The 72,089-nt window shown below is 38.2% G+C and overlaps 1 protein-coding gene across 1 annotated transcript; it reads right to left on the reverse strand.

Annotated features, from left to right (window-relative positions):
* Positions 1-12,712: 12,712 nt before the first annotated feature.
* LOC107772177 (mitogen-activated protein kinase homolog NTF4-like) lies at positions 12,713-28,558 on the reverse strand. Its single transcript, NM_001325131.1, is given in 6 exon segments — positions 12,713-13,101; positions 18,539-18,719; positions 19,226-19,558; positions 25,718-25,855; positions 27,867-27,996; positions 28,208-28,558. Coding segments are annotated over 6 exon segments (1,182 nt in total). The 5' UTR covers positions 28,432-28,558; the 3' UTR covers positions 12,713-12,925.
* Between the last annotated feature and the right edge of the window lie 43,531 nt (positions 28,559-72,089).

Here is a 72,089-nt window from a genome sequence, read left to right on the forward strand (position 1 = left end):
TTTAAGCAGGCAGTCAATGACTTCATATATAAAAGGTTGAAGTTTTTATGCATTAGTTAATTACTTCGGATCAAAAAGGTTGAACTTAATAAATATTCTTACAAACATTTTGCAAGCTAAGTCTATTTTCTTATTCAACTCTTCTTCTGCCCATATTGATATTTTGTAAAAAGTTTCTTGTGCTATTTTTCACCGTTTGTAAAACCATTATTGCAACTTTTATTGGATGAAATCTAACATTCTTAAAACATACATCTCTCTTACTTGTAGTAACACGGAATTCATTGATTCTACCATGTTTGTTGTCAGCATATCATGACGTTGCCATGGGAACCATGATCGAGCATATCTCTCTGGTGGCTCTTCAATTATGTAGTTGTATGTTTTCTTGTCAATAATTTTGACCTAGAACATTAACTGATTAAAATCTTCACGTCTGTATGATCTTGCAGCGCTTTGGAAAAGATTTATCACAGTGATTTTTGCATTCCTTTGCTTTAGATTCTTCTCAAAATAATGGAGGTTGATACCATGGTGAGCTTCAGGATAAATTTTTCTAATCCCATGTGTTGGCCCAAGTAAAGGTTAGTTTTGAAGACTGACAAAGGAACTCAGGATGAACTAGGTCCATCCCTCAAGTGCACAAAAACGGGCAGATTCGAGCATGTGGGTTGCACGTGAAGGAGATAAGCTTAACTTGGTATATTAAATATCTCCTGATCGAAAAGGTTGCATAATTGATAAGGAGAAGGACTCCTTAATCAAAGAGAACACTATCCAAGATAGGGAAGGAGTTAGAAGTTGAAATCAACTAGAACTCTTCCACCAAGGAAGAGTTGTATCAGAACTTTAGTTATTTCTTCATATACTAACTCTATAAATTGCAGGATGTTCTCACATTACAAGTGTTGCACAAAAACGCAGAAGTTAAACGTGAATTGGGAGCAAAATAGCAAGGCTTTTTGCAAGCAGTTCGTGTGTGATTCAAGTGTGCAAACCTGAAGCTACATGAACCAGATTGAAGAACCAGCTCCATAAAGAGTTTTATGTGTCTTTCTTTATTTCTAGTTCAATTGTAGTAGGTGTTTTCATATTGTACTTTTCAGCTTTATCTAGAAGCAATTATAATAGGTACTTTGAGTATTCAAGTTAGAGTTAACTTGAAGTTGTCGCAACAGTTCAAGGCTAGTTGCTACAACGGATTAGAGGTAATCCTTAGGTTTACAAAGTGTTTTTATAAATGTTGTTTTGGCTCAGTGATTGTAGTGGAAGTTTGGGAAAATTCTATTTGAGTAGTAGTTCGTGGTTTTTTCACCTTTTGAGCCAGGTGTTTTCCACGTAAAAATCTCTGTGTTTTTTAATTTCTGTACTTATTATTCTGTAACAGTAGTAGTTGGAACAAATAGAAGAACCAGGTCCTTCTATAGTTCAGTTAAGCGAAAATTGGGTACTACACAAATCCCCCCCCTCCTCTTGTGTAGTATTGACGCTTAAAACATCAATTGGTATCAGATTAGGTTATCCTTGAAGAGGCTAACACCTTAGGAAAAGATCAAAATGAGTGCACCACTTGGGAACTAGGAAAGGCAATCCACTGCTAGGCCTCCACTCTTTAATGGTCAGTACTATTCTTGGTGGAAGAACAGGATGAGAGATCACATTATAGGAGAAGACTATAAACTCTGGGACATAGTCACAGATGGTCCTCTGGCAACTATAAAGAAGAATGCTGAAGGAGTAGATGTGCCAAAGACAAGAGCTGACTGCACTGCTGAAGACTTGAAGAAATGGGAAAAGAATGCTAAGGCCAAGAAATGGCTTGTGTGTGGACTTGGTCCAGATGAGTACAGTAATTCAAAGTTATACCACTGCTAAGGAAATTTGGTACACATTGCAAGTGGCTCATGAAGGAACACCTTAAGTGAAAAGGTCCAGAGGAACACTGTTGTATTCTCAATATGAGAATTTCACCATGAAGGAAGGGGAAACCATCCAGGAGATGTATACAAGGTTCACCACACTAACAAATGAACTTAAGTCTCTTGGAAGGGTTATTATTGAAGAGGACAAAGTTGAGAAAATTTTGACAAGAGTTCTGCCAGTCACCTGGGAAAGCAAAATCACTGCCATTCAGGAATCAAAGAACATTCCCACTCTTAAGTTGGACGAGCTAATTGGAAATCTCACAGCCTATGAACTTAGAAGGGAAACCATGAAGATGGATGCACCCAAGAAGGAAAGGAGCCTGGCATTCAGAATCACTGAAGGTGCTGATCTATAGGAGGATGAAATGACCATGATCACAAAGGACTTCAAGAAGTACTTAATGAGAGGAAAGGGTCCTTTAAGAAGTGGAAGCTATAGCAAAATAAGGGTTCCTAAAAAACAAACAAATGAGGGGTGTTACAAGTGTGGGAAGATTGATCACCACATCAAAAACTGTCCTCAATGAGAAATTGAATGGAAGAAGGAAAGAGCTGAATAAAGGAACAAGAAGAAAGAACAGGTTCAACCCAAGAAGAACAAAGGATCAACAAAGGCTATGGTTGCTGCCTGGGGAGAAAGCTTAGATGAGGACTCAGAGGATGAAGATGGATATGAACAAGCATTTATGGCAATTGGAGAATCCGATGAGGAATCTGAGGTAAGTATAAATCATCTCAAAGACAAGATTAAATTTTTGTCTAAAGAAAGGCTATCTGAGTTACTCCTGGATTTCATTGACGAATCTGAGGATCTAAACAATGAAAAGGAACAACTGTCTAAGGAGTGTGTGATTTTGAAAGCTAAGTGCAAAAATCTGGAACTTAGGGCTAGTGAAAGAGATAGTAAAAATGCTGAGTTAAAGAACCAAGTTCATGAACTTGACACCACTGTCCTAGAGCTTAGATCTGAAAATCTAAAATTGAAATTAGGAACTGGTAAAAAGAAAGTTGATCACACACAACTCACTTTAGAAGAAAATGTAGGAAAAATGAAAGATGAGTTGTACAAAAGAGATGAGCAGATAAGAGTCCTTAAGGAGGATCTAAACAAGGTTAAGCACGAGCTAGACAGAACCTGTAAATGGAATAGTTCCTCCGATGCACTTTCATGGCTACATGAACATCATAGTAGCAATAATAAAGGACTTGGCTACAGGACCCCTGCACCTAAGTGGGATCCCAAAAGCAAGTACCTCACACTTCCTAAGAACATAATTTGCACACACTGTGGTAAAACTGGTTACTATAAATCTGAATGTATTGAAAAATAAAAGGGTAGTCAAAAGAATAAAGAATTTGTTCAAGGGAAAAACAGGCTGCCAGGTTGGGCTAAAAAGAATCTGATTCACCCTTTTGCCTATAGAAAGGGACCCAAACTAGTTTGGGCTCCTAAGATTAACCCCTGATTTCCTTTTGCGGGTCCAAGTGAAGTGGAGCAGCCAAATATGGTATATGGATAGTGGCTGCTCAAAGCATATGACAAGAAGCAAGAACCAGTTCCTTTCACTTGAGGACCTCAAAGGAGGTAATGTCTCCTTTGAAAATGGGAAGAAAAGTGAGATCATTAGGGTTGGAAAGGTAGGTAAGACTGATTCTCACTCTATTGAGAATGTCTACTTGATAGATGGCCTAATAAGACAATCACTATTGTGTGATAGAGGTAACTTGGTAGCATTCACCTCTACCAAATGTTTTGTGATTAATCTTACCACTAACAAGATTGTTTTGCAGGGAAAAAGAGTAAACAATACATACATTGTAAATTTGTCCACACTTTCAGAAAATGAACTCACTTGCTTAAGTGTGTTGGACAATGATCCCCTCCTTTGGCACAAGAGACTTGGACATGCAAGTCTGATTCAACTAAACAAATTAGTCTCTAAGGATCTGGTGATAGGGCTGCCTAACATCAAGTTCAAGGAAGACAAAGTTTGTGAGGCTTGTGCAAGGGGGAAGCAGGTAAGATCCTCTTTTAAATGCAAGAAAGTGGTAAGTACCACCAGAACGATGGAACAGGTCCATATGGATCTCTGTAGTCCCATGAGAACATTAAGTAGAGGTGGTAAAAGATATGTGATGGTGCTTTTTGATGATTATTCTAGGTTTTCTTGGACATTGTTTTTAACATTAAAAGCTGAAGCATTTGACATGTTTACTTATTTTGTAAGAAAAACTCAGAAACAACTAGGTAATCAACTTGCATTAATTAGGTCTGATCATGGAATTGAATTTGAAAATGCTATGTTTGCTGAATTTTTGCATGTTACATCATAAATAGTTGCATGACTAGACCTCTTGTTAAGAAGATTTCCTATGAGTTATTTAAAGGGAGAAAGCTAAATATATCCCATCTTAGGGCATTTAGATGCAAGTGCTTTTTGCACAATAATGGCAAAGACTTCCTGGGTAAGTATGATCCCAAAAGTGATGAGGGAGTATTCTTGGGATACTTTTCACATAGTAAAGCTTATAAGATATACAGTAAAAGAACTATGTGTGTAGAAAAAAGTGTATATGTTATTTTATTGAAAAACTAACATTCTTTCTAAGAGGCAGGAACAAGATAATGAAGAGATTGGGCTGATAAGAAATTTAAATGGTGAAACCACAGTCCATCCTGAATATGCATCACAGGAAGGAACAGGTGATGGAACAGGTCCTTCCACCCAGGGGAACATGACAGGGGGAACTGACTAGAGAGGAACTGATCCTCAAACCTCAGGTGAACCTATTCCTCAGTAATAAAACCAGGAAGGAACATCCAAAGAAATTGACACTCCTATTGCAACATCCACAAAATTGGATATAGATGAACCTGGTTCATCTGTTGATCAGAAATTGTATAGGGGAATGATTGGTTCTCCTTTATATCTCACTACTAGGAGACCTGACATTGTGTGCAGTGTAGGTCTTTGTGCTCGATTTCAGGCAAATCCAAAGAAGTCTCACTTGACTAATGTAAAGAGAATATTGAGATACTTGAAAGGCACCACTGACCTTTGCCTTTGGTATCCAAAAGGTAGTAATTTTAACCTAGTAGGATATTCTGATGCTGATTATGCAGGTTTCCTAGTGGATAGGAAGAGCACCTCAGGTATGGCACACTTCCTTGGTTCATGTCTTGTGTCATGGGCTACTACAAAGCAAAATTCAGTGGCCTTATCTACTGCTGAAACTGAGTATGTTGTTGTTGCTTCATGATTGTGCTCAATTGTTGTAGATCAAGTAGCAGTTGATGGATTTTGGTATTGAAGTTGGTTGCATTCTTATTTTCTGTGATAACACTAGTGCTATTAGTATGACTAAGAATCCGATTCATCATAAGAGAACTAAGCACATAGATGTTAGACACCATTTTTGAGGGACAACTATGAGAAAGGCTTGATCACTGTGGAGTTTTGTGCTACTGACAAGCAAATTGCTGACATCTTCACAAAAGCCTTAAGTAGAGATCACTTTGAGAGGAACATGTTGGAATTAGGGATGATTAAGATCACCTAAAAGGACCAGTTCAAGGTTAAACGGAAAAAAATGAAAAAAAATGAAAAAAATATATTTGGTTAGAAAGTCTGTAAATTGTATATAGTTAGATTAAATCTTGCTCAGTCTCATACTTTCCATAGTATACTCTTGTGCCATGTGTTAAAATGACTCATTAATCTCTAATGATATTTTCTCTATTTTGGCAAATTTAGACTTACACAAGAGAATTATCAGTGAATAACCTGGTTCATCAAGATAACACGGTATGTTTTCTACACTCTGCATAATTTGAAATAACTATATTTGGATCATGAGCAGAGTCCTACCAAATACCAAAGTTCTTATGAAATTATCCGTTATAAGTGAACCGGTTACGTTCAAGACTCCTGACCGTATTAAACTACCTAGATTCTTTTAAGTCTGCTACTTAGGGGGAAGAAAGTGGTTCTTCCGAAATTGAACAGGTATCTTCTGATTCTAAAGTTTCTCCTGAGACAATTTCTAAAGTTGCTGCAGATTTGGAAACTAGATTTATAGGAACTATAGCAGGTGTTGAGACTACAGAATCTGGAGAAGTTGGTGGTAAAAATGAAAAAGAAAAAAGGAGAGCAAGGGTGCTAGGAGTACTGTGAGGGGAAAGGGGACAAGAGTGGCTGATTTTTCACCCACCCCTGTGAGTTTAACCAAAGACGCATGTGCAATGGTTGTTTGGGGAGATGAACCTGGTTCATCTGTAGAGGAAACCCTCGCAAGACCCGCAGAAGAAAGTGATTGAAAGCTATAATCTAGCTTCTTGATAGAGTTATTAATGTCACCAAAACTCATATCATTCCCTATGGCTTCATTCTCACAACTATGCTTGCACATTTCAATGTACCTATGAAAAGGTGGGAGGTTAGTACAAGCATGGATCATTTTTGGGTTAATACTCTGCTTGCTTGCGATATGAAGTCAATGTCACTCCTAAAGAACCTAGTTCATCCAAAAAGGTACTAGTGAATAGCAAGGTCAGAGCCTTGGTGCAAGAAAGTGGGGCTAAGGATGTTAAGATTGAAAGGCTGAAGAAGAGGTTGGTTGAGATGGAGACTAAGAGAGATGCTCTCAGAGCTGAGCTGGCAAGAGAAAAAGAGAATAATGATGGCATTCTTCAAGGTGCGCTAAAACTCCTCCAAGTTAAAAATCAAGCACCTAGTTCTTCCCAGCCTTAAGCCTCCTAGCCTAGTGTAGATTAACCAGTGACCTAGTTCGGAATTTTTTGTTTCTTTTGCTCATGTTTTCAGTACTTTTATTTCTTCTTATGCTTTGTGGTAGAATCTTATCAATCATCAATGAAATTCACTATCTTTTGTTCTAACTGTTTGTTTATATTTCTTTGATGGTTAAAATTATTAGCTTAATCTATGATGATTAATCCATGATTGCATTTGAAGTAGCCTCAGTGGCCATGAGTAAGCTTTAAAATCTGGTTATCTCACATTTTTAAGCAACTTTTTGATGATGTCAAAAGGGGAAAAAAGGTTGTGCTTTAAACAAGTGATGTTTATAACCTAATGTACCTGGTCCTTGATGATAAGTGATAAAAAGGAAAAATATTTCTAGCATTGTGTTGATGTTGAGCTAAGTTGAAACAGGGCCTAAGCTTATGAAAAGCACAGAGTTTGTCATCATCAAAAAGGGGGAATTTGTTGGCCCAAGTAAAGGTTAGTTTTGAAGACTGACAAAGGAACTCAGGATGAACCAGGTCCATCCCTTAGGTGCACAAAAACGGGCAGATCCGAGCATGTGCATTGCACGTGAAGGAGATAAGCTTAACTTGGTGTATTTAATATCTCCTGATCAAAAAGGTTGCATAATTGATAAAGAAAAGGATTTCTTAATCAAAGAGAACACTATCCAAGATAGGGAAGGAGTTAGAAGTTGAAATCAACTAGAACTCTTCCACCAAGGAAGAGTTGCATCAGAACTCTAGTTATTTCTTCATCTACTAACTCTATAAATTGCAGGATGTTCTCACATTACAAGTGTTGCCCAAAAATACAAAAATTAATCGTGAATTGGGAGCAAATTAGCAAGGCTTTTTGCAAGCAGTTCGTGTGTGATTCAAGTGTGCAAACCTGAAGCTACATGAACCAGATTGAAGAACCAGCTCCATAAAGAGTTTTATGTGTCTTTCTTTATTTCTAGTTCAATTGTAGTAGGTATTTTCATATTGTACTTTTCAGCTTTATCTATAAGCAATTGTAATAGGTACTTTGAGTATTCAAGTTAGAGTTAACTTGAAGTTGTCGCAACAGTTCAAGGCTGGTTGCTACAACGGGATTAGAGGTTATCCTTAGGTTTACAAAGTGTTTTTATAAATGCTGTTTTGTCTTAGTGATTGTAGTGGAAGTTTGGGAAAATTCTATTTGAGTAGTAGGTCGTGGTTTTTTCACCTTTTGAGCCAGGTGTTTTCCACGTAAAAATCTCTGTGTTTTTTAATTTTTGTACTTATTATTCTGCAATAGTAGTAGTTGGAACAAATAGAAGAACCAGGTCCTTCTATAGTTCAGTTAAGCGAAAATTGGGTACTACACAAATCCCCTCTCCCCTCCTCTTGTGTAGTATTGATGCTTAAAACATCACCATGTGCGATCGATTGGTTTCTATCAGATAAGAAAACCAGTTCACGATGGATTTCAATTGCTTTTCGCATTTCCTGGAAGAACCAAATATATGTATTGTTGTTTTTTGAATCTGTTATACCAAAAGATAGAGGAATGATTTGGTTATTTGTGTCCTTTGATACAACAACAAATAGAACACCGCAATATTTTGACTTTAAAAATATTGCATCTACTACAATCATGGGTCCACGGTAATCCCAACCAGCTATTGATGTCGCAGGAGCAAAGAACAAGTAAACAAACTTGCACAGGTGAAACACAAAAAATAAATTACAAAGTGTGAAGTTTCAAATAGGAACAGTTGAAACTTTAGAGTAATGATTATTGTTTTTGCTTACTGATTATGGTGATCTCTTTTTATACTAGTGTATGTCTCCGGGTTTCTATGCACCATCATGTATAGGTATGAAGGAAGAATTTGGTAATTCTCTTCTAGTGTTCCTCTTATACAAACAATGGCTTTTTGAATAGTGTGTCATGCCTTTGTGATATCCAATTCTAATTTTTTTTATTTATTTCACTTCCTACAAAGGCTGGTGTAAACTAAATCTTTTTATCTCGAACATATTCTAAAAGTTTCTCACTTATAAATTTTAATGTAGCATGCTTCTGATCAGATTTTCTTGCATCAACTGAGCATTCATGGTTGTTTTGAAATTTTATCATCCTGAAAAGTGTGAAATCTTTTATTATGGTAGCACGTACATTCCAACCACATCTCTTCATGATGCACTTCAGCTCGTATCTCTTTGAGCATGATCTAACAGCAGTGAATTCAACTTTTTGGTTGATCTCCAATTAGTAGAAAAATTTATTCATGCTCTTTTTTGTTCTCAAAAATTGATCCTACCTTTATTTCATCGGGAAATGCATCGTGCCTAAGTCTTTTATATGGTGGAGATTCTTTGACCTTTCTCCTTGCCCTTTTTCTTGATTTCTTAGAAGTAGTAGTAGTTTCACTAATTTATTTAATTGTCTGTATTTTCTTGATATTGGTTGTTGCTTATCATTGAAGGAGATAAGAACAAACTTTGTTGGATGGTGTGTTGATTATCTATTTATATTATTAAATGTCTTTCTTCCTGTTGGACATCACCAAACTAGTGTGAATTAACTGTACCGGCAGGTAATCTTTGTAACAATCCAGATTCTGAATCAGTTGTAATGTTAGAAGGTTGCCACTCGTTGTCTACTTCCATTATTGGTTGTTCTACTTCATGTTAATACTCAGCAAGTTGTTTTGAATCTATTGTATGGGCAAGATATCCTTTGAATGTTTTAGATTTCAAAGTAGTTATATTGTCAAAAAGTAGTTGTATTTCTTCGACGATGAAATGGCAACTCTTGAAAGTTGAATCAGCTATTAGCAAATGTATACAGGTTCTGAGTTCGTCATCTGAAGTTACAAGCATCCATTTTTTTTGTCTTTAGTTTGATGTCAAACCATACTTTGAATTCCTATTTATTTGCATCAAAATCTATGACTTCACTAATTCAGGAAAGTGATGATTGATACATGTTTATAAACAAGAACAAGTTTTGTATCATAATCCAAGTACTTGTAATCTAAAATCCATCTACCATTGAAAGTAAATACAAGGCAAATCTTCCTGCAGTTAATAAATTAGTGAATGAATACAAAAATCTGAAGTTTTCTGATATTTTAGCATAAAGTTTAGGTTATATATCTTTGAAGCTTCAGACTTTTTAGGCTGAAGTATTTTGGAAACTACTAGCTTTTTTAAAAATAAAAAAAATCCACAGTCTGAAATTATTTTTATACATGTGTGATGTTCTCTTTCTATATCTTTGAAGCTTCAGACCATTTAGGCTGAAGTTTCCTGTCAGCCTATATTAACGTGAAAGAACTTCATGCTATATTAGCATGAAGTTTTAGCTTATATATCCTTGAAGCTTCAGAATTTTTAAGCTGAAGTTTTCTGGAAAACACTACTCATGTAGTATGTAGGTTATTGTGTGCCTATATCAATGTGAAACAACTTCATGCTATATCAACATGAAGTTTTAGGTTATATATCCTTGAAGCTTCAGAATTTTTATGCTGATGTTTTTGGAAATACTTTTTTGAATATTCCGACAATTTTAATGTGCTAAATTTGAAGATTTCAAAAGTTTTTGAAGATCTATAAGTGAAGACAAGTAAATGTAATTTGTAAATGGTTGTAAGTAGCATAAAATTATGAAAATTTTCTATAGGCATAAACTGAATTAAGATTTTATTTCTTAAGTTCAACAGTTAAAAAGCAGGACGAATTATGAAAGTAATTGCAGAAAAATATATCATGAAGCTCAATCAGTTGCAGAAACTAATGCGAGATCTGAAGATGAATTTCACTACTTACAATGTAGCTGTAATTTTGAATATGAAGACGAATCTAGTTCACGTTTCTGATTTTTTTGAGAAAGCTGTTGAGATGAAAAACTTGATAGGATAGGAGATCTTTGACGAGGGTTGAAGGAGATCTTTAACGAGGGATGGAGTGATGGAGGAGATCTTTCACGAATGAGGTTGTGCGATCAATGCCTTATGCATGTTTTATATCTTTTGTCAGGAGTATAATTATATTATTACGTATTTTTTGTCAGCTGGCTACCAATTCAATAATTTTTAAAAATAAGGTACAGGTTAAAATGTGGTACAAATATAGGGTACGACTGTAAATAGCCCAGAAATATTGATCCATCTTTTTGAGTTTTCTCTTCTCTTTTAGAAAACTCTCGTCAACTAATTTTGATTTTGTGGATGATTTATTTGAGCATATATGAGTTCGGATAACATCAAAAACACTAAACTAGGTGAGATTTACTTGTAGTAGCTGAATTTTTAAAATCAATTTGCATTGGAGAAATACGTAAACGGCTTATTTAAGTTGTCCTTAACAATCAAAGAAACACAAACTGACCATTTAACATTTAGACACTTCAAGTGGCTATTAAGTGTATCAAGTAAATACATGGTTCTGATGTATGCGTGTTTGCTACCAAAGTGTTAGGGTGCGTGAAGTCATTTTTTCAGAAGTCAAATCAAAAAATTTTATAAAAAAAACAATTAATTACAAAAAAAAAAAAAAAAACAGAAAAATTTGCTTGCTTGCTTAGTTAGGCGCCGCTTGGTTATGCATCTTTGTTCTTCATTATCTGGTAGTAAAATTATGAATTTAACCCTTGCCATTACTCTAGACTTCAATTTGGAACGAAGTCTTCGAAACCCATCACAACTCTTGAAATTTGAGTTTTTGTTATACCGTTCTTCATTGTCCAACATTGTGAAAGAAGCTGGGTTGTTTCGATCTGAAAATTGGAGGTCGAAATTGATTAGGTGTTTGAAGCCTTTGTTGAAAACTTCTTTGTGAAACGGAATCTACGGATTTAGGCGATTGGAGTTGATTCAATTAGCTTTGGTTCGACATTTTTAAAGTCTATTAGAAGAAGACAACGACTGGGTCTTTTGATTTTGTTATTGCTTGTAAAAATTGGGTATTGCGGTTTGATATCGGTGTTGATTAGAGTTCTCATTTCAATTTTGGACTCATTTGGTGAAGTAACGACCGAGATTGGATTGAAAAATTTGAGCAAGTCGGTAGAACACCGAAAAAAACTGTTATATTCTTCAACTCTTGTGTTCTTCAATTAATTGGGCTTAAAGTAGCGTAGCTTACGCATCGCTCCTCAATGCTTAGTCAGTAGCTACGTTTAATTTGTTGGGATTTGGGATGAAGGTGGATTTGGAGAAAGGGGATGGGGGACGCTTATGGGTGAAAGCAAGAAGATGGGGTTTATTGTTAAAACTAAGGAAAAAGATTTTTTTTTTGGCTTTAAATGTACTTTTTTAGTTTGTTAATTCAAATTACACGCGTCTTTCTTTAATTGATTCATTTGACATGTCATTAGCAAGTATAACTCAAACATATGATTTGTTGCACTCGGATATTTACTTGATACACTTAATAACCGCTTCAAATATTTAAATGGTAAATGGGTCAGGTATTTGTTTGATCGTTAAAGGACAATTTAAATGAGCCATTTATATACTTCGCCATTTGCATTCGAAGAAAATGAGTTGCTGTAATTGATTCATTTGACATGTCATTAGCAAGTATAACTCAAACATATGATTTGTTGCACTCGGATATTTACTTGATACACTTAATAACCGCTTCAAATATTAATGGTAAATGGGTCACGTATTTGTTTGATCGTTAAAGGACAATTTAAATGGGCCATTTATATACTTCGCCATTTGCATTCGAAGAAAATGAGTTGGTAGAGGAATGAGGTTATGCCATAACTTGCGAATAGAATCGCCTTTTGAACATTGAGAAATGTGCAGAATTGTTATCTTAGTTTTTCTTAAATTTTTGTTTTTTTCTTTTGGTTAAGGCAATACAATGTGAACTAGGTAAAGAGGCACATTGGAGTAAACTTGTTTATTTTTTATATTTTGGGTTTGGGGGGAAACAGTTGGGCTGCTTATAAAAAATAGAATAAAAGCAAAACATGAGACAATCGACTGCTGGCGAAGAAATTAAGATAATAAAATTACATCCTGTGATACAGATATCGTCCACTATGACTTCAGTAAATTAAAACAGAACCAATACAAGCGATCCACCTCATCAGATACATCAAACAATTCTTTACACAAATCAGCTTCATAACTAAGTGTTTGCATAAGAAAGCCATCCGTGTTTCGGACGAAGTGCACACATATATACATGGAGGGACAAATTGTCAGTTGGAGATCAAACTGACAACAATCTTACCAGCAATTATTCACATATGCTGGTATTCAGGATTAAATGCAAGCGACTCCCTGTAAATCAGCTCCTTCATCTGTTCCTCCGTAAGGGCATGCTGTTCAAAGTCGAAGCTAAAGGGAGTCATGCAAATGGGCTCGTCACTAATATCGTGGAGCGAGTTCAGGTAAGGATGTGCAAGTGCACCTTCAACTGAAAAGTACAAAGTACAGAAAAGGGATCAATACGTGGACCAGTTAGTCATATAAATATTCAAGAGATGACATGTAGGACGCTGAAAGGACATCTGATTGCAGCGCGGTAGCTATTTGTAAGCATGGAAAGAAAAGAAATCTCTGGTTAACCAATGAAGAGAGCTAAACATTGAATAGTAGCAAAATGCCATAAAATCCTGCATATCACTTGAAAGCAATACTGCTATTTAACCTACAATTTCAATTCATACAAGGCCAAGGAAGTGACTCAGTACAACTAAAGGTAGAAATGACACCAGTTACCTACTTGTAGCACCTCTTTTAAAACATATCCAGTTTTTAAAAACTACTTAAAGTTTAGCCAGTTTTGGCAAACTTCAGACTAAACCCCTGCTGCTACTGCTGCTTCTTCTTCTTCCGACCTTCGGGTCTGAAGTTGGGCTCTGCCCAAACTTAACTTCATACCCCTTCAAGATATTCCCCCATAGCACGCACCGACGGAAAGTGACACTTTTAATCCTCCATCCCCCGTCTAAGCCGCCGTACTTCTCCGCGGTCACCCTTTCCAATAATCTTTCTCCTCTACCCGAAATCTCCATAACCACTTTCCTAGTGATGCCTTGTTGAAAACCCTTAAATCTTTAATCAAAATTTCACCCCAACACCTTCTTGTTGTGATAGCAGTGTTATCAACAGCGCGCTTAAAGTGCGCTTAAGCCCTGAAGCGAGGCTCAAAACATGTGGAGTGCTTCGCCTCGCTTAGTGGGCGCTTCAGGCTCTAAGGCACACTCTTCCTTGCCAATGAGCGCGATACTAAACAATTGATATTTCACTTTATCGTAAATTTTCTTTAATTTCTTTGTCCATATATTTGGTATCCATGCTTATAGATGTTAGTCTGAGACAACACATATATATTTGTAGTTTTTCTCCATTTGCGTCGTTCTTCATTAAAGCACATGCTTTATTTGCGCTTAAATCCCCAAGAGATGTTGGAGCTTTTTTGCACTTTTCGCCTTTGATAACAGTGGGTGATAGTCTCCCCATTTACCAAGAGTAACTTCTTCTCCTTACTTGAAGCATCTAGAAAATCCATCTAAACAGAGTTGCAATTCATTACATGCTTAGCTAACAGGAATGCAGCGGGAGACATACATATTTAAAATTTCCTTCTTTGACTTATGACCTAAACCCTAAAGTTCTATCCCAACATATTGCATAGTAAGGGTGATGATAACATTAATTAATCCCTCTGTCCTAATTTGTCTGATTTAACTTGTTTGGTAGTCTCTCTATATCTAGAAACTATGTAAAAAGAAAAAATTAATGAAGTCTAGAAACTATGTAATATTTAAATTCTTTTTTTCACCCTTGAAAAAATGACATGGATTGTTGGAGACTCCACAGATCATTGGTAATATGAATATTTTTTATATTTTATGCATCTTTAGCTTATGTATTAAAGTCCTCCTTTCTTTCTTAAATTACATCTATGCTAAACAACTTGGGACAAAAGGAGTAGCATCTAACCAAGTCCTTCAAGGAATGGATATAATAACTCCTTCGCCACTATGCAAATGATATATCCAGAAAATGGAGCACATACCTTGTTCGCAACATGGTAAATACTATCTATGATAATGATGTGCATGTCAAACCAATGTGTGCGCGTATTTGGTGAGAGATACCTCTGTTTCTACTAAGGTAGCAAGTAAGAATACTTTGCTTTTTGATAAGTTAGTGAGAGCAGTGTTATAAATAGCGCTCGCTACAGCGCTAAAAGCGTGTAGCGACGCGAGGCGAGGGTGTGTCACTTCAGAGGACCTGTTGCGTTGCGATTCAAAATAGTGGTCGCCTCTCTCTGTGTTGCGCGAGACACAATGTCGCGAGAAGCGACTGTAGCAACGCAATTTTTTTTAAAAAAAAGAGAAAGGGAGAAGACTTAAGTCGGGAATTAGGACTTGACATTTGGTCTTCGAGCTTTTCACCTGCGAACAAAACAACAGAGGTTTCAGCGATTAGGGCTTTTCACCTGCGAACAAAACAACAGTCTTCTTCTTCATCGTCTGCCTTCTTCAAGCTTCAACAGAGGTTTCTTCCATTGAAAGAACAGGTATTGCTTCTTCTTCTTTCTCCTTTCTCCTTTCTCCTTTCTATTTTTTTTCCTCTGTTTTTTGTCGGAAAGAAACAGAGCCAAACAGGGTCTGTTTTTGTGCTGTATTTGTCGAGCAAAAACCGAGGTCTTTCTTCTTCTCTTAATTTTTTTTTTTTTTGCTCTGTTTGTCTTCTTCTTTATTTGTTGTTTTTCCAGAGGCAATTTCTTCATTTGTGTTCTTCTTTGTTTGCTGTTTCCAGAGGCAGAATCATTTCATTTTTTGCTCTGTTTTTTTTGTCTTCTTTCTTTGCTGTTTTTCCAGAGGCAGTAGCCTTTTTTTTGTTTGCTCTGTTTTTTCAATTATAGAATTATAGTATTATACAGTAGAATTAATTGCATATTGACTTGATAATTTTTTTCCATAAAACAGCGTTGATAGGTGGATATAAAAATGTAATACAATGTCCTCTTTGTCCGCCTGAGGTTAGGGAGGAAGTAAAAGCGTTTGTTGATAAGAAAAATGTGGCAAGAACTCAAATGAATTTTGAAGCATCAGTGAATCTAATTGATGAAGATGATGAAATGGATGAAGAAGGTGAAATGGGACCTCCCCCCCCCCCCTAAAAACTCATAAGATATCTACTGGTTCTAGTGCGTCATCCACGGCACGTACGGTAACAAAAGTTCCTCTCAATCTTTATTTCTCGGCAAAACAACAAGAAAAGGGAAAAAGTGAAGAAGGTTTAGGTTTAGAAGCCAAGAAGATTTTGAGGGATCGCGCCGTAAGTGCCTTTGCAGCATGGATTTACGATGCAGGGCTTCCTTTCAACTGTGTCAGCTACAAAACTTTTGATAAATTCATTGAGGCCGTAGGACAATATGGCCCAGGAATGAAGCCTCCTAGCTATCATGAAGTTAGAGTAACTCATCTTAAAAAAGAGGTGAAGAAGATAGACCAAATTATTGAGGAGCATAAAGTGGAATGGAATAAGTTTGGATGTTCCACTATGATGGATAAATGGACAGCACGGAATGGAAAAATGATCATAAATGTGTTGGTGAACTCTCCAAGAGGGAGTGTTTTTCTTGAATCTCACGATGATAGCAACTCTTATACGGATGGAAGCAAAATGTACAGCTTGTTTAGAAAGACTATTGATAAAATTGGAAAGGAAAATGTTGTACAAGTTGTTACAGATAATGCTAGTGAGAATGTTAGCGCGGGGAAGATGATGGAAGCTATGTATCCAAACATTTATTGGACTCCATGTGCTACCCATTGTATCAACTTGATGTTTGGTGACATATTCAAGGAAAACCCATATGCTTCCGATAACTTTAATACAGTTATCTTTAAAGCCTTTAACTTTATTTATACTTATGTCCTATCCTATTAAGTATTAACTATAAAATTGTAATTGTTACTTTTACGGTTTTCACTAAGGCCGTCAAGATATATTCTTACATCAGTTAGAGGCCGTTGTTGTTGAATTTGATGAGAAAATTCACAAATGAAAGAAATTTGGTGAGACCGGCCAAGACTAGATTTCCAACGGCTTTCTTAACTTTGCATAGTTTTTACTTGCAAAAGAAAAATTTGAGAAAGCTAGTTCTTTCGAATGAATGGAAAGATAATAAATATGCAAAGGAAGCTGCGGGGAAAGAAACTGCCAAAGTTCTTATTTCTCCATCATTCTGGAATGACGTCGTTCGGGCTCTTAAAGTTGGTGGTCCTTTGATTAGGGTGCTTCGTATGGTGAATGGGGAGGGAAAACCACCAATGGGCTATCTTTATGAAGCTATGGATAGAGCCAAAGAGAGTATTGCAGCGTCATTCGAGGGAGATGTTAGGAAATATGAGAAAGTTTTTGAGATAATTGATACCAGGTGGGACAATCAACTCCATCGACCTTTGCATGCAGCAGGCCATCTTCTAAACCCGGGATTATTTTACAAGAACATTAGAGATGAAACTTTGGCTTCAGATGTGTGGATTGGATACCATGCATGTCTTGAGAAGTTGGTCCCTAATTCAACGACGATAGATCAAATAGGGGAGGAGTTTGGTAGGTACTCACAACCAGAGGGCCTATTTGGTTTATCGGCTGCCATTAGAGCCAGAGACATAAGGTCACCAGGTAATTAACTTTAATATAGATATCCTTATAACTTTAATTTAGTTTATTTGATTTACACTTATTAACTTCTAAAATATTTTTCTATAGTTGAATGGTGGAAGCAATTTGGACATCAAACTCCAAACTTGCAAAAGTTTGCCATCAAAGTACTAAGCCTAACTTGTAGTGCATCTGGATGCGAGAGAAATTGGAGCGTATTTGAGCATGTAAGAAGCAGATTTATTATATTAATATATTCTATATTGTATTATTATTAGTATTTATTAATTAATCTAAACAACTTATGCGCAGATTCACTCCAAGAAAAGGAATAGGCTTGAGCTATCGCGTCTCAATGATCTAGTGTATATTAAATACAATAGAACATTGAGGTGACGTTATGAAGCTCGCAATACCATTGATCCAATTTTGTTGGACAACATGGACGATGCAAATGAATGGTTAACTGAAGCACCCCAAAATCATGAAGATGAACAAGTGTATGAAGGAGATGATCTTGATTGGGGTACTGTTTCTATGGCGGTTGGAGTTGAGAAATATCTATGGACTTAGAGGGAGTTCTTCAAGTTACAAGGGAAAGGGAGTAGCAAGTTCAAGCGGGTCCCTAATTGATGAAGAGTACGAGGATGGACTTAGAGGGAGTTCTTCAAGTTACAAGGGAAAGGGGGTAGCAAGTTCAAGTCGGTCCCTAATTGATGAAGAGTCCGAGGATGAAGAAGATGATAGCCAATATAATGCTAACATTCATGAAGTTGTAGAATTTGAAAATCTTGAAGAAGAATAGATGTTGCTTGTTTTAGAGTTTAGACTATTAGTCTTTAGTTTATGAATCTACTATGAGTCTATGACTATCTATTGAGTCTTTAATTTTTGAATGATATATTTATTAATATATTATTGTTATTGAGTTTTTAGTTATATGTATATAATCTTTTATATTTTTGTATAAATTGTCGCTTCACATCAAAAAGGCGAGCGCGTCGCTGCGCGCCTCTCGCCTCAGTAAAGCAGGCCCTCGTCACTATTTGTCGCCGCATGCTATCCAAAACACTGAGTGAGATACTAGTAAGTATATGTCCTCCTATGATTGATCTCTAGCAAGAAAACAAGAGGACACTCCTATACATTAAGTACATGTTGTAAGATGCACATGGAGAATTGATTAATGCAGCTAGGAGAGAAACTTGTCTGGAATTTCGCACCTGTTATTCTCCTTCTAGGATCAAATGTCAGCATTTTCTCGACAAGATCAATTGCAGTTGGGTGTACATGTGGAAACTTTTCAGTGAATGATTGTCGACGGTAAAGAGGAAGTTGGCGGATGTATCGTTTTGCATTCTCATTTAAAAACTCCATTTCAGCCTCTGAAGGAGTACCAATCAACTGCAAGAAGTTCCGTCATCAAAATAATTATACAAATTTGAGCATGAAGTTAAATATTGAGAGAGGTTTGGGTCATTATTATGGACTAAAAATTTATAATACAAAATAATGATACTTAATCTGAGAAATAGAATTATCTTGTTAATATGGAGAGGAAGAATGGAAGGTCAATTTGTTGCATCGTGTCCTTGAGAGAAATCATTTAATATATGCATGACCTTGCTGAGAAGAAAACATAGTTGATCACGTGTAATTCTTCATGTCTAGAGAAGCAGTTGTTCAAAAATCAAACTACATTCTGTCTGTGCTTTCTAATACAAGTTTCCTAGATTTACAACTTGATGTTTCTCTTTGTTTTAGATGAATTTGCAAAAACTGGTAGTAATTGTAAACATTAAAAAGGTGAAACGGGAAAAAAAGTCGACAAAGGAACAATGTAGCAACTAGTAAACTCATTTCTTTAATGTAGGGGGGAGGGGGGGGGAGTGGTAGATATTGAATAATACCTCCATAATAAGACGCAGCTGGTGTACGTGATCTCTACCAGGAAATAGGGGTTTCCTGTCCATCAATTCCATGAAAATGCAACCCACTGACCATACGTCAATTGCTGCAGTATAGTCAGACGAATTTAACAACAGCTCAGGTGGACGATACCATCTTGTCACAACATATTCCGTCATAAAGTCAGTTTCAGAAGTGACACGAGCTAGCCCAAAATCACATATCTTTAAATCACAGTTGGCATTCAACAGGAGATTGCTAGGCTTCAAGTCCCTGTGCAGAACATTCGCAGAATGTATGTATTTCAACCCTCGGAGGATCTGATACAAGAAATACTGCACCAAATATAGAAGTATCTAGTTTTAGTCAGACAAATTTTGACACGATAATGCATCAAAATCAACATAGCACAATGTGCACTAATATGAACAAGGAACATAGGTAAGACAACAAGCATTCTTTTCACTCCAAGCACCGATATCAAGATTCTGTAATATTCAGCATAACTCCAGGCAAAGCAACGAGAGTGTAAGGTCTTGAGCAAAGCTTAAATTGAAAAAAGCACACAATTATCCACAGGACTTCAACTCTCCTCTGAGAACATCTACAGATTGAAATTTGTAACTAATACTACAAGAGTATCCAACATACTGACATAAGCCAAGGAAAATAAAAGTGATCCTAGCAATGCATTGTATGTGTCAGTGGACTCCATTAGATTGCAAAAGATTTTTTTTTTTCTGCAATAATTTTTTAATTTAGCTCCTTCATCGGATATGTCTGCTGTGGAAATTGAAGCTTTGAACCTTTCTACTTCTAACTCAATCATTAACTTTCTTGATGATTAAATATTTCTGTTTATGCTAACCAGAAAGCCTCGTATATATACAAAGGTAGACAGTTTATGAAACGAATATGATTATCTGAAAGAAGAGCCAATAATCTATGAGGGCAGTCTCACGAATGCTATAGAATTTTACAGGAAAAAAAGGGACATATAAGTTCCACAAATTCATATGAAAGTATCTTCCATCTCTTCAAAGATTCTTAGCCGCTTTCTTTCCATATGGTCCACAAGAGTGCCAAAGGGTCCACTTCCCAAGATATACTCCGTTTCTTCTTGAATTGGAAACATCCATCATTACCCATTCAAATCCAAGCAAATTAGAGTACTCCATAACCGATAAGCCATTTGATAATAAAGAAATAAAGCGGTTCATATCTGCTAATTAAAATTATTAGGTCTAGCTCATTAATTCTCTGTCGTGAAACTGGCAAGTTTTATCTATTAAAACAGCACTATGACATACCATAGGAACAGAATGTTAACTTAAGTCCATTTAGAATATGCTACACGCCTGAGGTAGGGTTTTATTCCAAAACATAATTTGTAATTGATAAAATGCTAGTACAACCAAACCACACAGAAAACTTGGTTGGAAAGAGTAAAACTAAAGTAAAGGGGGTTGCACTAAGGACTTATGATAAGTTGGATAGAATGAAACACTTGAACTTGCATCATTGGCCGTGGGGAATTTCTTGGTTATTAACAAAGGATCTAAATGTTGGGCGACTTCTACTGCCAGATTGCATAAATTAAAGTATCAACCCTTACATATATCAATCATGTGTTCCACTCACTAAATATAAAAATGAGCGTTATTGTTGGACAATTACGGTAATTTATCTCGTCTTCTCTAATTCAGGAGAACGAAGATATGAAAAAATTACTTTCACTCTCATCGCTAGAATTGACTCTTACAGGAAAGTTGATATTTAGCTTAAAGTATATATATTTATATGCACATTGCCTCGCATTTTACTCATGTTTCGTAAATTTCAGATGTGTAATCTTATAAATTGTGTTAATTCGTGGTATTTTAATGTGCAGGAGCCATCCGGAGGTAATGTGCGACAAAAGTGCACGAGTTGAAGCAGAAATGGAACAAAACGAAAAATTGGGACAGTGTAGTGCCACTGGTAGCGTGGGGCGCTACCTGTGGCCCAGTTTCCAAAACCTCAAAAATCCCAGCGCCCCACGCTACCCTGGGCGCCGGTGATGGGAAATTTCTCCTAGTTCGTCCGGGACAAGGTTATTTCGGCCCAAGCCTACCCCCCCCCCCCAATGTGTATAAAAGCAAGTCTAAACCCATTTTGGAGGGGGAGACGCCACTTTGAGAGGGAAATACACGCACGAAACATTCGGAAGCAAGGATTCTCATTTTTTCTTTCTCTTCCCTTCCTTTAGTCTCATAGTTTATTAGTTCTAGAGTTTTTGGTGCTACATGAACGTTATAGTTTGAAGCTTGAATTGTTCTTATTATTTTTTCATATTGGTTTATTTATTCAATCTTGCACTTAATTATTTGATTGCTTGATCACTATTGAATACTATCTATAAATCTAGGATTGAACTCTAGAGAGGAAATTCTAGATTGCATATAAGATTGAGTAGAGCAAGATCTTGAACTCGAGCATCGAGAACGGATTTGCGGTTAGGATAGGGATATACCTAATCGCCTTGCTTGGTTACTATAAAGGAAATATTAATGCGTTCTTGCTAATCCTGATTCCATAGGAATATAGGCATTAGGTTAGCTTGAATAGGTTAGTAGTACTTCGGGAGAAGATTACGAGCAATATTAACCGTGTCAATCAATAAACCGGATAAACTAATTAGACGATTTAAGTGAAAAACTCAACGGAATTGTTAGCTAACCCATAGGTCTTGAATATTTTCTCCCATTGAATTCATCTTTAAGATTGCAGACTTGTTTTCTTTAATTTCTTAGTTTTCGACTCTAGATTAGTTGTAGTTAATAATCTTTAGAAAATCACTTAAATAGATTAATTGTTTGGGTTTAATTTAGTTAACAGTTATTCACAAGACCCTGTGGGAACGATATCTGGACTCACAATTCTATATTACTTGTACGACCTCATTGTGGATCTTCCTCCTCTTCCCGAGGCGGACCAAGGATATGAGCGTAGAGGGGGCACCAATATTTTTGGGCCTTACCGTCTAAACTTCTGGAAAAGTGGGTGGGAAACTAAAGAAAGAAAAGGCAAAAAGAAAAGAATCTGGTATGCTAAAGAAAAGGTAAACCTAAAGTAAGAAAAGCAAAAAAAGAAGAAGAAAAATAGCTGGCATGCTAAAGGAAAGTTGTTTACTGACAAAACAAAAAGGGAAATGATATGCTTATATCAAGAATCGATCCCAGGTGAATAAACCGAAAGGCAGCGCTAAGGAACCCATCGACCAGTGACCCCAGCTAACTTTTCATTATCAGGGTACCTAGTAAAATATATCTAAGTTTTCCAGGGTATACACTCATGTAAATATAGATTTTTCCAGAAGTTAACATGTACCGGTGAAGCCCCTCCCCATAGGATAGGTCCCCCTATGTCCTCTATCTATAAGATGTATTTATCTATCTTGCAACAACAACAACTATGCTTTAGTTCCAAACAAGTTGGGTTCGGTATAAATCCCACCAACCATGCTCCTTTAAATTCATCCGGCCAACATTATACAAAATAAAAGAGAAAATGAAAAGTACTACTCCCTCCGTTTCATATTAAATGAGGTACTTTCCTTTTTAGTCTGTTCCAAAATAAATGACACATTTCTAAATTTGGAAATAATTCAACTTTAAACTCTTTCATTTTACTCATTTACCCTTAATGAGAAGCTTTTATAGTCACACAAATGTCATGGCCCCACAAACTTTTTACCCCTTAAGCTTTTAAGACCACAAGTTCCTAAAGTCTTCTTTTTTCTTAAACTCCGTGCCGAGTCAAACTACCTCATTTAATATGGAACGAAGGGAGTATAAGTTTTCTATATTTCATGTCAACATGAGAATCTATAATAAGACTAAAGACTCCTAGAAAGCATAGCACCCAAAGTAGACATATTAACATGACCAAATTATATCCCCAGTTAATTGGTACTCTTATATAAATCCTTTCCACTATTATGCCCTATTTTCTGCTAAATTTGCATTGATTTCTAAGATTGTAGGCCTATCGAGACAACAATAACAAAAATTACGCTTCAGTTCTAAATAAGTTGGGTCGACTATATGAATCCTTACTAACCATGTTCCCGTTTAAATTCATCTCACAAGAACATTATACAAAATAAAAACAAAAATAAAAAGTAAGATAAGTTTTCCATATTTCCTAACTGGACAGTGCTTTTTGCTGGATAACTCTAAATGGAGCATGCTTAACCCATGACAATCTCATCCGAAGGGGTTTTCAGCTTGCTAGCAGATGCTACATGTGCCAACGCAACTCTGAAACAATCAACCATTTATTTCTTCACTGTCCAGTTGCAACAGACATATGGTCCATGTTTCTTTCACTTGGTTTGCGTTGGACAATGCCATGCAGTGTCAAGGAAGTTTTTGTGAGTTGGAGTTCATGGAAAGTTGAGAAGTCCATCAAGAAAATCTGGTCTATGGTTCCTGCTGCTATATTTTGGTGCTTATGGACAGAAAGGAATCAAAGATGCTTTGATGGCATCTCAACTGCTAGATACCCACTCAAGGCTAGATGTTTGGTCACTCTTTTTAGTTGGGTTAAACTCTCCCCTATCTATAAATCTGACCAATTTATGGAATTTATCAGCTCTCTAGTCTTATGATAGATTTTTTGTTGCTCTCTTCTTAGAAGGTGATATCTTCTTTTATTTTGCAATATGTGCATCCACTGGATGCGTTTGTCAATAATACACCACTTCATAAAATATAAAAAATTCCTACTGACATGATATCTCTAATATGGCTAAAGATTCTTAGAAAGTATATGAACTAAAAAAAACATATTTAACATGACTAAAATATATCCAACTAATTGGTATCACCTAATAAATCTTTTTCTTTCATTGTACTCTATTTTAGTTAAATCTACATTGATTCCTAAAGATGGTAGGTCTTTTGAGACAACCTCCTTCCACATGATTTTAGATCTACCTCGCCCCTTTTAACACCATCACTCACCATGGTTCCAAACCTACGGACCGGACCATTTAGAGATCGACGCAAGACATGATCAAACTATCTCAAGCGATCTCCCATTTCAGTCTCAATGTGTGCTACTTGCACCTTCTACCGAATATGGTCATTTTTAATCTTGTCTAATCTTGTATGACCGTACATTCACCTTAGCATTCGCATCTCTATGCCACTCATCTTGTAAGGAATGTAATGTTATATCTTATAGTTCAAAAAGTTTACATTGGGTGCGTACTCCACCATGATTTAGTTATTTTAAAGCTTGAGAATTTTAAGTTGTGTGTATATTCCACAATGGTTATTAACATAAGTGTTGGAATAGTTATGTGAATATATGTAATTAGTCCTAGTACTGTATGTAATAGGAGTAGGTTATGTGTTATGTATACACATAAAAAGGGTCATTGTAACATAGAATATCAATAATATATGTTTTCTCCCGTGCTTTCTTACATAGTATCAGAGCATTGGTGAGATAATTATCATTGTGCGTCATTCCAACGACATCCGGGAAGAAATCAGTCGCCACCGTGCAATTTTTCGGTGACTTAAGAAGCTGCTTGCGTCAAAACCATTCTTTACCGGTGTTGTGCATAAACCAACACTTATGCATAAGTATAAACAGGGCTCATTGTAACATAGAATATTAATAATATATTTTTCCTCCCGTGCTTTCTCACAATAAGTATGTTATTTACCCTTGTATATTCAATAAGTTTATAAAGTATTTCGGATGATCTTACAAAGTTCGTGTACCTACACTATACTCATTCAACGTGAGGATGTCAAGGTAAATAAATAGTCCATGTAACGGGAAACCTTATCATTTTTATGTTTTCAGTAAGTTGACAATAACTTCATTCTAGTGAGGCAAACCTATACGGAAAGAACATCTTAAAATAAAATATACATTTCTCCCAGGAAGCGCAATAAAATATCCGGCTAGTCCGAAATGCTCACTCTAAAAGTTATCTCAAGCCAACTAAAAGCTCATATATTTTGTCCTTCCATAAACAATTTTTAGTGAGCAAGAGAGCCAAAGATTCCATAAGAGAAAATTCAAACGCCTGAAAGGAAAGTTTACATATTACTTAGCACACAAAAGTACAACTTGAACAAGAGATAAAATTTTCATTTCTCAATAAGAAATTTCCAACGCATAGAAGCCAATTTTGGCCTCATGTTGCTCCGACAAAAATTAAACTATTTAAGTAACCAATCTTCACTAGCTCAAACACTAGAAAGTTAGTTGCACGCCAGTCAGAATAATGCTTCCAATGAGACAAAACACAATATGCGGTTTAAACAACTACCAATGGTGAAAATTTCAAAACATGAGAAAAATTTTTATCCATTTAATTTTTTAAAGTGGAAAAGGAAAAAAAATCAAACTTAAAGAAACACAACGGGTACTCAGACTTTACTAGTGTTTCTGAACTGCTGTGTGAAGAAAATAGATGTTTTAGTCCAAACCTGACAGTGCTCCTCAGATAAACCCTGATTAGAGCGAATAATTTGATGGAGATCAGTATCCATAAGCTCATACGCAATATAAACATCATTAAAGGCCTCTCTCTGTGGTGGTGGAATTATATCTCTGATCGCAACAATCTGCAATTCCATATGTCACATTAGCCAACAACAAAAACTTACACAAACTCATTGAAAGCATCTATATCCAAATAGATACAATTTGGATAGGCAAAAATACAATTTGACCTCTATATATTACATGAAGACAATTCTTCACTTATATGCACGAAATACCAACAAACATGTCCCGTACCATGCAACTAAGCAAAGAAACAAACTATCTACGTCCTTTTTATTTTAAATGTAAGTAATCTATACTATACTAAAAGCATGAAGCCCCTTAGAAAAATGTTGTTCGTCTTTTTTGTCCTTCGTAAGTGCATTCTAAGTTGAATAAAATTGTAAATGTAAATTAAGGTTTTCTTTGAGAAAAAAACAAAATTGCCTATGACAAAAAAGGAAAAGAAGAAGAGAATAAGTGGGAAACTCCTTCAATAAATATCCCTAACAAAGAGCGTGTCTTAGGTTAAAAAGGAAAAAAGAAGGAAACATATTATTTAATATCCCTATTAAAGAGAAGTCAAAATTGTCAAAGGTTCAAAAGGAAAAAAGAATAACAGAATAAGCAGGGAACTTATTACTTAATATCCCTATTAAAGAGTGTTAAAAAAGGTTAGTTAATATCCCAAATTTTGATTCTCCATGGCCACTAGGGTTTAGTTTCCTGGTTGGTTGATGCATTCATCAACCTAATTTGTTTATTGGTATGAAAACTAAGTAGTTGAGAGTTGTATTTTGTTTTGTACAATTTCAGTCCTTTTTGCATATTTCTAGCAGACTTAACATTGGTCGTGCATGACATGCTAAAGGTTTCTATGCATCCCAAAGAAAGAATATAATTTTGAAGAAGTTTATAAATTACATGTTCCTATCCAGTTATGAGTTGAGGTATGAATCACATAATTCACATATTGTGAATTTTTCAGCTGCCACTACAAAACAAAGTTCAATGCTTAGTCAACATGGATGCGAAATAATTAATTTATTTCATGGTGAGGTTTTTCCCAAGTTTTCATTACATCATATGATGCTAAAGCAAAGCCGCACAAGTAATCCATTGTTTTTTGTTTTCACCAACCACTTTCCATATTACAATTGCGGTCCTTGTTCTTCTGCCAACCACTTTCATCTTACATTCTGTTAGTTTATGTTGTTTGCATTATATTAAAGTTTTGATATCACATCTATTTGAGTATGCTGCAGATCTGAAATTAGAGTATACAGAAGTGCTTCTAATTGTTTAGATTCTAATAAAACATCTTTAAAAGAGGAATAGATACAAGACTTCAACAATGAACTTTAGGATAAAGAAGCACCTCACTTTTTAAGAGCTGTAGGAGGGACAAAAACACGTTACTAGTGCCCCTTGTGGATTCAACTTTAAGGGAAAACTTAGAGATAATGGTTGAAAGGTTTGAGGAGTCAGCAACCATGAGTTTGGTAATGATTATGAAGTCTTGGAAGGGGAAAAATATGTAAGACAGATTAATATCTCTTTAAATTTTAGATGACTTCAAAAATTTTAAAGGACATGAACAAAAAAATTCATTCACCTGAAGAGAATTATTACATCAATGTAATAACATTCAGTATTTTCCATTTAAATGAATGTTGCATCTATTTGGACTTCAATTGCTACTATAGATCATTTGTTTCTACTGTATACTAATTTTTATAGATAGACGAGCATCACACGCGTGCAGAACACATATCCTAAAGCTAGTTTAATTAATAAATGTCGACTTGATCAGCACAAAGATTGAAGATCCATGTGCAAAACAAATTATCTGTCTTTACCATTTTCTTTTTTTTTAAAAAAAAAAAAGACCATCTATGCTTCGTTATATCTGCAATAAGTTAATGTAATCTTCTTTTCCTATTAATTAAGTTAACAAAATTGAGTAAACTAAATTCGAACAAGTAATTACATTCAAGACCTACTGTTTCTACTATCCATATTCATATGAAATAAGCAAATATCTAAACTTACAAAGAAATACTGTCAAAATGAAAGTAATGACTCACTGACGTTTTCATGATCCATATGCCGAAGAAGCTTGATCTCTCTCAAAGTCCTCTTGGCATCAATCTTGTTATCAAAAGCATTTGCGATTTTCTTTATCGCTACGTTCTCAATTGTCTCCGAGTTCAAAGCAGAACTTCACCCCAATCAATCAAAAAAAAAAAAAAAAGTCAAAATCCTATTCAACAAACCACCCAGAAAGGAAAGGGTATTTCAAATTAGCAAAACTTGACCAAAAGGTAATAAGGTAACAAGTCACCAAACAAACAGAAGTCAAACTCTTATTCAACAGAGCAGCAAAGAAAACCAAAAAAAGGGCAAATTTTAGGGCATAAGGAAAAACTCACCAAACGATGCCGTAAGCACCTTTACCAATAGGCAAAATAGGAGGCTTATATTTAGCAGTAACTTCAAATATATTACCAAATATATTGTATTGAATGAACCTGCCACCGTGGCTCAACGTCGCCGGAATATTATCCATACCGGCCACCGGCTGCGGCGCCGTAGGTGGCTGCTCCGCCCCCGCATCAGACATCATCGTGTCCGTCTGCTGACCAGAACCATCCATATTTTTTTTTGGGAAATTCGTCAACAAAAATAGTAAAATCCTAGAAGAATCAATAATTACTTTTTTTCCTTTGTCTTAAAATTAGGGAAGAAGGGCCGTAGTATGTCAATGAATATGTGGAATTGTGAAAGTGGAGTTGAAGGAAGTCAAAAGACACCAATTATCTTTTTTATTTGTTTTTACTTTGTTCCTTTTCTCTTTTCTCTTTTTCTTGTTTTCCCCCAGCTGCCACATGTTTAATTTTTACTTTTTTTTATCAATATATCTATATCTATCTATTTATTTTCTATTCTATATTTATATTAAAAGCATTTTACGTTAGAATTACCATGAACCTTGTAAATTTGATGTTGTATGGGTCATTGTGATAGAATTGATTAAGTCTGCACATTTCATTCCGGTTATGACTTCTTAGGGGTCGTTTGGAAGGGTGCATAAGAATAAAGTGTATTAATAATGTTGGTATTAGTTATCCTTGCATTAGTTATGCTGACATATTTCTTATTCATTATTTGGTTTGATGTATTAAAGCATTACACAATTTCTAAAAGAATTGCTTGTTTACAAAAATGCCCTCAAAACCACTCCATCACTCTGACTTTTTAAAATAAACATATATTGAGAAATGTTTTTATATGAAAAAGTTTTTAAAAAATTATTTTATTTGTCTACCTATATTATAATATGGAATTAAATATTTATTATAAAAAAAGAAAATATGCTAAGTATTTATTTATTTACTAGAGATATAATTTTATTTCTCACTATTTGGATTATTTTAAAAAGGTTGATGATAATACAACAACAACAATCCAGTATAATCCCACTAGTGGGGTCTGGGGAGGGTAGTGTGTACGCAGACCTTACCCCTACCATGGGGTAGAGAGACTGTTTCCGATAGATCCTCGGTATCCCTCCCTCCAAGAACTCCCCACCTTGCTCTTGGGGTGCCTCGAACTCACAACTATTGGTTGGAAGTGGAGGGTGCTCACCACTAGAGCAATCCACTTGTGTTAATATAATAACTAGCATATTTTAATCAAGCATAAATTTTGAAGGACAATTTTGCCTTTAACTAAGTTAATGCATGCATTAAAACCTATTGCATTGCTAATACCATGGTTTTCTATGCATTTGTTATGCATAGGATAATACCAAATAGAATGTATAACTAATGCTTGCATAACTAATGCATAGGTTTAAAATGTCTATCAAGCAATGTATTATTAATACACAACGCTAATGCATGCATTATTTTATCTAATGCATCCTACCAAACGACCCCTTAGACTTTAGAGAAGTTGGCTCAAATCTACATCAGAGAGATTGTCTGTATGCATGGTGTGCCTGTTTCTATCATATTGGATCGGAGCACTCAATTCACATCGTACTTTTGAAAATCTTATGTAACGATTCGGCCGGTCGTTTTGAGTATTATAGCCTCGTTTTCCTATTTATTGCTTATTTTATGTTCACTTGTGTTTATGTGACTTGCCGGGGTGGTTGGTTTGGTTCCGGGGATGTTTCGAAATGAACTGGAACATGTAGTCCTAAGGTTGGAAGCTTAAGTTGAAGGAGTTGACCGGATGTTGACTTATGTGTAAACGACTCCGGAATAGAGTTTTGATGGTTCTGATAGCTTCGTATGGTGATTTTGGACTTAGGAGTACGTCCGAATATTAATTTGGAAGTTAGTAAGTCATTTTGGCTTGAATTAGTGAAAGTTTGAAAGTTGAAGGTTTGGAAAGTTAGGAGTTTAACCGAGAGTTGACTTTGTTGATACCTAGCTCGCATTATGATTCTGCGAGTTGAAATAGGCATGTTGTGTTATTTATAACTTGTGTGCAAAATTTGAGGTCAATCGGAGTTTGTTTGATACATTTTGGCATCGATTATAGAAGCTGGAAACCCATTAGTTTCAATAAGCTTGAATTGAGATGTAATTCATGTTTTGATGTTGTTTGATGTGATTTAAAGCTTCGACTAAGTTCGTATGATGTTTTAGGATTGGTTGGTATGTTTGGATGGGGTCCTAGGGGCCTCGGGTGTGATTCGGGTTGAAATCGAATTGAATTTTGGACTTATGAATTTTCTCCTATGCAGTTCTCGTACAATCGCACTTGCGAGAAATGCGCCACAGGTGCGGAGCCGCAGAAGCCGCCAAGGGGTTGAAGAAGCGGCTCTGAGTGAAGTTGGGGAGTTGCATATGTGCAAGGAAGATTTCCGCATCTGCGAGCTCGCAGATGGTGTAAGTGGTCACAGAAGCGGATTTGGACAGGGAGGCTGTTGTTGCAAAAGCGGATTTGGACAGGGAGGCTATTGTCGCAGAAGCGAAGGGTGCTCCGCAGGTGCGATCCCGTAGAAGCGGACTTAGGACCGCAGGAGCGGATCCGCATAAGCGGCTGGTCGGGAAAGTTAATGAGATTTCATAAAAGTGAGGGAATATCCGCAGAAGCGAGATGCCTGGACAGAAGGTTATAAACGAGGGTTTGAGTCTTTTCTTCATTTTTGGACGTTGGAAGCTCAGTTTGTGGCGATGTTTGAGAGGGATTTCACTACATTTCAAGAGATAAGCAACTTTTGATCACTTTTATCCACTAATATGGAATACACCTTGATTTTTACACCTTGATTATGCGTTTTAAGGTGAAATTTGGGAGATTTGTGGTCTATGTTTTGGAGAGTAAGATTTAGGGATTTGAGGTTTGATTTATGGTCGGAATTGAATGATTTTGGCCTGATTGGACTCGTTATTGAATGGGTATTTGGATTTTATAATTTTTTCGGGTTCCAAGTCGTGGAATCGGGGTTGACTTTTTGAATTTTGTTAAAGAACTTGGCTTTATCGTATGGGATCGATTCCTATAGCTTGTATTGATTATATTAAGTTGTTTGTGACTAGATTCGAGTCGTTCGGAGGCCAATTCGCGAGGCAACTGTATGTTGGAGCATTGAGTTATGCATAGAGAGTATGAATCCCTGAAATATGTATTATATGGTTGGTGTTGAGGCCACACACATGCTAGGTCACGGGCGTGCAAGCATGCATCGTGGTAATTATGACTCAATTGATTCTGTGGTACTATGTAGATATCTAGTCTTGTTTTATCCATGTAATTCCTACGTGTTAGAGTAATTGAGCTGTGATTCATGTTAGAAATCATGTTCAGGCTATGTGCTTATTCTGTTGGGACCCACTGAGGTCATTTCTACGGTTGAGTTATTTTCTGAAACTGCAATTATGTACTCATCCATGTTTATTCGTATGCATATCATATCTCACTCTTTGTTATCATTTACTGTTATATCATGTTATCATTGTTTGTTTTGAGTAGTATGAAACTTGTGAACCCTTAAGTTAGAGAGATTGATGACTGAGTTGGGCCTGAGAGTCGAATTGTGAGTGTTATTGTGGATCGGGTTACACGTTGCAGTAGGTCTTATTGGCTTATTTATTATTGTGGATCGAGCTTCATGCCGCAGCAGGCCTTATAGGCTTTATATTAGCGTTTGTGTAGAACCCACCCCTATGAAGTCTGACATACCGGCAATGAGCGTAGGCACAATGATTTATATACATGTTCTTTGGTGAGGGAATTGATGTCAGATACTCGTACAGTACCGAGTAACTGTGTATGGTGAGTGAAAAATGAGACAGAGAGATTGAATACTCTGAGAGTGTGACTGTAATACATTACATTTGACATGCATATTTGACATGTAAACATAGAGATGTAACATTCCTCATGCTAGCTGTATTTGACATATTTTATCAGTCTTGGGCTAAAATTGTTGAACTTGAAAGCATGCCTAAATTTCTGTATTGTGAACGAGCTGAATACAGAATTTTCTCTGAGTTATTACTGTTATTATCTATATCTATATCTATACTATATTAAAAGCATGAAGCCCCTTAGCGAAATATCGTTCGCATTTTTTACCCTTTAAAATAAGCTTCACATTAGATAAAAGTGTAATTTAACTGTTTCCCTAATATTCAAAACTAAATATTTAATTATTTTCCTAATATTTAGGAGTTCTTTTCATTCTTTTTCCTAGAATAATAATTAGGAATTTGAATTCACTATAATTCATTCAGAATGTGTAAGAAGGAAACCGTATATATCTTTGCTCAGATAATATTTTGAAAACCTTGCTACAGGTTATCAAACTGAGAAAAATAAATAAATTACACACATAATTCCTCTTCCTTTTTGGAACCAAACCATACGCCTTAGGATTCTTAGGTTTTGCGCATGTACACCAACCGGAGAATATTATAGCATATTTATTTTTTAAGTCTTTAACCTTTTTTGCTTTGTTATAAATAATTTAAACTATGATTGAACTTATATTTATATTATAATTGCCTAATATAAATATACTTACGAAGAATCAAAAGTGATCTACATGCTAAAATATTTAACACAAATAAAAAAAATTATATTTATATTATAATTGTCTAATATAAATATACTTACGAAGAATAAAAAGTGACCTACATGCTAAAACATCTAAGACAAACTAAAAAAAAAATTAGGTTATTTCTTCTCATATGTTCAAGTCTTGATAGACATATTTACTTGGTACATGTTATATAAATAACAGGGATTCCAGAAAATTAATCGAGATATGCACAAACTAACTTGGACATTTACACAAAAGGTAAAAAAATAAAATCCTAAAATTCCTATCATAAAAAATGGGAAAACAACTTTTTCAAGAAGGAATCGAAGGTTCTTCAATTGCTAAAATTCTAAACTAAATAAAAGAGAAAAGATAACTTTTTAAAAAGTAGTGAAAGTTGTTTACACCTTCAAATTTGCTTTAAACATCAAATTCTCCCCTCAACTTTGAACAATAGATATATATTTATTAATGTAATGTTTAAACCTTTTATTTTATACACAAAACATAGTTTTAATATATTATTTATTGAGAGCGGGATACACGTGCAACTGCGTGTACCCTAACACTAGTCTTGTTATATATGCGTTGTCACTATGTTGATTCGGATTGTATCTTTCTGAGTCGTCACTTCTTTCAGCCCAAGGTTAGTCCTGTTACTTATTTAGTCCTTTGGGTCGGTTGTACTCTGTATGCGGTTAAAATCGGGGAAGGCCGATTTTAAGGTTTCCATGGTATTTTCGGGCTCGGCCTCGATAGGATTAAAACACAACCCAAGGCTCGTTCTCGAAGCACTCGCCTCGGCAGGGCATATCGAAGACTCGTTATGATGCACCTCGAGGCAGCATGGAAATCGATGACCGTTATGAAAAGGTGGAAGACCCCTGAGGGCACATGATGACGACTGATAGAGTCTGCAAAGAATAGTACAGATCCGCATTGAACCGTTATACAGCTGTACCAATACATTTTCCCATCATGATTAGACATGTACTATGTAAGGATCCCCCCTCCTATATAAAGGGGACCTTATCATCTTGTAACCTCTCTCTCGGATAATTATTGAATACACAACATATTGAATACAATACAACTCTCCATGCTCTTTGTTTACACTATTATTCCACATATTTATTGCTTATTATTTCATTGTTCATTCATGGTTCATTCATTGTTCTTCATTTATTGCTCACCATTAACTGCAAAAGGCCATTTTTGAGGCCATCATTATCATTGATTCTTCATCAATCATTAATTGCTATTAGCCCAGCTAGACCTTGAGGCCTCGCTTCGACCAGCTCGAGGCTCAGCCTCGTGACCCTATTGATTTGTATTTCTTATTTTCTTTACTCACACTTAGCATCTATTGCCTAACAACTAGCGTTAAGATAAATCACGTATTTTTAGAACCCCAAAATCAAATATAATTGTAGTTATCATTTTCAAGGTCAACAATTTGGCGCCCGCCGTGGGGCTAGAAATAATAGTGATTGTTTTGGTACTAGTTTTCTGATAACACACGTTACTCTTCACACTTTTTCTTGTTAGAGATTCTTTGATTTCAGACAAAAAATGCCTAACTCAGCAAATGCACACGAAAATAACGATGTTGGGCTTCATATAAAGAACGGACCAGAAGAACCTCAACACATCATTCACATGATCATTGGAGGAACCGACGTCCCACAGGGACCCACGTTCAAACGGGCCAGAGTGTCCATCACAGCGGAAAGATAAACTCGGAGTTGTATACCCGAGGACGCCCTTATATTTAGAGAAGAAAACATCGAGGCCTTGTCCCAACCACATGATGATGCACTGGTAATCTCTTTCCTTTGGAATAACGTTCAAATCAAACATGTGCTCGTGGTAGCTTGTCCAACGTAATCAGATCGAAGGTGGTGGAACAATACGGACTACTCGACCAAATAGCAAGTGAGACAATGAAGTGGAAAGTCATCCTCCCAGTCACGAAGGTGACATGGGGTACAACGCCTTACTTGGAAGACCGTGGATACACAACATGAGGGCGGTACCATCAACTCTTCACCAAATAATGAAATTCCCAACAAAAGACGATATAAAAATGGTGTACGGAGAACAATGTGCAGCAAAGGAGATGTTCGTGGTAAACAGCATGGAACCTACATCGACTCCCCCCGTCCAGGACAAGTCAGGAAATGGGCCGACCCCCGAGGAACAGGTAGTTTGTGAGCATTCGAACGAAGATGACAAAGAAGACTTCCTCACTCCTCGGACTTTCATCGCCCTCGAGGAATCAGATGTAACGAAATCAACGGTCGAAGAACTCGAATAGTCCATCTTGATCAAGCATCTTCCAGATCGAAAGGTATACCTGGGAACGGGATTGACCCCCGAACACAAAAAAAAACCCATCCAATTCCTTGTTGACAATGCTGATTGTTTTGCTTGGTTCCATTTAGACATGACAGGGATCCCACCAGAAATAGCCACCCATCGACTAAGCGTCGATCCTAGGTTCAAACTGGTGAAGCAAAAAGGAGGCCTCAATCTGAGGTAAAACACGCATTCATCAAAGACGAGGTAACAAAACTCCTCAAAATAGGATCGATTGGGGAGGTAAAATACCTCGAATGGTTGGTCAATGTAGTAGTGGTCCCCAAAAAAGGAAATCAATTAAGAATGTGCATAGATTATAAAGACTTGAATAAAGCGTGCCCCAAAGATTCATTCCCATTTCCCAACATCAATTACTTGATCGATGCAACGGCTAGCTCCCGCATTAATAAGTGCATCTCAGAAATTAAAACCTTATTTTCAATGCCATCGTATATGTGTTTTAACAACATACCCCCTTCGAAATATCTTGCACAAGCCTGAACTATCAGGCAGATTGGCCAAATGGGCCATCGAGCTCGGAGGGTATGATATCGAGTATCAACCTCGGATGGCTATCAAGTCCCAAATTTTGGCGGACTTCGTGGCTAATTTTTACGCCCGCCTTCGTGCCCGAAGTAGAGAAGTAATTCTTGCTAGAAATGGGCACATCATCGGGGGTATGGAACCTATTCACCGACGGTTCCTCAAATGTAAAAGGGTCCGGGCTCGGCATCGTTCTGAAACCGCCTACGGGCGGCATGATTAGACAATCTATAAAAACTCCAAAATTCACTAACAACGAGGCCGAGTATGAGGCTATGATTGCATGTCTCGAGTTGGCCAAGAGCCTAGGAGCAGAAATCATCGAAGCAAAATGTGACTCCCTCTTGGTAGTTAACCAGGTGAATGGGAGCTTCGACGTTCGATAAGACAGGATGCAAAGATACTTATACAAACTTCAGGTCATATTGCATCGTTTCAAAGAATGGACTTTGGTCCACATTCCCCGAGATCAAAACAGTGAGGCCGATGCACTCATGAACCTGGGGTCGTCTGTCGAAGAAGATGACATACTCCCAGGTTCTGTTGTACAGTTTTCCAAATCGATGATCGAAGAAGGCCATGCCGAGATCAACTCGACAAGTCTAACATAGGATTCCGAGGAATAAATATACTGACTATTTGAAAAGCGGGAAGCTGCCCACGTATCCAAAGGAATCGAGGGCCCTCCGAGCCAAGGCAACTCGATTTTCACTCGATGAGAATGGAACACTATATAGAAGGACCTTTGACGGACCTCTAGTAGTATGCTTGGGACTGGGAGACACCGATTATGTGCTTCGAGAAATCTACGAGGGCACTTGTGGAAATCATTCCAGCGTCGATTCTTTAGTTCGAAAGGTGATCAGGGCAGGCTACTATTGGGACAACATGGAGAAGGACACTAAGGAATTCGTTCAAAGATGTAATAAATGCCAAAGGTTTGCGCCGATAATTCACCAACCTGGTGAATAACTACATTCAGTCTTATCGCCTTGGCCGTTCATGAAATGGGGAATGGACATTGTCGGCCCCTTACTAACGGCACCAGGTAAAGCCAGATTTATTCTATTTATGACTGACTATTTCTCGAAATGGGTGGAAGCACATGCCTTCGAGAAGCTAAGAGAAAAAGAAGTCATCAGCTTCATCTGGGATCACATCATATGCCGATTCGGGATCCCTTCCGAGATTGTATGTGATAATGGGAAGCAGTTCATAGGCAGCAAGGTGACAGAATTCCTCGAAGATCATAAGATCAAAAGAATCCTGTCAACACCCTATCACCCATGTGCGAATGGACAGGCCGAGTCCATAAACAAGACCATGATTCAAAAATTGAAAAAAGGTTAGAAAAAGCGAAGGGAAAATGGAGAGAGGCATTGCCCGAAGTGCTATGGGCATACCGAACAGCTTCAAAGTCGAGTACAGGAGAAACACCGTTCTCTTTGGTATACGAGTCCAAGGCTCTGATACCGGTCGAGGTCGGAGATCCAAGTGCCAAATTTTGGCATGCCACTAAGGACTCAAACAGCGAGGCCATGACTATAGCCCTCGAGCTACTAGATGAAAAGCGAGAGACCGCACTATTCTGAATGGCCGCCCAAAAGTAGAGGATCGAGAAATACTATAACAGGAGAACAAACCTCTGATACTTCGGGGTCGACGACTTAGTCCTAAGGAAATTCACCTTCAACACTCGAAACCCAATGAAGGGAAGCTAGGCCCAAGCTGGGAAGGACCGTACTGCGTCCTCAGAATAGTGGGCAAAGGATTCTACAAACTTGGCACCATGGAAGGTGTACAACTCCCAAGCAATTAGAATATATCAATGCTCAAATGCTATTATTGCTAAGGTGTTCGATGAAAGACATCGAGGCACCCTTCGGCCTAAAAACCTTGGGTTTTAAAGCATGTGTTGTGCTATTTTCCCCTTAGATCAGATTTTATCCTGAACGGGTTTTACCGACGAGGTTTTTGATGAGGCAACATCCATATGATACCCAAGGAGAACTCATCAAGTATTCAAGGCTTCTCTTCGATCAACCTCAAATACTGGGGGGCATCACCCCGGGAGGTCGCCTCTTCAAAGAACTCAAACTATGCCAAGGAGAACCCTGATAGGAGAATAGTTTATTGGGCCAAACGGTCGAATGAACCGCGTCCATATAGAATAATTGGGCCTCCAAAGGCAAAAGAACATGTACGCATACATCAAATAATCGAGGAAGCCTCTTTGCTTACAAAAACACTTTGTGCCTAGAAGAAATCCACTACTTTTTCATAAGACGGCTCGAGGGCCAAAGGCAAGCTCTCGAAAACTCGGGGATTGTCATCGACAGTCAGCTTATAGAAGCCGTCAAAAAATCAAACTCGTAAGACCTCAATAAGGTAATTTCAAGCTCGTAAGACCTCAATGAGGCAACACCAAATGTGTAAGACCTCGATGAGGCATGCCAAAACTTATAAGACCTTAAAAAGGCATAAACCCGATATTAAGACCGAGGCTATATATCGAACTTGTAAGACCCCTAAAAAGGCATACCCTCGATATAAACGCCAAGGCCATCTCACTCGGGGACTATCGACTTCGGTCGTATCAAAAGGCTCCGGCCAAACTAATGCGGCTCGGAGACATCTGATCGCCGCCATAAAAATTAAAGGCCTCCAAATACTTCAAAAAGAACCGGTTAATCAGGCTACCCCCGGTATAAGCAAAAGAGCTTCGATAATATCAGCTCCAAACAATGACAAGGCTTAGAGACAATTAGCCTTCAGCAAAAGGCTTCGAAAAATCAACCTCCAAGAGAACCTCCCGAGGTACTTGATTATCGTCGCATATCGATCCATAATCAAGGTTCTTATTTGAGCCATCGAAGAGTCAGACGAACAAAAAACATGCCAAGGCATAATCAAAACTTCAACCGATATGGGGAAAAACTATAGCCAAATCAGAGGTCGCATCAACCCAATCTAAAATGTGCCTAAGGGCCAACGCGTAAGAGCCTAAGGGCCAGCCTAAAAGGCCTAAGGGCCGGTACGTAAGAGCCTAAGGGCCAGCCTAAAAAGCCTCAAGGCTGTCTTTACTTCGAGTTCGAGCGAACGCTCGCTCGACTATTAAGCCCAAGGACTACCCGAGTTCGAACCAATTCTCACTCGAGGGACTATTCATAAAGCCTCAAGACTACCCTTACTTCAAGTTCGTGTGAACGTTCGCTCGACTATTAAGCCCAAAGGCTACCCGAGTTCGAGTCAATTCTCACTCGGGGACTATTCATAAAGCCTCAGGGCTACCCTTACTTTGGATTCGAGCGAACGCTCGCTTGACTATTAAGCCCAAGGGCTACCCGAGTTCGAGCCAGTTCTCACTGGGGGACTATTCATAAAGCCTCAGGGCTACCCTTACATAAAGTTCGAGCGAACACTCGCTCGACTATTAAGCCCAAGGGCTACCCGAGTTCGAGCCAGTTCTCACTCAAGGACTATTCATAAAGCCTCAAGGCTATCCTACTTCGAGTCCGAGCGAACGCTCGCTCGACTATTAAGCCCAAGGGCTACCTGAGTTCGAACCAGTTCCCACTTGGGGACTATTCATAAAGCCTTATTACTATCCTTACTTCAAGTTTGAGCAAACGCCCACTCGACTATTAAGCCCAAAGGTTGCCTAAGTTCAAGTAAGTCCTCGCCTGGGGACTATTTGTAAAAAGCCTAAAGGCTATCCTTATTTTCAGATAATCAAATGAACACCCCCGGGAGCTAAGTCCAAAGGTTATCTTAAGAAAACTCTCAATCAAGAATCGTCAACGAGACCCAGCTCCCACCTGATTTGGACTCAGAAGTCTCGATGACCTAAGCTCGCATCAAATCAATCCAAGCTTAGTCATAAAGGTAACAAAGGACTTTAAGAAGCATCGTATCAATCAATTAATAACCTAAGGGTTTGTGATGTTTCGGGTCTAGTATTCAGACTAATCGTTAGAGTCATACGTTTGAATTCTTCGCAAACGAAGGCGAAATAAAGAAATTCTTATATTGGTAAAAGATGTTTACAAAACCCACGAGGGGCCCTTACACAGAAATAAAAGAAATCCTAATCCTTGGTCGAAGTCACTTGGTCGGCTAGAGTTCCCTCAAGAGTTGCACCCTCAACAGCTTGACCCTCAGCACCCTAGTCATCAACGGCTCCTTCCCCATCGGGGACTTCTTCTTCATCTCCACCACTCTCTGAGCCACTAGTTGAATCCTCATCAGAAGTAGGCGAGGCCGCTGACTCGTCCTCTAAGGCTTGTCAACTGAAAAATTGGAGGATGTCTCATAGGTTCCGGGCGTGCATTCTTCGAGTCTAGGAGGCGTTATATCTTTGCCCTTAGATGAGCGTGAAGATGAAGAAGCTTGATCACCTTGAGGAACGGTTCTAGAGGTCTTTGCCATTTCTACTGAAGGATTTTAGAGGAAAAAAGGAAAATTGGGCGAGAAAAAAGAGCAGGAAAGAAATAAGGAAAGCTGTTGAAAGTTAGGAGATATGATGGAGAATAAGGAGTGAAGGACTGAGGTATTTATAGTGCACACTGGGGAAACCCAACGAACGACCAACCATCGTGATCAATACGAGGCTTTGTAAGAACTGTGAGAATGTGACTTTTTGAACGTTCCTTTCTTGTCACATCAACCGATCACGTGGTGTAACTAACATAATGATATATGTATTGAAGAGTTGAAGAATTCAAACCATTCCTTGTTATTTCATTCCAAGGAATGCGGGGACTATCTATATGCAGTTAAAATCGGGGAAGGCCAATTTTAAGGTTTCTATGGTATTTTTGGGCTGGGCTTCGATAGGATCAAAACACAACTCAAGGCTCATTCTCGAAGCACTCTCCTCGACAGGGCATATCGAAGACTCGTTATGATGCACCTCGAGGCAGACTGGAAATCGACGATCGTTATGAAAAGGCGAAAGACCCCCAAGGGCACGTGATGAGGACTGACAGAGTTTGCAAAGAATAGTACAGATCCGCATTGAACCGTTATACAACTGCACCAATAGCATTTCCCCATCATGATTAGACATGTACTATGTAAGGATCCCCCCTCCTATATAAAGGGGACACTTATCATCTTGTAACCTCTCTCTCGGATAATTATTGAATACACAACATATTGAATACAATACAACTCTCCATGCTCTTTGTTTACACTATTATTCCACACATTTATTGCTTATTCTTTCATTGTTCATTCATGGTTCATTCATTGGTCATTCATTATTCTTCATTTATTGCTTACCATTAACTGCAAAAGGCCATCTTTGAGGCCCTCATTATCATTGATTCTTCATCAATCGTTAATCGCTATTAGCCCAGCTAGACCTCGAGGCCTCGCTCCGACCAGCTCGAGGGCCAACCTCGTGAACCTATTGGTTTGCATTTCTTATTTTTTTTTACTCACACTTAGCATCTATTTCCTAACAATTAATGTTAAGATAAATCACGTATTTTTAGAACCCCAAAATCAAATATAATTGTAGTAACCATTTTCAAGGTAAACATACTCATACTACACTCTGCACTTCGTGTGCAGATCCAAGTACATCTGCATGCGGTGATTGCTAGAATGGTGCTAGTACCTGTTCGGAGACTTCGAGGTAGCTTCTATGACGCCCCAAACCTTGAATCTCCTTCCTTTTATTTTATTTCAGTGTTGTTCTATTTTTCTCATACAGTTGTACTAGAGTTTCAGACTATGTTGACACTTAGTAGCTTATGTACTCGGTGACACCAGGATTTTATGATTATTGTAGTTGAGTTGCAGTTGTTTTTATCAGTTATTTATGAGACTTTCCACTATTGAACTTATTAAATCATGGTTCTAATTCAAATGCGTAGTTGTTATGTGATTGTCGGCTTACCTAGTAATAGGTTAGGCGCCATCACGACAGGTTAGGATTTTGGGTCGTGACAAGTTGGTATTGGAGCACTAGGTTACTTAGGTCTCATGAGTTATGAGCAGGTTTAGTAGAGTCTTGCAGATTGATACGGAGATGTCTATACTTATCTTCGAGAGGCTATCAAATCATTAGGAAACTTCACTTTCTCGTACTCTTGTCGAGCGTATTTGTTGATTTTGGAAACTGAACTTCTATTATTCTATTCTCTCATATATGGTGAGGACATGTGCGATTGGATCAGGCGGACGGCCGCCAGTACCACCAGCTAAGGCCATGAGAGGTAGGGATCGCGGTAGAGGCCGAGGTGCAGCTCGTACTACAGCTAGAGCAACACTTGTGAAGCCACCGGTTGCTCCAGCTTAAGAGCAGGTACCAGATGTGGTCAAGCCGGTAGGACCAGCTCAGGCACTTGCTGTACCCATTGTGATTCCAGGACTTCAGGAAGCTTTGGCCCAGATACTGACTGTATGTACGAGCATTGATCAGGTGGTTTTAGTTCTGGCTGTACCAACCACTTCTCAGGCCGGGGGAGGTGCTAAGACTCCCGTCGGCGTACTCAAGAGTAGATAGCTTAGGGACTCTAGAAATCGGGGGTACTACTAGCCCAGCCGGTTGTAGCTTCTCGGACCTAGGTTGGCCCACCTATGAGTGATGGGGAGCAAAAAAGACTAGAGCAACTTGGGAGGCTCAAGCCTCTAGAGTTCAGTCGGGCCGAGTTAGAAGATGCTCAGGATTTTATAGATATGTGCTAGTAGATCCTTTGTGCGGCAGGTATTTTGGAGACCAGTGGAGTTTTATTCACTAGTTTTTAGCTGACGGGGGCAGCCTACAGATAATGGGAGACCTATGAGTTGAGCAGGCCAGCCAATGATGTACCACTTACGTGGCATGAGTTCTCAGTCTTCTTAGAGAAGTTTGTACCACAAACTCACATGGAGAAGTTGCGTAGGCAGTTTGAGCAGCTATGCCATGAAGGTATGTGAGTGACACAATATGAGATGAGATTTTAGAGTTGGCTTGTCATGCAGTATGGTTAGTTCCCACTCAGAAGGAGAAGATTAAGAGGTTCATTGATGGCCTCAACTATGGACTGTGTTTAATTATGACTCGGAAGATTGCGACGGGTGCAAAGTTTGATGAGGTGGTCGATATTGCTAGACGCCTAGAGTTGGTTCGTAGTCAGGAGATGAGGAGAGGGAGGACAAGAGGCCTCGTGGATCAGGTGGTTTCAGCAGTGCCTCATTTGGAGGATAGTCCCACCGAATCAGGGGTCGTCTTTATAGGCCCACTCAGATGGCTCGTCCAGTTCATCGTGGTGCGTCAGCTAGCCATGGTTCATACAATTCTCATCCGGGTCAGTCATTTTTTAGTGCCCTCCCAGCTCTGAGTTCATCCCGTGCTCCATCAGTTCAAAGTTCATCTGTACTAGGTTCTTCTAGTGGTTCTTCTGGTTCTCAGGTTTCGATTCAGTCCCCGGCACCATTGTCAGATCGAGGTTGTTTTGAGTGTGGAGATTTGGGGCATGTGAGGAGGTATTGTCTCCATCTTATGGTTGGTCTAGTTTAGTAGAGGGGTTAGGCTATGCTTCCGCACCAATTACTTCACTACCCACTCAGCCAGCTCGGGGTGGGACTTAGGCAGCTCAAGGTCGCCCTAGAGGGGGAGGCCGGTCAGGTAGTGGTCAGGATCGATGCTATGCTTTTCCCGCAAGGCCAAAGGCCGTTGCTTCAGACTTAGTGGTCACATGTATTGTTTTAGTGTGCCACAAGGATGCTTCCATATTATTTGACCATAGTTCCACTTATTCGTATGTATCATCATATTTTACTCGTTATTTGGATATGCCCCGCGATTCTTTAGTTATGCATGTTCATGTATCTATGCTAGTGAGTGATTCTATTATTATGTACCATATGTATCGGTCATGTATGGTGACTATTGGGGGATTAGAGATGAGAGTTAATCTCTTATTGCTTAGTACGATTGATTTTGACGTGATTCTAGGCATGGATTGGTTGTCACCATGTCATGCTAATCTGGATTATCACGCTAAGACTGTGACATTGGAGATGTCGAGATTTCCTAGGATTGAGTAGAGAGGTTTTCTGGATTATGTTCCCAGTAGAGTGATCTCATATTTGAAGGCCCAACGGATGGTTGGGAAGGGATTTTTGGCATATTTGGCCTTTGTGAAGGATGTTGGAGCTGATATTCCTACCATTGATTTTGTTCCAGTAGTGCGAGACTTTTGGAATGTGTTTCTTGTAGACCTACTGGGCCTGCCACCCGACAGGAACATTGATTTTGGTATTGACTTGGTATCTAGCACTCAGTCCATCTCTATTCTTTTGTATCATATGGCACCAGCAGGGTTGAAGGAATTGAAAGAACAACTTTAAGAGATTCTTGATAAAGGGTTCATTAGGCCTAGTGTGTCGCCTTGGGATGCACCAGTTCTGTTTGTGAAGAAGAAGGATGGTATTATGTAGATGTGCATCGATTATAGGCAGTTGAACAAAGATACAATTAAGAACAAGCACCATCGTGCATTGATGACTTATTTGACCAGCTTCAGGGAGCTAGAGTGTTCTCTAAGATTGATTTGAGGTCTGGGTATCACCAGTTGAATATTCGGAACTCTAATATTCTGAAAACGGCATTCAGGACCCGCTATGGTCACTATGAGTTACTTGTTATGTCTTTTGGGTTTACCGATTCCCTAGAAGCCTTCATGCATCTGATGAACAGTGTATTCTAGCCATATCTTGATTCTTTTGTCGTAGTATTTATTTATGATACTCACGTAGTCAGGATCTGAGGATTATATTGCAGATATTGAGGGAGAAGAAACTTCATGCTAAATTCTCCAAGTGTGAGTTCTGGCTTGATTTTGTGGCGTTCTTGGGGCACTTGGTGTCCAGTGAGGGGATCAAGGTAGATCCAAAGAAGATTGGGATAGTTTAGAGTTAGACCAGACCGTCTGCAGCTACTGAGATTCAGAGTTTTCTTAGCTTGGCCAGATATTATCGTCGTTTTGATGAGGGTTTCTTGTCCATTGCCGCACCTTTGACTATATTGACCCTGAAGGGTGCCCCATTCAGGTGGTTTGATAAGTGTGAGGAGATCTTTCAGAAGCTCAAGACTGTCTTGACCACAACTCCAGTTCTAGTCTTACTTTCAGCATCGGGTCCATATAGAGTGTATTGTGATGCTTTTCGGATTGGTATTGGGTGTGTCTTGATGTAGGAGGGTAGGGTGATTGCTTATGCTTCACACCACTTGAAGACCCATGAGAAGAACTACCTCATTCATGATTTAGAGTTGGCAACCATTGTTCATGCATTGAAGATCTTGGAGGCATTATCGCTATGGTGTGTCTTGTGAGGTATTTACAGATCATCGGAGTCTACAACACTTGTTCAAGCAAAATGATCTAAATTTAAGGCAATGAAGATGGTTAGAGTTGTTAAAAGACTATGATATTACCATTTTGTATCATCATGAAAAGGCCAGTGTGGTGGCCGATGCCTTGAGTAGAAAGGCGGTGAGTATGGGTAGCCTTGCATATATTCCTGTTGGTGAGAGAATGTTCAGGCCTTGGCCAATCAATTCATGAGGTTAGATATTTTGGAGCCTATTCGGGTTCTAGCTTGCGTGGTTTCTCGATCTTCTTTATATGAGTGCATCAGATAATATAAGTATGATGATCCCCATTTGCTTGTCCTTAAGGACATAGTACAACCCAATGATGCCAATAGGGTTTCTATTAGAGATGATGAAATTTTGCGGATGTAGGGTCAGATTTGTGTGCCCAATGTGGATGGGTTATATGAGTTGATTCTTGAGGACGCACACAATTTGTAGTATTCCATTCATCCTGGAGATGTGAAGATGTATCATGACTTGATGTAGCACTATTGGTGGAGAAGAATGAAAATGATATAGTAGAGTGCTAGGTGCTTGAACTGTCAACAAGTAAAGTACAAGCATCAGAGGTCGGTTTGCTTCAAAGGCTTGAGATCCTTGAGTGAAAATGGGAGCATATCACCATGGACTTCATTGTTGGACTCCTACGGACTTTGAAGAAATTTGATGTTATTTGGTGATTGTGGACCAGTTGACTAACTCCGCATATTTTATTCCGGCCATGACTACCTATTCTTTGGAGCAGTTGGCTGAGATCTATATCCGTGAGATTTTTTGCCTTTATGGTGTGCCCGTGTCCATTATTTCTGATCGAGGCACGCAGTTTACATCGCAGTTTTGAAGAGAGGTGTAGCGAGAGTTTGGCACACGGGTTGAGATGAGTACAATATTCCACCCTCAGACGGACGGACAACCCGATCGCACCATTCAAAATATTGGAGTATATGCTACGCACTTGTGTTATGGGTTTCAGAGGTTCTTGGGATTAATTTTTTCTATCGCTTGCAGAGTTTTCCTATGAACCTAGAGCTTTGATACTAACTTGTCACGATCCCAAATTCCCACCTTAGGATTTCATGATGGAACCTAGTCTCTAAGACTAGGTAAGCCTAACATACATTGGGAATTTAGGATAAGAACTAAGATGATAAATTAAACTGATAACTATCATAATGAAACAAAAACGATACAAAGTCGCAATATCCCCAAAACAGGTGGAATTGAGTCATAAGCTTTACATATATATACTATGGATCTCTAATTCAATAATGTTTTTATATGAAGGTTAAAAAATAGAAAGGACAATAGTAAAAGGTAACTTTAAGGCCTACGAACGTCAAGCAAGTATACTTTGTAGTCTTCGAAATCTCTAGGTCAACTCACTGATGTCCAGCACGAGCAGAAGTACCTGAATTTGCACAAACATGTGCAGAAGAGTAGCATGAGTACACCACAATAGTACCCAGTAATTATCAAGCCTAACCTTGGTAGAGTAGTGACGAGGCCAGGTCATGACACCTACTAGACATAGAAACCTAAACAAAATATTAATATAATCTAATAAGGGAAAGCAAAAAAATAAAAGACAACAAAACAGTACAATGTAAGGTTAACAACGAATACTAAGGCAATAAACGAAAACAATGAGGGAATGATAGAACAAGTGATCAAATACCATAAAATACAAGTAAAATGAATGAAGGAAAGATAATAACCGTTCAAATCAACAAGCCTTTTCAACATAAAATGTACAACAATAATCACATCCGAGGTACCACACCTCATATTCACATTTTACAAATCACAACCACAATCTTCCTTATATCGCCGCGTGAGCCTTGCATTTATTTTAAAAATATTTTTCCCGAAATAGCTACACGCGCTTTAGCCCTTTTATCTCACCGCATGGCTTCAAGTAATTCCCTTACTAGCAACATGCGTATAAATTCCACCTTATCTCGCTGCTTGTGCATCAACCCTATCCTTGTACCGCCGCATGTGCATCAATATCACAACACAATAATCAACTCGCATCACACGCGTTATTGATACCTAATTTTGCCTTCATATTTTATAAAGTATCTCATATACTTTCGAAATATAATTTTGCATTATTACCCAATTTACAAGAGTCATATAAGTATTTTCTATAATTTTTAAAGTTTTAAAATTAATTTTCTTGCATTTAAATTATTCAAATATTTAGTAATTATCCCTTAAAATTATTTTGGGATGAAATAATTATCCAAATTTATTATTGATACCCACATGTATGTTTTATCATATTTTACTTCATTTCATATAATTACATTTGTATTTTGAGCTATTTACACAATTTTTGTAACAATAGCCTATATCCTATAAATAATTGCGCATATTATATTATTTATGCCAAAATAGTATTTTATATCTTTATTATGTTAAGCTATAATTTTCAAGCATTTTACTGCATAAATAATATTTTTATTATTTATTAATTACTTTGTATAAATTATTTTTTAATAAACTTTGTGTATTTAAACTATGGCCCAATTTTTGAGTTAAATTCGAATCCAATACACCAGCCCAGACCCTAAAACCTTAGCCTAATAACCCCAAGCCTAAACCAGACGACCCCTTTAATAAACCCGGTCGCGGCCCGCTCCTGTTGACCCGCCCCGCTCTTCCCATCATCTTAGTTGTTGATATCAGAGATCAATGACCCACAACCCATCTCCCCTCTTTAATTAACCAAACCCACCCAATACCCTACCATTTTCCCTAAGACCGCCGCCCCTTAAAATCTCTCATCCTCTCCTTCTCTCTGAGAGAAACCTAGCTGCCTCCCTTCAAATCACAATCCTAATCCGATGCCACATGGAAAATATTCCATGTTTCCATTCCTTTTTTGCATACACAAAGATTCTTACCATCTCCTCGATGTCACAGTATTTGGTACTCAGTTATTTATGGAAGCTAAATTGATAGGTGTTCATTCGACTCTGATTCTGTATTATCTCCATATTTTTGACTTGATACATTCACTACCAGCCTATATGGGTCCGATTCAATGTTATTCTTTGACTATTTTGTTCTCTGTACGGAATTAGGGTCTGCCCGATTTTTCTCCTAAATTGATTCTAAATCGATTTTGCATGCTTTGCTTTCTTTGTTTATGTTCGATTGACTGTATTTCCTTATATGTGTGTTGATATTTTCTACTATATAAACCCCCTTTCCCCTCTAAGACTTAACAACTATTGCTACCTCGACTACTGTTATTCTCCCACTTTTACACTTTCTATACTATTCTGCACCCTTGATTGCGGCTGGTTGAAAGCCAAGGCCACCATAATCCTCTCTATTGACCTCCCTAGTACGCGCACTGCTCGGGGCTCATTTGAAGCTCCTATGAACTCTGATGCACTAGGATTTGGGTCTTTTGGTTGTCCTCTTTGTTACTGATATTCAAGTTGTTGCTGACACTTAGTCTTCTCTTCTATTTTGTTTGTTGAATCTGCAAAATGGTGAGTATTTTGACACTTGCAATTATATCTTCCTTTTCCTTGTGTTCAGTGCTCTGCATATCCATATTGTTTGAATTTTGTGAACCAATATGACTTCAATATTGTGTTGTTTTTATTGGTAATTTTACTTGATTTGAAGCTATTCTACAGTTCTGAATATCATAGTGTCACAACCTGCCTAGATTTTTAAACTTCAATATATGCTCATTAGGTTCAGCTTGAATGATTTTGTATATATTTAAGTCTGCTCTACTATTTTGATCACTTATTGTTTGTTGTGAGTTTTTCTCATGCCTTGTTTTGGATTCTTGCACTGAAATTCTTAGAGAATAATCTCCTACCCAGAACATGCTTTAATGAACTCCTGATAATTCCTTTATGTGGGCTCTACTTTTACCTGCTTACATGAACCCTATTACTATCGTAATGTTTTAACAAAACATGTTCCTTCCAAGCCTGTTGCTTTGTTTTGGTTTTTGATCAATCCTGCATTCTTTGGTATTGCTTATGCTTCTAGTTGAATCCCAATATTTAGTTCTCGTGATCATGCATAGTCAACTAGATCAAGTTCTGAGTCTGCCTGTTCTATTTAACCTTAAGATAATGTGTCTTCCTGCCATGAAACGTACTTCAGGATCTTTGTGTTATACTCAGCATGATTAGGCTTCTTATTGATTGCTTGCTTGCCTGTTTATTATGTGTAATTTCCATTCTCTGACTATGACTCTATCAGACCTTCCTGACTTAGGTTCATAGCTTTAAATCTCTTTTGGACTAATTCTAAACCATGCTCTACCCTAAACTCACATGTGCATCTTATATGTGTTTGGTATGCTATTCTGTTAACTTTAAGTGACTTGTCTCCTCAACTCTCTTAGTTTTATGTCTATTTTTAGCTCGCTATCACCTGCTCAAGGATTTAACCTATATTTTTAGTTTGCCATGTCAAATTTACCATGTTTAAACTAAGCCCTACCGATTCTCCTAGTTCTCATGTTCTTTTGTTTAATCAATCCTGTCACTCTTTATTCTAAAATGAAAATATGCTTTCATGTAAATCCTGTCATCTAGTCTTTATGGGAGTTGTTGTCCAGAATTATTTAAGTAATTTCCACATATGGTTCGTTAGTTTATGTAGTAAAGTTGTTAAAGTGCAATTTCTAGGTAAGTGGTACTTCCATCTGGGCTTGATATTGGTCCAAGTGTGGGCCTGAGATGTGAAATCGATACATTCCAATGTCTGAGTTGAGTTTGAGTCTGGGTCTGCTACTCGTATGAGGAATGAACCTGTTGAAGGCCCAAGCAGCACTGGGTTATCTCCTCTTGGGCCTGCTCTATTTTTTGGGCATGTAGCCATTTGATTCTGTAATATTTGAGCTTGTTTTTCTTTTATCTTTGGGCTTGTAATAATTTGTAAACAAATAGTTGGGGAGTTAGTAAAATGGGGGAACATGCATATTCTATTTTTTGCATAAAGTGGTAGAAAACATGCTTATAGTGTCTACATGCTTTGTTTACTACTTTGTTTGACATGCTCTATTCCTATACACTGATAGAAAACATACCTATAGGAACCTAAGCACTCCACTTGCTTTACATGTCCTATTACCGGATACTATTAGACAGTCGCCTATAAGAGTTTAAGTGTTTCACGCATTTACGTGCTTCACTTCTATGCACTATTAGACAATATGCCTATAGGAATCGAATATCAATGACTACTTGCTTAGTTGTGTAATTGCAATATGATTACTAGATAGCATGTCTATAGGATCATACTAATACATGTCTTTGCTCATCTAGATACCATGTGTACATGGCTTTAATTGATTAACTAACCGATTACTTCTATTGTTTTATTACACTGCCACCTAGATAACATACCTATAGGAATATGTATGATAAAATTGAGTTCAAATACCAACTATTAGAGAACCTGCCTATAGGGTACTGCTACTCGCTTAGAAAGCATGCCTATAAAATCCAGCGCTAGTAATTCTGAATTTTCAAATGGTTTTACTGCCTCATTGTGCGAACAACTTAGAGATCATGTCTATATGTTTTATAATACATGTAATCTGCAAATTTGGTAGTATAAAATAGCAGCCCTACCTGTAGGATGCTTAAAACTGGGATCACATAGAAGCCATGTCTATAGGACTTAATGACTTTAATACACTTTAATTCTAAAACTGTCTACTGCCCCATGTGAAATCTGCCCGCATGCTTAGTTGCTTATGTATGGAGGCTAACTTGAGCCGTTTATTGAACATTATGTGTAGTCCTACATGTTTTGAATGTGCGCCTAGTTTTATCATTTTGAGCACCCTATGTAAAGTCTAGAACCACCCAAATAGTTGGTCGAAAGCCTCCTGGATCATTGGCATGGGATATGTAATGCACACATAGGACATGGTTTGAAATTGAATTAGAGCGCTTTAGGTAAAAAACTTTAACATAGTAATTGGGTAGCAAGAGACGATAGTCTGTGTGCGTAGAATAATATGAACAACCCCGACCCTAAAGGAGTTGCGCAGTATTATTTATGTTGCACGGGGTGATCCTTTAGGCTAAAAAGCTTAGGACCTCCTCCTTTACATGTTTATTTTTCGTGCTTTGTTTTTTTAAACTTAAAATGATTAGGTTGCGTCCTTTTACCTCTAAAGACTTGTATTGATCATTCATATATAGTTTAATTCCTTCACATGTGCTATTTTCTTTACACTTGCTTACATTATAGTTGAACTCTTAAATTCCTTGTCTTCCTTAACTTACATGATCACATAAGACAATCCAATAATCTCACATAACATGAATTTCGGCTGGGAACCACAGCGGACCTCAAATAGTGTCTAACACCTTCTCTTGAGGTAATCTAAGCTCTTATCCGATCTTTAGTGATATAAACTATTTAAATGGAGTTATTTGCAAATAGGTGTCCTAACGCACCATAAAAAATCGTTAAGTGACGATTCTTATCTTTTAATAATGATTTAAAAGAGTTGTCACATGTCAAAACCTACTTTTGAGAGAAAAAAGGCGCGACACATGTGTCCATATGGCACTACATTGTCTAAATCAACAATACCAATGTTACCACAACACATAGCCCACAACACAACCACAATATGTACAAGACTCTCAATAACAAAAAAATGAACGAGGAATAACTCAGCAAGGAGAGGTATTCCAATAACTAACAATTCCAACCACAAACGTATTAATAGCTCTCAGCAACTACCACTTCGATAACTCAACAATGAAGGTACTTCCATGAAACATCATCTTCAAATTTTAATGCATAACATAAGCTTAAAAATGAAAGAGATAGTATAAAATAGCAACTACGACTAAATGCATGAGAATAAATCAACAATGGAAAGAATATCATGTAACTACAACTACAAATAAATGCATATAAAGGAAACCTCGACAATGGAAGCTAGAACATGTAATAACAACTTCAATTAAAGCTTGCAAGAATAAACTTGAAAACGAAAGATAGAACAAATGATAACAACTTCAATTAAATGCTTATAAGTAACCTAAAGGTCCAAACCGGTTAATTTATACATATAAGCCCGTGTACATACTTGTCACCTCATGTACATGTGTTCCACATTAATCAAATAGAACAATCAAATCCAATCCTAAGGGGTAGTTCCCCCCCCCCCACAAAGTTAGGCAAGATACGTACCTCAACTAGGCCAAATCAACATTCAAAAATAGCTTTTCCCTTAAAACTCGACTTCGCACGACACAAATCTAACAAAAAATGACTTAATATTATCAAATAATGCAAGAGAAACCAATTATGATTAATAAATCTGTGATCTTTACACAATTCTCCAAAATTCAACCTCGAGCCCTCCCGTTACAAACCCAAGTCCAAGGGTAGATGTCAACCACTCATAACCCCAAGAGTCTATATATGTGATTTTTTTTCAAATTTGAGTCCAATTCGACTGGTACACCCTCTAAAATTGTACACAAAACCCCAAATTTTCCTTTAAAACCCCACGTTTTTGGTGTGGAAATTTATGGGAAATTAAGATATAAAGTCAAATCCAAGTATCAAATACCTACCCTAAAAATGGGGATGCAAATCTCCCCAAATATCGCCTCTAGCCGAGCTCCAAAACTCAAAATAGTGAAAAGAAAGAACTAACTCTTCAGAATAAAAATTGCCCAGTGATTATCGCATCTGCGAGCCCGCAAGTGTACTACAAAATGCTTATTAGGGAGCTCCTCTCAGCTGGCCAATCCTTGCAAGTATGGACACTCCACACAAATGCGAAGGCCGTATGTGTGCGTAAACCTAGTAGAAGAGCCCCTCGTAGAAGCGCCCAGGCTTTGCAAAAGCAACCACTGCCTCCCAGCCTCCTCTTTGCATCTGCGGACCTCCTGCTCACAGATGTAACCTTGTGCATGTTCATCCCTTCTCCGCAGGTGCAGTGCACCAGCACCAGAACTGGTAACCTCCACCAAAATGACCTGGAACCCATCGGAAACACACTCGAGCCTCTTGGAACCCCATCCAATCATACCAATAAGTCCTAATACCTTATCTGAACTTGTCTGAATGCTCAAAAAACTATGACTAACCTCAAAACCACAAATCGACAATCAAAACATAAGTTAAGCTTCTCTTAAGTTCATCAAATTTCAAACTTCCAACCATGCGTCTTATTCAAGCCTACCTAATTCGGATTTTATCCAAACATTGCACATAAGTCCCAAATGACAAAATGAACCTATTCCAACTTCTGGAACAACAATCTGAATCTGATATCATCAAAGTCTACCTCCGGTAAAATTTGGGAACTCTCCAAACCTTCAAATTACCAACTCTCAGCAAATGGAACCAAAACACACTAGGAACAAATCACAATATGAACCTATTGGAACCCCCAAATCACCAATCCGAGGCCGTTTAAAGAAAAAGACAAATCTTGGTTAACTTGTACAACTTAAGCTTCAAAAATGAGACTAACTGTCTCAAATCCCTCTTAAACCTTCCTAAAACCAAACCACCCATCCCTGCAAGTTACAAAACAACAAATAATCATAAAAACATCAAATAGGGAAACTTGGCTCATATGCAGAAAATGACTAGCTGGGTCGTTACATTCTCCCCCTCTTAAATAATTGTCCATACTCGAATGGGTCTAGAATCATAATTGGAATGCTAAAAAGATGAGAATATCTGCTCAACATATCATGCTCGATCTCCAAAATTGCCTCCTCAATTGGTCAACCTCTCCTTGAACCTTCACTAATATAACATCCTTCTACCTCAACTTTTGAACCTACTTATCCAAAAGGGCCAGCGAATATTCTTTGTAGGCCAAGTTCTCATTCAACTACATAGAGCAAAAATCTAACACATGTGACTGATCCTCATATTACTTCCAAAACATGGATATATGAAACACCGGGTGAACTCCCGACAAGCTAGGTGAAAATGCAAGTCTGTAAGCCATTTCACCAACCCTCTCTAACACCTCAAATGTACCGACATACTGAGGAATCAACTTGACCTTCCTCCCAAACCACATCATGGCCTTCATAGGCGAAACTATGAGAAGAATCTTCTCACCCTCCATGAAAGCCACATCATAAATATTCATATATGCATAACTCTTTTGCCTGAACTGCATTGTACGAAGCCACTCCTAAATCAATTTCTCCTACTCCAAGGCATCACGAACCAAATCAGTGCCCAAATACCTAGCCTCTTATAAGGCCCCGAAAAATTTCTTAATGATTTCATATTTTAAAGTGCACCAACGATATTTGGGAATAAAGTATTTGATAAAGTTCCTAGATGACCTAAATTGTGAAATTTTCTACTAACATTAGTCCCATTGGATGTTTTTATTATAGATTGAAGTCTTTTAGTGTGGTGGATCATCGTAGCATTATTAAGGGGTGAATTTCATGTATGTTGACTAAACTCCCTCCGTAGAATCAAATTCCATGAATTCCTTGTAAACTCCAATCATGGTTTCTTCAAGTTCTTATTTCTATTGTTCCAAATTGCTTATGTGGTTTAATTTATACATGTTCTTGTGTACTCAAGTTATGTTCCAATTTCCCCTATTATATTACTCTCCTTTGGGAAAAATATTCCAAGAATAATTGATGTATCAAACTCTTGTGATTTTAAGTCATGTTTTGATTGCAAATCATTATGCTTTCATTTTGGAAAAATTTCAATGTGTTTAAGGCTCTTATTGCTCATGTATTTAAAGCCATGATTTCCAAATGTTCTACATATTGATGTTTTATGATGATCCTTGAAAGTAAAGGAATGAACGTATAAAATATGAAATGCGGCCATCATGCCAGGAATGAAGATTATCATGTATAGCCAAGAGTGCCAATGAAACAAAGATTTAATGAAAGTCTATGAGATGTATTTATATTTCTTTTATATAGGGAAATATTTTTAGGAGTATCGTTAGGTCGTCAAGCGAAGGCTAGGTTTTAAATTCCCAAGCCGGAATGATACAACCCAAGCCGATGGGCCATGACGAGTGCCCGGACCCTACATGTCGAACACCCCTAAGCATACCTCTAAGATATAAGCATAAAATAAGGGTAGGCCATGCATAACAACTATTAATAAACTGCTGAATCATGTGAATAACATACGTGGAGAAACATGCCCAAAAGACATATATATTTATGCGGAATACGGTAGTGCGAGCCGACAAGGCTCCAATGGACAATTATATATCCAAAATAGACGACGACAAGGCCACGTACTATCCAACTATAAATGACTGTACACAGATGATAGTAGACTATATTATGCGACGTAGATGCTATTATTGCTCTAAGTTAATCATATTTTATTGATGTTTTATGTGCTAAATGATAATAAAATGCTCTAATTGAGGTTTTTATGCTTTGCAGGAGCTACTCCGAGTTAGGAGGAGGATATAGAGTGTTTTGGGGTCAAATATGTAGATAAAAGACCAATCGAGAAGACCCGGATGAAAACGAGCAAGAAAAGGCGAAGAAAAACTGGGCAATAGTCCACCGCGATCGCGATAGGGTCGTGGCTGGAACGCGGTGGAAAAAGGTGCAAAACAGAATAGTCTAAAATGACAGCGGTCTGACCGCGGTTGGCCCACGATCGCGGTTGATCTGGAGAAGGCCGAGAAAGTCTAGGGGCTAAAGTGTAAAGCGTAGGAAACTTATCCTAACCCTATATAAACTCAACAAACTCGCCCAAGTCAAGGTTAACCTTGTTTTTAGACTCAATTAGAGGCAAGAACAAGTGTAAGAAGATCAAGACACCATTAGAGTTTTTCATTCTTCTTCCCGTTATCATTATTTTGTGAATTATGAATTATTTGAAGGCTTTATCTTGTTTTACCACGAGTAGCTAAACATTTAATCTAGGGTTGATGGAACCAATTGTTGGATGAAGTCTTGATTATTTTTTGATATAATTAAGTCGTTCCTTATTCTATAATTATTCAACTATGTGGTGTCCTGTGATTAATTGAAAGAGCCCTTGATTAATCGTGTTTAGTTACCTTGTGTTGCTTGAGAAAGAACACTAGGTTAGATTATTGTTGAACAACACCACCTTCGGGTAAGTTAAGAGATTAATTACTTGAATTTAAAAGCGGGGTTAGAGATAACGAAACTTTGGTGGGATAATTCTGAGTTGCATAAGTTGGCAACTAGAGTAGTTCGAGAGAATGCTTCTAGTAAATTATCGTAATTGATTGAGAGATAATTGCGGTAACCCAAAACTCATATTCTTATAGAGTATTACGGCGAGATTAAGCGAACGCGTCAGGAATTAATCCGACAATTGGGAAAATCAATAACTCTAGACCATTCTACCATTGAATTCAACTATACTCTTGATTATTGCTAGTTTTATTATTGTTTTTCATTAGTTCACTAAATTCTACTCATTATCCATTAAAAATCTTGCATCCGGGGATTGTTTGAGCTATTCATTAGCAGTGTTAAAATTTGTAGTAAATAGGTTAGTTCCATATGGGATTTGACTCCAGACTGAACCGGATTATATATTTGCAGCGACCGCTTAGTCCTTTTTATAAGGCGTAGTTGGTCGTAATCAAATTTTGGCGTCGTTGTCGGGGAACTAACGGTGTTATTTATTGTAACTTTGAAGAATTTCTAGGATTATTAGTTTAGATCAAATTTCTGTGGTGATAAAATATTCCCATTGAAATTCTCACGGTTAAACTCTTCTGTAACTCAGGTGCATGCCTAGAAGCTCTTCAAGAACTGGTGAACTCTTTGAAGGACTCTCAAATCCCGAGAAAATATTCCGGACATTGAACCGGGCTAATAGGAAGAGCAAACAGCTGAAACAAAACAAGAAAATTGAAATTGAAATGAGTGACATAGATAACATCAACGGGAACAATATGAATGATCGAGATGACCCAAACATCAGAGTGGTAGCATCTCTTGTGCCAGAAGCTGCTCTTTATGATTGGGCGCAACCAACTACTGATAACCTGGCCACAGCAATTGCAGTTCTTCCCATACAAGCGGAGACATTACAAATTACCAACAACATGCTGCACCTGTTGTAGAATAAAGGGTTGTTCTCCGGTCATACATCGAAAACTCATAACAACATCTGAAGAACTTCCTATCAATTTGTGTCACTTAAAGACAACTGAATGTGACCCCTGAGGCAATCAAATTATTATTTTTCCCATTCTCAGTAACAGGGGAGGCTCAAACTTGGTTGAATTCGCTCCCAATAAACTTCATTACTACTTGGGAGGAACTAGTCAAGCAGTTCTTAAACAAGTTTTATCCACCCAACAAAACTGCGAGGCAGATTGATAAGATATTGCAATTCAAGCATAAACCGACTAAGACTTTGTAAGAGACCTGGGAGAGGTTTAAGGGCATGTTGGTGAAGTGCCCTCACCATGTCTTTCCGGATCAGATGCTGGGACAGAGATTCTATATGGGTTTGGCTGACAGTCTGAAGGCCAATGTAGATGTTTTTCCCGGGGGTGCATTCTTGAGCAAAACTTTCACAGAGTGCAAGATTCTTCTTGACAAGATGTCTCAAAATTCAGGCTAGATGACGAGAGACACAACACTCACTCCAATAGTGCACTTTGTCGCTCTTGACCCAAACAACACACATGCAGAAAACATAGCCACTCTTATGACCCAGATGAGCTTGCTAACAAAGAAACTCAATGAGATGGGCACGAAACAGGTGCACATTATAGATACCACAAATGGAGGCTTGTGCACTCCTTACATTAACCAGCCATATATGTGCTCGTGGAGTGGAGAGAATGACAACCAGAGATTCATAGAAGACATGAATTATGTTAATAACTTTGGAGGTCAGAGGCAAGGTGGGCAGCAATGGGGACCAACAGCAAATCGCAGTACAGACCGAACCAGCCACAACACAACCCCAATCCAGGAGGAGCACGACAACAAGGCCAAATCATACCTTATCAAAGGTAACATGTCTATAATTAGCAACACTAGCAACAGTTGACCTACCAACCACCTCAACAACAACAAGATAGTAACATGATCGAAATCAAGGGTATGCTTCAACAACTCATTGGCACAAATGGAAAGACGCAAGAGAAGTTAGCTGCACATGACTCAGCAATCAAAGGCATTGAAACTCAATTGGGACAACTATCTATGGCCTTAAACAATCGCCCACAAGGAACATTGCCTACAGATACAAACATTAATCCCAAGGAGCAGAACCCAAACCAGCTCATGGCAGTGAGTCTCAGAAATGGGAGAGATCTAGACAAGGAGCAAGAAGTTGCTCAATCTAGGAGAGAGACAACGCCAACTACTCCAGCTGGCCCAGTTACATTAGAGACCGATGAGTCGGCAGAGCTCACCGTAGTTGTAATCGAGCAAGCACAGGTTGACAAGGGTAAGGAGAAGGAAGGTGAACAACTCCTAGAACAGGTAGTAGAAAAAGGTCCCAGCAAAGAAAAGGCGCAAAGTAGTGGGCAGAGGTTGATTCCTGCACCATTCCCTCAGAGGTTGGCAAAACAAAAGAAAGATGATCAATACAGGAAATTCATGGAAATGCTCAGGCAAATTCAATTGAATATTCCACTGATGGATGCTTTGAGGGAAATTCCAAGTTATGCAAATATGATGAAGGACATGATCTCGAGAAAATTTGACTTCCAGGACCTATCCACTGTAACTCTGACGCCGACCTGCAGTGCGGTTGTGATAAGACCTATGGCTCAAAAGGTGTCTGATCCAGGTAGTTTCACTATCCCATGCACCATTGGGAGTTATGCTTTTGCTAAAGCATTGTGTGATTTGGGAGCCAACATAAACTTAATGCCCTTGGCTATCTATACAAAACTGGGCATTGGCAGAGCTAGACCGACCTCAATATTGCTGCAACTGGACGATCGCACAATGAAGAGACCGACCATAATTCTTGATGATGTGCTTGTTTAAGTGGGGAAATTTGTATTCCATGCAGACTTCGTCATTCTTGACTGTCAAGTGGATGAAGAGATACCAATCATTTTGTGCAGTCCATTTTTAGCCACTGGGAGAGCATTGATTGATTGTGAGACTGGGGAATTAAAAATGAGGCTAAACAATGAAGAAATCATATTCAATGTTCAAGAATCTATAAGGAGACCCAACGAATTTGCAAATTGCTCACTAGTGGAGGCCGTAGATATGATATTACAAGAGGAAGATGAGACTATTAATGTCAGGGATTTATTAGAGGCTTGCTTGATGAATCTGGAACATGTGGATGGTGAGGAGTTGGTAGAATGGGTCATGGATCTCGAAGGTCAAGGGTTCTGGACAAGGGAACCTCAGTTCAAGCCCCTACACTTAGAAGAAAGAACAACACCACCTGCGAAACCATCGATAGAGGAGCCACCACAGTTGGACCTTAAACCACTTCCAGCTCACCTTAGGTACGCTTTATTAGGGCCTAATTCTACTTTACCTATTATTATATCATTTGGTTTTCTAGCTATGCAGGTAGAGCAACTCCTACAAGTGTTACAGGAATGTAAAACTGCCATTGGTTGGACCATGGCAGACATAAAGGGTATCAGCCCAGCTTTTTGTATGCAGAAGATTCTCCTGGAAAAAGGCACAAACCTTCTAGAGAACATCAATGAAGGCTGAACCCGAATATGAAAGAGGTGGTGAAGAAGGAAGTGATCAAATGGTTAGATGCAGGTATCATCTTCCCCATCTCTGATAGCAATTGGGTCAGTCCTGTACAATGTGTATCGAAGAAGGGAGGAATGATGGTAATCTAGAATGAGAAGAACGAGTTAATCCCAACTCGTACAGTCACGGGGTGGCGGGTTTTCATGGACTATCGAAAACTGAACACCGCCACCCGGAAGGATCATTTTCCCTTGCCCTTCATCGACCAGATATTGGACAGGTTAGCTGAGCGATCCCACTTCTGTTTCTTGGATGGATACTCGGGGTATAACCAGATCTCAATAGCCCCAAAAGATAGAGAGAAACGTCCTTCACTTGTCCGTATGGCATCTTTGCCTTTCGGAGAATGCCCTTTAGGCTTTGCAATGCACCGGCTACATTCCAGCGGTGCATGTTAGCCATTTTCACTGACATGGTTGAAGATATTATGGAGGTATTTATGGATGATTTCTCTGTGATGGGGGATTCATTCGAATATTCTCTTCACAACCTAAGAAGAGTGCTCAAAAGATGTGTGGAGACAAATCTAGTGCTGAATTGGGAGAAGTGCCATTTTATGGTACAAGAAGGAATAATGTTGGGGCATCGAGTGTCCAAAAAGGGAATTGAAGTTGACCAAGCCAAGGTTGATGTGATTGAGAAGCTGCCGCCACCCACTTCGGTAAAGGCAGTGAGAAGTTTCCCGGGGCACGCATGCTTCTATAGGCGGTTCATTAAGGATTTTTCCAAGATTGCTAACCCCTTATGTAAGCTGCTTGAAAAAGACCAGCCCTTTGTATTTTTTGATGATTGTAGATTGGCCTTTGAGGAGTTGAAAAAGATACTGGTGACTGCACCCATCATTGTTGCACCCAACTGGGAGCAACCATTTGAGCTCATGTGTGACGCTAGTGATTATGCTATAGGAGCAGTCTTAGGGCAACGAAAAGACAAGATGATGCACCCTATTTACTATGCAAGCAGGACGCTCAGTGGTGCACAACTTAATTACACTGTCATGGAAAAGGAAATGCTCGGTGTAGTGTTTGCCTTCGACAAATTTAGGTCGTACTTAATTGGATCAAAAGTTAATGTTTATACTGACCATGCAACAATTAGGTACTTGATAGCAAATAAGGAGTCAAAGTCACGCTTGATTCGCTAGTTCTATTGCTACAAGAATTCGATCTAGAAATTCGGGACAGAAAGGGGATGTACAATCAAGTGGTAGACCACCTCTCGAGGTTGGAAGGAGCAGAAAAGATAATGGAGGTTGAAGATATCATAGACTCATTCCCGGATGAACAGTTACTTGCTATGACAATGGAGGAGGCGCCATGGTATGCTGATATTGCTAATTATTTAGCAAGCGGTATTGTACCTTATGTACTCTTTTCAATTCAAAAGAAAAAGTTCTTTCGCGATCGTTGGTATTATTATTGGGATGAACCTCTACTGTTTAAAATATATGTAGATAACATGATCCAGAGGTGTATCCCCGAGAAAGATCAACATTCTGTTTTGCAGGCTTGCCATGCTTCACCATATGGTGGACACCTTGGAGGAATTCGGACAGCAGCTAAGGTGTTGGAATTAGGTTTGTATTGGCTAACTCTCTTCAAGGATGCCCAAGCTTGGGTCAGAGGTTGCGATGAATGCCAAAGGATAGACAACATTTCTTGTCGTCACGAGATGCCAATGACTACAATTCAAGAGGTGGAGGTTTTTGACATGTGGGGGATCGACTTTATGGGGCCGTTCATCATCTCGTACGGTAATAAATATATATTAGTAACGGTTGACTATGTCTCCAAGTGGGTCGAAGCGGTGGCTCTCCCGACCAATGATGCAAAAGGGGTGACAAGTTTCCTAAAGAAAAACATCTTCACACGTTTTGGTACCCCAAGAGCTATAATCAGTGATGATGGAACCCATTTTTGTAATAGAGCATTCGCACGCCTATTGGAAAAGTATGGAGTTCGCCACAAAGTAGCCTCGCCTTATCAGCCACAGTCGAGCGGGCAAGTTGAAGTGTCAAATAGGGAGATTAAAAGTGTCTTTATAAAAACAGTGAATGCAACAAGGACCGATTGGGCGAAGAAGCTGGATGGTGCATTATGGGCGTACCGCACAACATTCAAAACTCCAATTGGTATGTCACCGTACAAGTTGGTGCTTGGAAAGGCATGCCACCTTCTGGTAGAGCTCGAACATAAAGCACTTGGGTATTGCGACAGTTGAATTTGGATATGGAGACCGCAGGCACCAGCAGAATCACTGGGTTACATGAGCTCGAGGAATTCAAGTTCCAGGCATTTGAAAGTGCTAGACCATACAAGGAAAGGATGAAACTAATGCATGATAAGAACATCTTGGATCAGAACATCAAATCCGGAGATCTAGTGTTGTTATACAACTTGAGATTGAGATTGTTTCCGGGTAAGTTGAAGTCCCGATCGTCAGGACCCTTCAGAATAGTGCAAATGTTCTTAAGTGGAGTTGTGGAGATTGAATCGGAAGATGGGACAACTAAGTTCACGGTGAATGGCAAAGGCTAAAACATTACCTTGGCATGGCCGAAGAAAAAGGGGATAGAGTGGTAATAACTTTGGAAGAGCCCCAGTATGCGAATGAGGAGTGATGATAAAAGCCTACGTTATGCCGCGACATTAAATCAGGCGCTGCGCGGGATGCAACCCATGTTTTCTTTTGTTTCTTTTTTTGTTTTGATGTTGTACTTGATGTGTATGATACTAACCCTTTTATTAGTGTACAGGGCAAGATTGGTGCATATTGGGAGAAGTTGGGGTCAAGAACTAACTCCGGATCTAGGCCACTGCGACCGCGGTAGGGACGCGGACTGAGCGCGGTAGTTTACGAGGCCACTATTTTGTTTTTATTTTTTCACCATGATCACGGTCGGGACGCGGACCGGGCGTGATGAATCACGACCATTCTGCCCGCCCAGGTAAGTTGTAATTAAAAAAAAATTATTTTATTTTATTTCTTTTTCTCTTCTAAACCCATAAAACTAAACCAACACCCCACACGCCCCCTCACTTCCCCCATTCCCCTTCTTACTCTAACTTTTTAACCCCTACGCCTCTTCTTCTTCTTCTTCTTCTTCCTATCTCTCACAAACCCCTTTTTTTTCTCTCACACACATATTCCCACTTCCGACTTCCCTCCTCCCCAACCTCCATTACACTACAACTCTACAAGTTTCAGGTATGTCATGATTTCATTCTCTCTTCTTCTCCCCTTCTCTTTTGTAATTTTAATGTTAGATTTGTTATAGTATCTATAGTAAAAAATGTTGGTTTTCTTTTCTTCTTTTTAGTGGGTAATGTGTAGAATATAGTAGATAAAAGCATGGTGTTGTTGTGTGAAGTTGATTGTGGTGGCGTGGAGTTTGTGAAGTGATTGTGGTTGATTTGAGGGGAGAGTTTGTACTTCCATGGGATAAGTGTGTTAAGTCATAGTTCCATCCACACTAGGTGCTTGTGAAATTGCCCCATTGAGCTGTAATGGCTAATGTGACCGTGGTGGTGGTGAAGTCTGAGTAACCACCCAGAGTACACACAAATCAACCCCTCACTAATAGTAGCCCTTGTTTTGTCAGGTACAATGCATCAATCAAGGAAAAGACGTGCCACAGGTTCCTCTACTAGTGGGCTAGGAGGTTCATCCAGAGCTCGAGCTCAGGCTAGTTCGAGCCAGTTTGACCGCACTCGGTTTGTCTCCAAAGCGTCTCAAGATAGATTTAATGCAAAGACATCCAAGAATTGAATGCCTAAGTATCTACGAAGAATTGAGGAGGCATCAGCTGGACATCTTCTTTACTGATCCGGAAGAGGGCAATGTAATGATGCGAATTGCCCGAACTATGTTGATAGGGTTGTCGCGGTACGAAATACCCCGGTGAATGTTTCTCTTGAGGCCATCCGCCGAGTGTAGGTTGTCGGTCTTCACTAGAGAGACAGATTATTACCAAGATTATCAGCGCCCACCTGTTTGGTGGCAACCAATTGTTCAAACAATCTGTGTGGCTGGCCGGGATCCAATATGGATAAAGTTGAGAATGACCCTGAACTCCCAATCTCTCACTTGGGAAGCTAAGTGTTGGCTAACAATAATCAACAGTCGTTTGCTGCCATCCAGCAACACTATAGATGTTAATGCGCCAAGAGCAACGACGATTTGGTATCTTGTAAATCACCACGATTTTGACGTGGCCTAGCTCATTTAGGATGAAATGTTCATTCTCTCCACGGATACAAGCAAAGGGTTCTACTTCCCTTCCTTGGTCACCAAGTTGTGTCGTGCTTCATGAGTTCCCCAAAATCCCATAGTAGATGGGAAGTTGCCGTTAAAAGCTCCATCAAGGCTAGCAAAATCATAGTTGGGAAAGAGCAGGATGTGGCAGATGATGATGATGTCGATGATGATGAGGGAGCTATGCATGCTGCCGCCCCACCGGTGTAGATTGCTAATGAGGCGGGCCCATCACAGGCCCGTCGGAGTACCTGGATGACAACCTTGGAACAGGAGATGGCTGGCCTACGCACTTCCGTCAATGACCTGAGTGCTAGAGTTGACACTTTGGCCACTCAAAGTGCTAGGTTAGAGAAAAAGATCATGGGCTAGCTCCGGGTGCTAGGACGAGTGTGTCACCTCGATCCTGGCACCGTCTCCGATCATGACTAAGCACCCGGGAAGTCCCCTTACCTTACTCTATTTTAAATTCTTTGACATGGGGACATGCCAAATCTTTAAGTGTCGGGTGGGGGACGGTTGTTGTTGTTTTACAATTGTATAGATTTGTTTGGTATTTTTGGTTGCTGTTAATTAACTTCGACTTGGCTCGAAGACAGACACCTCTCGACGGGTCTCTTGAGGGACTTAAGTCGAACAAAAAAAAAGATTTTTTCTGTTAGGTAGTGTATCAACTCCCCTTTGATTTTTCTTTAAACCACGGTTCTTTTTCAAGGGTTTCCATTTGAACTGGGTGTAGTTAGTTTTTTTTTTAAGTTTAGAAATTTTTGGGCGAGGAAAGAATAGAAATAGGAACCCTTAACTCCATGGTACCTTGAATAGAGATTGCTTTAGTATGACACTTAGGCTCATTAGTTGACTCTAACAATAAAGCCTTAAATTGTGTGTTCATGAGTTGGCTTAAGCACCTTGAGCAGAGTGTCTGATGGTCCTAACTGAATTGAGTCATGTTCCATGTGTGAGTGAGGCTTTGTGTATTCTATGCTAACACTCAATGCCTAGAACTTGCTCTGTGTGTATACGAAGCGAAATGGTAGTCTTAATTGGTCTGGAAAGTGATATAGGCGTTTTCTTGTTGAACCTATCTATATATGTTTTCAACCACCTAATTGTATATATCCTAGTTAACCCATTTGAGCCTGTAATCATGTTTCTTTGGCAACCATATTACAAGCCTTACCCAAGTTTTGAATTGTCTATTTTTAACCCTATCACCTCTTAGAAGCACTTGAATTGTAATAAATATGGAAAAGTTAAAGTGTGGGGTGGTTGGTTGGGCTTTTGAGTGGAACTAAGAAGACAGTCATAAAAAAAAGAAAAAAAAGAGACTGAGCTGAATAATTTTTAAAAGAATAAGTCTCAAAATGGTGGTGGCTTTTAAAAGAGAAAGTGTGCTTAAAGAGGTAGGAGGTTTAACTCAATGATGTAAAGGTGGAATGAAGGTTTGACAAAGGTATGGACTTAAAAGTGGAAAATGTATTGAAGTGCTTAGGGAGGTGTAGTCACTATACCCATATGTATCCTACCTGTCCCACAACCAACATTACAACCAAATAAAGTCCTACTTGATTCTAGACCAAATGGGCTTGATTAGTCTATTATTACACTACGGGAAAGCCTATGGTGCGTTGTTTGTGGCCTAAGAATTTATTTCTGAGGGTGAGTGAAATCTTACATATTTGAACTCCTCAGTGTGTGAGTTATAATGACCATGACACAAGCCTCTTTTGTGGTGAGTAGGCACGTGATTCATGAAAGGAAGGTAAGTCTGGACCTCTGACTGAGAGTATGAAAGCCGGTTAGGGACATTACGTGGCTAGAAAGAGAGTCCACTCTTAAGGTTAGGATGTTACGCTAAGGTAGTCTACCCATGTGAATTATTCTTGGTATAAGGAGTAAGGAAGTGACCTAGAGATGATTAGGCCTATAAAGTATGGTTTTGTTGCTAGAGGACTAGCAATGATTTAAGTGTGGGGTGTTGATAGTAGCCTATCTTATGCAATGTAGATGCTATTGTTTCTCTAAGTTAACCATATTTTATTGATGTTTTAAGTGCTAAATGATAATAAAATGCTCTAATTGAGGTTTTTATGCTTTGCAGGAGCTACTCCAAGTTAGGAGGGGGATATAGAGTGTTTTGGGGTCAAATATGTAGATACAAGACCAATCGAGAAGAGCCCGGATGAAAACGAGCAAGAAAAGACGAAGAAAACCTGGGCAACAGTCCACCACGACTGCGGCTGGAACGCGGTGGAAAAAGGCGCAAAACAAAATAGTCTAAAACAACCGCAGTCTGACCGCAGTTGGTCCGCGACAGCGATCGATCTGGAAAAGGCCGAGAAAGTCTAGGGGCTAAAGTGTAAAGCACGGAAAACTTATCCTAACCCTATATAAACTCAACAAACTCGCCCAAGTCAAGGTTAAGCTTGTTTTTAGACTCAATTGGAGGAAAGAACAAGTGTGAGAAGATCAAGACATCATTAGAGTTTTTCATTCTTCTTCCTGTTATCATTATTTTGTGAATTATAAATTATCTTAAGGCTTTATCCTGTTTTACCATGAGTAGATAAACATTTAATCTAGGGTTGATGGAACCAATTATTGGATGAAGTCTTGATTATGTTTTGATATAAATAAGTCGTTCCTTATTCTATAATTGCTCAACTATGTGTTGTCCTGTGATTAATTGAAAGAGCCCTTGATTAATCGTGTCTAGTTACCTTGTGTTGCTTAAGAAAGAATACTAAGTTAGATTGTTGTTGAACAACACCGCTTTCGGGTAAGTTAAGAGATTAATTACTTGAATTTAAAAGCGGGGTTAGAGATAACGAAGCTTTGGTGGGATAATTCTGATTTGCATAAATTGGCAACTAAAGTTGTTCAAGAGAATGTTGCTAGTAAATTATCGTAATTGATCGAGAGATAATTGCTATAACCTAGAACTCATGTTCTTATAGAGTATTACGACGAGATTATAGCGAATGTGTCAGGAATTAATCCGACAATTGGGGAAATCAATAACTCTAGACCATTCTACCATTGAATTCAACTCTATTCTTGATTATTGCTAGTTTTATTATTGTTTTTCATTAGTTCACTAAATTCTACTAATTATCCATTAAAAATATTGAATCCGGGGATTGTTTGAGCTATTCATTAGCAGTGTTAAAAGTTGTAGTAAATAGGTTAGTTCCCTGTGGGATTCGACTCCGAACTGAACCGGATTATATATTTGTAGCGACCGCTTAGTCCTTTTTATAAGATGTAGTTGGGCGTGATCAACAGACTTCTAATAGAGTGTACAACTATATAAAGGACAGGACTGGGCCCTGTCATACCCATATATGTATACAAAAATATCATACCAAAATCCAATAGCAGCTCCGGATCAAATGGAGCACACCAACTCTCGCTGAGTAAAGATCCTAAGAAAGGGACCGTCAGCTTGTCTATCTACACCTGCGAGCATGAAATGTAGGCCCCTAAGAAATAGGAGGATAAGTACAAATAATGTACCGAGTATGTAAGGCATGAAAAGTAGTATATAAAAGACGTGAAAGAAATATGGAGCAAAGGACTCAACCTGTAAGTCTGAACATGTTTGTGAACCATGGAACATTTATAATATCATACATATGTGTATAAATGTCATATCATGAATAGGTATATGCATATATAACATCATCAAAATTTTGAAGGCATCCCATCATATCATCTCGACCTCAGTGGACGAAATCATCAACGTATACCAACTGATCAGGTTGTGGTGTATATATAACGTCGTAACCATTCCATATACCCCACATACATATAATATATGCATATATAATTCCATCTGGTCATGGGTCAATGTACATATATAAAGGAATGCAATGCATAATGAAGTAAGTCAATATGATCTCTAGTAATATCATAAGATCAATATGCCTTCGGTTAATATAATGAAATAAACTTTATCAACTTACATATTTTCTGATACCTATGAATAAAAGATATAAAAATAGGACACATGGGGAATCAAGAACATAGGCACCCATAGTACTTCTAAGAAAAGAGTCATTTGTGAAAGTTGCGCGTTTGCTCGTTTCATTTGTATCATATGGATCATGCCAAAAGGAAAGAAGGGATAGCCTTAACATAACTTATCACAGTCGGTCCAATGAACACATTAAAATCGTCTCGTCACACTTTAATCTACAACAACGATAATAATACTATCATTAAGCTAAAATGATGGAACTATCGTACAATGAATGACAAGCTTATTTAATATTAAAACGGACAACATCTCCCATGTTTTCCTTGCTTTCCCTGAGTCCATAAAAATAGAAAAAACTAATAGAACCTTTAACTATATATCTTCAACACCATAATAAAGCCAACAACACAACAACACCAATCAATCTGCACAACAACAAGTGCACACACGTCACCAACGAAACTACTATTTAACATGACGAGCAGCAAGCTTGGATTGGAACCAAACCCCAACTCCTTTTCTCATCTCCCCTATACATAAAATTCCATCAACATGTCCATCATATAAACATATATATTGACATGACATTCAGACCTTATATCCATCATAAACATATCATCAAACAACCCAACAAATATAACAATGACATAAACAACTTCTAGGTATTGTGTGGTCGCTTCATCTCCTAATTACAACATCATCAACATCTCAACATATTGAAAAACATAACAACAATAACAACATTATAACGAAGCTATTCCCCAAGATTTCCATCCATATGAATTCATATATAGAACTCCAAAATAGTCCAATAAGAGACAACAACTTCTTATACCATTTCAAATGCTATCTTGTGATTCTTAATCCAAATAACTTAACCAACACATAGATAAGCTTAAGCACAAGAAATAGGGTGTTATACATACTTTAAATAATCAGAAAAAAACTCTAACTAAAGCTTCCCTTAGCTTACAAGCACCCTTAATAACTTCACAACACCATAAATACTCTCTTCTTCACTTAGGCTAACCTTTGAGGTTAGGTTTAGGTAAAACCACCTTGGATTCGACTTGGAACCTTGGAGAACTGTTAGAGAGGTGTTTAGAGAGTTTGGGAACTGTCCTTGGTTGAAAATGACCAAAAATGAGCGTTCCAACCACTTTAAAATGTTCAAGGGTCGTCCACCGCCTAAGTGGACCATAGGGAGTTGCTTGTGCGGTCTCGCGAAAATGCAAATATCTTTATGCTACAACATCGTTTTGATGAAAGCTTTTATGAGTTAGAATCTAGACTTGTATATCTTCAAATTGGTAGGTTGATCATCTCGTAATTCCTAGTATATTGAGATAAAAGTTCTGCTACATTTGACCAAAGTTTCAGCGCATTTATATATGTAACTTGTGATGACCTTTACCAACTTTTGTTCCACAACTCACTTAACTTCAAAACTTAACACATGACTATCATACTACTAAAATAACTCATAAATTAACCTTCTTATGATCTTAGTCACCCTAGTCTCACCCCAATGTATGTGTTATAACGTTCCCAACTTGGTCGACTTTTGATGAAACTTATTTTCTTCAATTTGTTTAACTTCTAAGCCTTCCAACCCTCTTGATACTTGTTAAGAGTGGTATAAATTCTTATAACCTCAAGGATAATCTTTCTCTTCAAGCTTACGTCGAGTACTTATGAAACAACTCTACGTGCAAAGGTACGAGATGTAATATCCTTCCCTCATATAAACATTCGTCCTCGAATGTTAAACTCCCAAAGATCTATAAAAATTTTAGCAGAGTCTTCTCTGTAATGATACTACTACCAACCTGTCATGTAGCAAACCTAATAATACAAATCCACACATGGCCACAATCATCAGTAACAAGAATGGCCTCACACGACCAATTACAGTAACTAAAATAAGAATCCAATAACATATACGCACCTAAAGGCTATGATGTCTTAGTCTGATCCTCCTCTAGAAGCGGAAACAAGCGAGGATACCAAGACCTCATGTCTTATTCAGCTTCCCAAGTCATCTCCTCCACATTCTTGTTTCTTCAAAGTACTTTAACCAAAGGCATGTCCTTAATTCTCAATCTTGAAACCTATCTATCTAGTATAGCAGTGGGAGATTCCTCATATGAAAGCTGCTCTGTGACCTGAACATCATCAACTGGCACGACTATAGAAGGATTGTTAATATACTTATGGAGCATAGACATATGAAAGACTGGATGTACAGACTCTATGTTGGAAGGCAAGTCTAACTCATATGCTACCTAGACTACTTTGCATATGATCTTATAAGGTCCAATATACCGAGGGCTAAGCTTGCCTTTTTTACCGAATCTCATAATGCCTTTCATCAGTGATACTTTTACCTAATCATCTACCTAAACTCCAAGTCTCGTCGTTGAATATCTGCATAGGACTTCTGATGACCATGAGCTGCTAATAGCCTTTCTTGTATAAGATTAATCTTCTCAACTGGATATTGTACCAGCTCCGGTCCTACTAACTTAGTTTCCTCAACATCAAACCATACAATAGGTGACCTAAACTATCATACGTAAAGAGCTTCGTATGCAGCCATCTGACTACTAGAATGATAACTATTATTATATGCAAACTCAATAAGCGGAAGATAATCATCCCATCTACCTTGAAGTCTATCACTCAAGCCCGTAACATATCCTCAAGTGTCTGAATAATGCACTCAACCTTACCGTCTGGGGATGAAATGATATACTAAGACTCACCTGAGTCCCTAATCCTTTCTAGAAGGACCTCTTGAAATTAAATGTAAACTGAGCACCTCTATATGAGATAATAGATATAAGGACACCATGAAGTCGTATTATCTCCTTAATGTAAAGCCTTGCAGAATCCTCTGCTGAATAGGTAATCTTGATAGGAAGAAAATGGGCTGATTTTTTAAGTCTATCAAACAATCACCCATATAGAATCAAACTTACACTGGGTACAAGGTAAGCCTATGATGAAATCTATATTAATTACTTCCCACTTCCAGGTAGAAATCTCAATAGCTTGCAATAATCCACTAGGTTTCTGATGCTTAATATTAACCTACTAACAATTAGGGCACTAAACAACAAATTTTGCTATATCCTTCTTCATTTTGTCCCACCAGTATATTTTCCTAATATCATGATACATCTTTGTTGCTCCTAGATGAATAGAATAACATGAATAATGAGTTTCTTCCATAACCTGTTGGCACAGCCCTGCAACATTAGGAACACATAATTGACCTCGACATCTGGGGATTTCATCTCCTATAATCTCAAATGGTGTCTTCTCCTTCTGAGGGATTGTATCTCTATAGTGAGATAACACAGGATCCTCATACTGGCATTCCTTCTTAAGTTACTAAAGAAGATGTTGTTGTGTCCTAAATAGGCACTCCGCTATCACCTGGATCAAGTAATCAAACTCCAAGATTAACTAGCTGATAAATCTCATAGGCTATCCCACACTTCTCTAGCTGTAAATATGACAGGCTACCCATAGATGTATGGCTGAGGGCATCGGCTTCAACATTCGCCTTCCCTCAGTGCTATAAAATATCAACATCATTATATTTTAGTAGCTCCAACCATTGCCTCTGGCATAAATTCAATTCCTTTTGCTTGAAGATATACTGAATGCTCTTATGATCCGTATAGATATCAACATGAATGCTATACAAATAGTGCCTCTACATCTTTAGTGCATGAATCATCATGGGTAACTCTAAATCCTAGGTGAGGTAATTCTTCCCATGCTTTCTTAGTTGTCTAGAAGCATAAGTGACAACCTTACTGTGTTGAATCAACACACAACCCAATCCAATGCTCGAAGCGTCACAATAGATAGCATAACCATCGATTCCCTCTAGGAGTGTCAGAATTAGTGCTGAAGTCAATTTGTCCTTCAATGCCTGGAAACTCTACTCATAAGCATCAGTCCACTGAAACTTAGCTGCCTTCTGAGTCAACTTTGT

This window comes from Nicotiana tabacum, chromosome 8 (assembly GCF_000715075.1).
Source record: "Nicotiana tabacum cultivar K326 chromosome 8, ASM71507v2, whole genome shotgun sequence".
Lineage (NCBI taxonomy): Eukaryota > Viridiplantae > Streptophyta > Magnoliopsida > Solanales > Solanaceae > Nicotiana > Nicotiana tabacum.